General features: G+C 46.2%; 1 protein-coding gene across 1 annotated transcript; it reads right to left on the bottom strand.

Moving 5' to 3' along the window:
- Positions 1-1,458: 1,458 nt before the first annotated feature.
- LOC142559668 (uncharacterized) lies at positions 1,459-43,109 on the bottom strand. The gene is made up of 7 exons (XM_075671237.1): positions 42,896-43,109; positions 33,784-33,997; positions 32,944-33,100; positions 28,137-28,249; positions 22,267-22,405; positions 9,044-9,169; positions 1,459-1,896 (listed from the first exon to the last, which is right to left on the bottom strand). The coding sequence occupies exons 1-7, from the start codon at positions 43,089-43,091 to the stop codon at positions 1,669-1,671; spliced, it is 1,173 nt and encodes a 390-aa protein (XP_075527352.1). The 5' UTR covers positions 43,092-43,109; the 3' UTR covers positions 1,459-1,668.
- Between the last annotated feature and the right edge of the window lie 28,980 nt (positions 43,110-72,089).

The following is a 72,089-nucleotide window of genomic DNA, read 5'->3' on the forward strand; positions in this document are numbered from 1 at the left end:
CTATTGCTCTCTCAATGGGTTCCACACTGACCACGAAAGTAGTTGGTGATTCTAAAACCGCCATTTTAATTTAAGCAAAGGGGCGCATTTCGCCGGAATCACAGCGAATCCTGGCAAACTTCCACGGTCAGCGGGTTGTCCATGTCATCTGTGCGCCTGCGGACTCCTCCCTCCCCTGCAATGAGGCGGCCGACACCGTGGCTCGAGGACTCACAAGCCGAGCCACCGGGGCGCCGCGGCTGGGGCTGACAGGGGACCGGATAGTTGGCTACAGGGAGATAACTAATCATTACAGATTGGGGAGGGTGCGGTTTTTCTCCCTCACACCCATCACTTAATAAGCAGCAGGCGGTGGCAGAGCGCCTCCTTCAAGCAAATACGTATCCAAATCCGGTGATCCATAATCATTATTGCCTAGACCAACGATTGGCGAAATGTAAATTTTATCAAGAAAGGGTGGACCTGTATCACATTATCTGGGCCTGCCCTTGGGCGCCCCGACAGGGCCAAAAAATTAAGGATCGGAAGCAGTGTGAGACCGTGTTGCTCAGCTCGGCCACCGAAGACCAACTTTTGGTCGTGCAGCAGGCCGAAGATGCCGCTAGAGCTCGAGGGCTTCTGGCCACCATTTAGGCAATGTTGCCCCCCCCCCCCCCCCACCAATCTTCTGGCTACACAAATAGAAGTTATTTCTCTCATTTTGGGTGATAACAGCCACTTTACAGTTAAAAAAAAGAAAAAAAGAATTTTTATGCACAAGAGAGCAAAGAGCGATGCTCACTACGAGGAATCGGCACAATTAACGCATGATTATAAGCTGAATAGTAAAATCGCATGAGAAAACTACTGTGAAGGACTAAATGATAGACTGACAACAAACCCTAAGCTTTTTTTGTAGATACGTAAAAGTGTATGGATCAAATCAATTGGGTATAAAAGGAATCTGTATTAACCAAGTTGATACAGCTGACTAAGAAAGGGCGACGTGCCCAAATAAATTATTGCACTCTTCATTTCTGTGCGCGCGAAACAACTGGTGGAATGTAAACAGTTTATACAGGAAACTTCGGACAGCTAAGATGAAGTAAACCAAACCACGAGCTTTTCGGGGCAGCTTGCATGGAATTAACTAAATAAAGGCCAATATCCGCGAGCTTTGGAACTCGTCTCAAACTTCGTGTGTGCAGGGCGGTGTTCTCTCGGGGCAATGTAAATTGGACAAGTTCATTTGGGTGCGGACGGGCTCAGAGCGACAAAAATTAATTTTATTTCGCGGTAATTGTGCTACGCAAACTCTTGAGGCAGATGCATTCGGCGTTTGCAGGATCGAAAGATGGCGGCTTCGAAGCGGCTCTTCTATTATGGCGTAATTTTTGGTCCGAGTAGAAAGCGGTAATCCGAGCATAAGTAAAAAAGAATAGTACGTGTAGCATGTGTATTACAAAGGAGTGGCATCCTAATTTCATTTGGAAATAAATGTGGCGTGGGAATCATTTACAAAATACGACAGTATCGGCGTGAATGGCGCAACAAAGCAATGCTTTTAGCAAAACGAAGGCGAAACGTCACATCTGGGAACAACAGAGAAACGCGTAGGAACGTGCATCTTTTACGTCTTAGTGACATACTTTTCACTGTCTATATCACCGACGTAACCGTCGCGTATCTTTACGCGTCGCAGTTATCGGACGACATATTGAATGCACGACTACGGCAGCCTTTCTGCGTGTATCCCGTGAGGAGCAGGTGTTCCAGCTTGCACAGGAGCTTGAGGCGGTAGTAGGGCCCACGCAGAGTCAGGAACACACAAGCGCTGGACCATGAAGCATCGTAGTCAATGTCGTACGCTGCGATGTGGTAAGCAAGCGCCTTGGCATTCGGTTTGGTGTCGCATATCTGCGAAGGGAAAGAAAGTGAGGATGTTGCCTAGGCTTCTGTTTAAGAACGCAGAATTGCATTCAGGGAACGGGTTCTTAAAAGCAATATCATCATAATAAGACTGGCACTCGTAGGTACAAAAACTGATATGATTCACTCAAATATAAAAAAAGTATTTAAAAATCTTCTGGCACAGTAGTCTCGCAGGGAGGGTGCCCACATTTCTGTTAAAGCTGCTCTTGAATCAGGCATCTGTGTATGTGATTGTGTGTGTGTGCTATGCAGCTTATGTAATCGTAACGTTTTCCTGGAAAAGCTCACGGGGGACACTATGCACGAATGCGAGCTTTCTGATTCCTTTTTTTTTCTACCCCATGGCGGGCGCCACCGCTGCCGCGGATGCGCGGAGGCGAGTGCCATCTGGATGGTGCTGCAAGGAACGGAGAGGAGCGCGCCGCAAGACAGACTTCAAATGGCAACTGGAAAAGGGGATTGTGTTTCAGTTTTCACGTAACAGGACTATGTTTTCTCGTATATTAAAACTGCAGACCAATGGTATCATGTCTGCAGGTTTTTTGTACGTCCTACTTTGCAAATTTTCTGACGCGTTTTACTTTGAGAAATTCAATTAGTTCAGTAACACCTCTGCACCACGCGGAGAGCTTGCGTGGAATTGAACGCGTCGTTCGGGATGTTTTTTCTCATGCGGTCAGCGGCGTGGACACCGTAGCCGACACCAATGACGTATTTTCTGCGACATGGGATCCCTAATTTTATCGCATTATTATGAGGCTTTGCCATTTCGCAGTAGTTCCCTCCTTTTTATGGATGGCTTGCTGCAGTGTATCATGATGCGCTCCGATCCATATAATATATTTATCCATGCGGTAAAATTTGCAAGCTTTCTGTATATGCTGTTCGCATGTCATCCTAGATGTGCGCGAGCTAGCAGTTTTACTCCGGCCGTTAAATACACGCGGAGGGATCCTAGGTTCAGTTGTTATAGTGGATGACTTGTTCTGAGCACCACGGCTCTCGCACCTGATAGCTTTTCATGCGTCACAGAGGCTTTCGCCCAATCCGGTACTGTCGCTGGGGCTTTGATGAGGCGACAAAAACAGGATTTTGCTGTGCTATAGCATCCCTTTCCGATTAACAAATGATGGCTGAAGGTATACGAGGCGCAACGCTCTAACTCGTAGGTATTTATTCCCAAATGCCTAAGCTTGTTTGCGCTCGCATACTCCTCCGACAGTACGCCGGTGACGTCACGTCCACCAGGGAAGCGCCTGCTACAAAAAGGGCCGCGCTTTCACCGAGGAATCACTTGGCAGCAGCAAGGGCAGCCTGACGAGACCATCTAAATCTTGTCCGCTATCATTGCAGGTTAGAACGTTTTCCATACAGTGAAGTGCCATTTCTGTCCTTTCTGCCCAAACTGCTGCCAACGCCGTTGCTTGTGTGCACTCTTTTGTTGCACTTGAGATGAGTGGATCTGCTGAACTTAGGAAGGAAATGCGCGAATTTCAAGCTAAACTTGAACGGGATCTAAGAAAAGACCTAAGGGAAGTCAAGGCAAGTCTCGAATTTTTCAATAAAGAATTCGAGGACAGAAAGAAAGAACGTGATGAGCTGGCAAAAGTAAACAAAGAGCTCCAAGCGGCTAATGAAAAGTTATTAGAAGAATGCCAAGCGCTCAGAACGCAAGTTTTACAGCTCGAGGATCGAGTGACTTTCTCGGAGCAGTATTCAAGGAATCGGAACCTTGAGATTAAAGGGATCCCTTTCTCTGAAGATGAAAACCTTCCTGATGCTCTTGATAAAATAGGGGAGGCTTTAAAGGAGCCTATTGCGAAAAGCGACATTGAAATTTGTCATCGCGTTCCTGCAAAAAAACCCAACACTGTACCAAATATCGTTGCACAATTCAAAAGCCGTCCCAAGCGAGACGCTGTGCTCCAAAAAGAACATAAAATGCGCCTATCAACTGAGGACCTGGGTTTTTCACCAAACTCGCCGCTGTTCATCAACGAACACCTGTGCCCAGCACTAAAACGAGTACTTGGCAGTACTTTCCACCCTTTTGCAAAGAAAGCAAAAGGGTGGAAATCTGTCTGGACAAGCAATGGTAGGGTTCTTGCACGGAAGGATGAATCGTCATCGATTCTGTACCTTCGCAATGCTCAAGACGTGGAAAAAATGGTTTAAGTGTCTTCACTTTTTTATATTTTGCATCTCGCCTGTAAAATGGCTCAGTCTCCGCACGACATAAACACCACATTTAATACATCGAGGAAAATCGGCTTGAGCTCTTTTCATCTGAATATTAGATCAGCGAGGCATAAAGAAGACGAGCTTTCTGTTCTTCTAAATGAATTTGTTTTTGACTTCGATGTAATAATGTTGACTGAAACGTGGTATTCATCAGATACAGAGGTTTACAGGCGTGATGGATATAATAGTTTCTTCCTAAACAGACCTAATAAACAAGGTGGTGGAATAGAAATCCTCATCAAAAATATCTAGAATGTGAAATAATTCCTGAACTGTCTCTATTGACTGAAGCTTTTTGAATGCCTATGCTTGAAATAGAGAAAATACATCTACTGTGTGATCTACCGACCGCCAAACGGTCAATTCAATCAATTCATTTCCCACATTGAATTGCTATTCAACAACGTGAATGTAAATAATTTGGAATTACTACTTGCGGGTGATTTCAACATTGTTGTGCTAAAACCTTGCCCTGCGCAAGAGACCTTTCTTTTGGCAGTGGAAGCAAATGGTCATGCTATCACTACTAAAACTGCAACACGTGTTACAATGTACACAGAGACTTTGATAGACCTTTTTATCACCAACATTGATGTAAAAAACGTGATATCAGGAGTTGTATGTAATGGCATAAGAGACCACTTTCCGATATACCTTTTTGTTGAATGTGAAGATAAAAGAACACATGCGCAAACTTCGATGACAGTAAATATCCAGAACATCGCCCCTGTAACTTTGGAATCTTTCTACTCGAGTCTTGTGAATGAAAACTGGGATGGTGTATTCCATTGTGACACTGCAGATGAGGCATATGAAACATTCATATCTATTTTTAAGCGCATTTACTGTGAACAATTTAGAGAAATTATTTTAAAGCCACATCATAACAACCGAAAGCCATGGATCAGCCGTGAGTGTTTAAAACGAATAAAAAAGAAGGGTAGATTATATAAAAAGTTTGTCAAAACGAAGTCACTTTTAGATTTGAAAATATTTAAGCAATATAGAAATAAGCTGAATTCCTTCATAAGAAATGAAAAGCGGCGCTTCCTGCAGCATCAGTTCCAACAGGAATCCTGTAAGGATAGTGCAGACGTGTGGAAAAAACTAAACAAGTTGCTAAACAGAACCCCATCGTCGCCAGTTATCAAAGATCTCGTTTTTCAGGGCCGCCGCATACATGGCACAGAGCTTGCCGAAGAATTTAACAAATTTTTTAAAGATGTTGTCAGCAGTTCTCAAAACCCTCAATCTCTGAGCAGCACTATTCCTAGGAATAATCGCAGCATTTATTTTGATCCGACAGATGAACGCGAGGTATGTAATAGCTTCAACTCGTTGAAAAATAGCAAATCACGCGATATTGATGGCATACAAATTATTCCAGTTAAATATGTGCTGAACGTTATTGCCCCCCTACTGACTTATATATATAATCTGGCGTTATCAACAGGTTGCTTCCCCAAATTAATGCAAATCTCCAAAGTAATTGTACTTTTCAAGAGTGGCGATAAAAACGATATGTCCAACTATCGACCTATTTCTATTCTGCCGATTTTTTCTAAGGGCCTAGAAAGAATAATTCATAAAAGACTCATGAACGTTTGCAATAAGTTTAACCTCATTAATCCGTCACAACATGGTTTCCGCCCAAACAGGTGCACTGAAACAGCCTTACTAATGCAAAAAGAGATAATCCTCGAGGCACTTGAAAAAAGGGAGATATTCATAGGTGTTTTTGTGGATCTCTCGAAGGCTTTTGATCGCCTAAACCATCAAACACTACTCACTAAGCTAGAAAGATATGGAATACGTGGCACTGCAGCTTGTCTACTAAAGCCCTACCTACAGCACCGATATCAATGTGTAACAATAGATCAGCATGTTTCGACCCTTCAACCAATAACCACTGGAGTTCCACAAGGAAGTATCTTAGGACCGCTACTGTTTATTATATACATAAACAACATAACAGATATCAGCAACCTTCCAAAATATCTTCTGTATGCAGACGATACGAGTCTCTTGTTTAGGGGTAATAACATTCCATTGCTCATTTCAAGCATAAACAGCGTATTAGAGAAGTTGAAATCATGGAGCGCAGCAAATTCCTTGATAATAAATAGTAAGAAAACAAAAGCGGTACTTTTTCATTACCGGCAGAACATCGTTACATCAGACATTAGGCTAAAGAGAGACAATTCTATTATAGAGATAGTAGACACAGTAAAAACACTAGGAATTTTCTTTAACAAGAACATGAGCTGGGACCCTCATATTAGCTCCACTTTAACCAATTTATCAAAGTGCGTCGGAATACTCGGGAAATTTCGCTCCTATCTACCTGTATCGATTAAATTAATAATATACAACACATTATTCATGTCATATGTTAACTACTGTTTCCTTGTTTGGGGCACTACTACTCAAACTAACCTGCACAAAATACACACGCTGCAAAAGAAAGCAGTACGTTACATAGCAAATGTTGACTACCTCGCACACACCGAAGAATTGTTTAAGCGATTCAAAATCATACCCGTTCATAAGTTATACGAATTTTTCTTAGCCGTAAGATATAAAAAATTCGTTTTTCACAATGACAACTTCTTGATAGCATTGTCATCCCTCGAAGCAAACTCAACGCCATACTCGTTTCGAAAACACGAACGTTGGACCATTCCCCTTTGCCGTACACAACATGGTCGACAATTGATGCGTCATGCAGTTCCAAGGTTACTAAATAAATTCATATTTGAACGTTTTTCTCTTGAAACATCTAGTACACAAACTCTAAGAAATCATTTTTTGTAAGCCGCTGTATTCCCTTTGGATTAAAGTCTGACACGAATGACATTTGCATCTCTGTTAACACCTATGCATTGTGTATAAATGAGCATGTACGACGAGTTTATATCCATTGTTCTGAATTTCACTAATAACAATTTTTCTGAATTCTTCCACTGTATTCCCTTTGCGTTAAAGTGTGATGGAAAGGACATTTTCATCTCTGTGAACACCTATGCATTGTGTATTAATGAGCATGTACCAAGAGTTTATATCGACTGTTCTGAATTTCTTATATTATATTCTGTTATGTAGTGTGTGTGGATTTTGTACTTTCTTTTAAAACTTTTGACCTTGCTGTACGCCATGTAGGGGGGCTCGGGCTTCCTCAAGCGAAAATCGTTCGCTTTTTGCCTGAGCCTACCCACATCATAATGATGTAAATAAAACTGACTTGACTTGACTTGACTAATAGGTTCACGTGTGTATGTACAAGTGTTATATCTCTGAGACGCGTAGAATGGATGAACAGCTACCAACTGTTACAATTCAGCAATATCTTGAACTGCGTGTCAAGTGTTGACTTTGTAAGCGAGCGAACAAAGCTAACTCGCAAGACTAACCATGCCAGTTGAAAGGCTTACGTTCAAGGTGAATAGCCTCTGAAAGTGCTAACACACAATGAACGTTTCAGATGAGGCACAGCAAGGTTTAAGAAAGATTTCATAAGGGATTAAAGAAAATATGTGAGTTCTGCTGCGTGTGTTTCGATGCCATTGCCTGCTGGATGCCGAAGTTTCAAAGCTGGCTGGAGCGAGAAATTGTGCGCGAAACGCGAAATGCGTATATACGCAATTATTTACTTGTTTAGTAGCACATTATAGTTGCCGCAAAAGCAGGCACTATCATAACGAACTGTAATTTTGAAGTATTATTTACACCAAATATTAAAATTCGTGAGTCTAATCTAATACGCGCGTCTGCTTACAGCATGTCTATTTTTCTTACCCACAACCAAACTCGCTCACAATTAAGCAAAGGTGACTGAATTGCTCAAATATCAGCAATGAGTAAATGAATGCGCTTGTAATTGAGTGTGCCACGTACTGATACGAGAAATTTCCGCCACAAGCAGCAAGGCAAGCGAGTAACTAGGGATAATATGCATTTGCTATGAGCTCGTGCAAAATCTGAAATACTGCATGTTCTTAGAGCAAACCTATTGGAGCTGGTGAACACCCACGACCGTATATTATAAAAACTGCATCTGTTCAGGTACTAACCCCACGATTACTCGAGCTAGTCATCTAGAGATGCTGCTGTATGTGGCTGCTTCGTTTTGTTGAGTTTACATAGCGCCTAAGTCACTAACAATTCTTCTGATATCATTTGTTCGTCTACCAGTGTCTACAAGACACACGCGAGCATCTTAGCGCTCACTGAAACGACGCGGTTATGCTTTTTATTTTTCGTGACATTAGACGATGTCCGCTTCAGTTCGCATGTGCTCTTCGCTTCGGTTTTACACCGTGCGAGATGAATGGGCAGAAACGGAGTGAAACTCTCTCTCCAATTGTTACCCGTTACTTTTACGATTGTCCTTTGTCTGAGTTGAGGATCGGTTTTCTTTATTCACCTACATGGTCATTTTTTTCCCAATATAAGATCATGAAATGCTTGTTTTACTTACGGTGATTATATTGATGATTTCGATTGACATCTCCTTCGTAACGGGGCCGCAAGAAGTGGGCACCTAAGCTGTTGGATATCGTAGTGTATTATAATCATGCATAGCTGTGTAGCAATTTGCCTCTCTTTCTTTTTTTCTTTGTTTAATATAACCACTACCTCGATATGGCACAGTTACCTATGCCTTTAACGGCTGAAGTTATATCAATCTCTGTCCTGCTTTCTTTTCCGGCTAGTACTGCAAACTCCTGTTACATATCTCGACGGCTGAACACGTAATGCATCTATCCGCTTTCTGTCCCAGTGCTTCTGGAAGGTAAACGTTCTGCACGCTCTCAGTGGCTGAACATCTTGGCATTGCATTAACATGTACTCAGTTGTTTTTGATCTTTTGCTGCCGCAGATAGATACGAACCTTTGAACGCAATGCCCTCTCGCTGTCAAAGGTCACGGTGACCTTGGACGTCTTGCTGTAGGTTAGGGACACGTGGAGGTTGCTGTGATATAGGTAGTTCCTGGACAGTTCTGCGTCAGAGCAAAACTTGAAAAAAAATGAAATATAAAGAAAACATTCTCGATAGCGGAGCGTGTTCTACAAATGAAACTTCATTCTATGAAGATATTTATAAGGCGCTGAAGTAATAGGAGAAGTTGTACTTTTTACAATAGGTTCTCGATTTCACGGGCAGATATCCGAATGAAATGACTATGTGTCTTGCGCACCATATACGTGAGTCAATGTTGTGCAATCCCACAAAGTTTCCTTTATGCACGTACATCGTGAAGGATGAGAGGTCTTTCAGCCTGACAAGTTTTGTGGCAAGGAAGATGGAGCGGCCTGCATCAAGTTCAGTAGAAAGAAATAAGGTTTCATAACGTTTAAATAAGTTTCCGCAGCGACAGATGCGTCGCAATAATGTGAGACGAAGTACAGAAGGTCAAATAGTACAAGTACTTAAGCCTATATAATGAAAAGCGAAATAATTACATCCATAGGTAGGAACAAATACACAACTGCAGCAGAAATATTAACCGAGGACTGTAAGCTGAGGACTGCATGAAAAAGAAATGATCCGCAATCTTTATTTAGGGTATTTCAACCCTTTTAAAAGCAGTTGAAGATGCTAACGCTCTCAGCTCCTTTTCAACCCTCTCTCTCTCCTTATACTATTTAATTGAGTTTTCTCAGAAGTATTACCAGCTGCAAGGTTCCTGTTATCTTCTGAGGCACATCGTTTTCACTAAAAGCAAAAAAAGGATAAAAATCAGTCTACGTCTAGATAACGTACATACCATACGTAAAATACGCACAGCCGGCTTTGCGAACGTTAGCTTAGGACATTTCTGGAAATAAATACAACCATCTTGCGAACCTTGTGCCCCCTCGTCGCCGCTTAAACATCGTCAGTAAATTTTATTTTATTCTAAAAGCCACCCTCCCCACTGCTACAGAAGTAGCCATGCACGCGTCCACGACGTGTAATATTATTAAGTTAACCGATATACGTGAGGACCACCACTGGAAGCGGTGGCGCTGCCATAGTTCCCGCGTACAGAGTTGGATTACGCGACATCACTTTGCCTTTGCGAGAGCTGACGCGGCGTGGGAGAGACGAAACAGCATCTGAGCAGGTTGATCAAGTATGAAATGCTTTTAGCCCCCGTTGTCGGTGACGTTCAAGAGACCTTGAGCGAGAATTCGGAGCCCTTATCCATGAACTCCACAAAAGAATGGAACGAGAACATCCGGGCATCGTCACTAGAACAAAGCGAGATCACGAGGGCATGCAACCGAAATTTAAGGAAATGCGACCTTGGGCCCCCAATTCTTTCTAGGTGACCGCATCACAAACGCTAGTTAGTACACAAAAAAGCTACAAAAAGTATTGCGCACGAGTTCTTCCGAATGTTCGTTCACAACATCACTCAAGCTGCTACTTCAGGTGCTCTGAAGTTGTCATTTTCAATTGCAACGTTCAAAAGGAAGATACAGTGTACATATGCTTGATTGTTGTCACTTGGCGTTCAGACGGAATTTCTTGTACTTTTTTCAACGCCAGCGGTCCGTGAGTTCCGCGCGCGTCCGGCGCTCTCCGGGAGCCTGTTTCTACGAGACGAGACTTGTAAAGAGGTTCTGTCTGTGACAGGAAACCATCGCGTCCATATGGACCAGTGCACATTATGGCGTAGTGCGGTGTGGGGTGGTGTAGTGTGGTGGGTTGTGCCGTTGGGAGCATGCACTACACCCCTTTTAACATTGTGGCTAGTATCATCTCCCGCCAATCTGCTTCGCTGGTTGCCATTTCATGCTTACAGCTAATCACGATTATGTGACAGCTAGAATTTTTTTAATATTTAACATCCGCAAACGTTCCCACATGCTGTGGGATGGCATTACCTTATTAGCAGCAAAAAAAAAGAAGAGTTCTTTATGAAATTCTTGGTACTTCTAATTACGTTCATCGCGGAATATATACAACAGGGCCGGCATTTTCTCATGTTTTTGCCGGCTGTTCGTTGACAGTGCCATGTTAAGTCGTTGCCTATGGAAGCGTAAGCTGGTGAGAGCCTTTCTCGCCAACTTTAGGGGTTAAAAATCGGACCATAAAATTTTGCAATCAAGAGGCAGTTTCTTGTCGAAGAATAACAGCACTCACTATGTGGCCGAGTTACAATTGTCGATGGTGTTAGGCTATGTGAAAAAATATATGCATTTAAAAATATGTAATTTGTTTGACCTATAGCCAAAATGAAAGAAGGCATTGACTACTACTTAGTAAAAATAGCAGATAACGTTTTCACCTTTTCTTCGTTCTTTTATTCCCATCCGGCGTCTGTTTCAAGACGAGCAGAAAATTGCCGCCGATTTTGTCATTTGTGCTATCACTGCCTGGAGGTGCCATGCAAATGAGCACGATTACGTGGTTCGCACCCTTCTTATGGAGGAAACTTAAAAAAAGTGGTCGCTGATTGTGCAGCTCTTGCATTCTATTGGTGATACAGCTTAATAAAGACGCAACGAAAAAATTTTCCAAGAACGATATTGCCCGTAATTGCGCCATCAAGATACTTTCATTATAACGTTATGCGTAAAATGTAGCTGCATTTAGCTTTACCTAGTTGGCTTACGATAACGATACGAGTAAGCGTAACAGCGCATGACAGGCGTGTGGGCCTGTTGTTCGCAAAATGAGTAAAAGAAGAAATGTAATAGTAAATGCCGAACCACTAGGGCAATCTCGAGCAATATTCGTTACATGCTGAAAGCGAAGACCCCAGATTCACGGGCTATATCTCTGTCCAGCGTGCACTTTGTTGTGTATATCGCTTCATGTATTCTACTGCTTCACACTCGCTCATGAAGCCTGCTAATTCATGCACATACCATTGGCGCTTTAACGTAAAGTATTCCAAACTGTTTCCATTTTGTTTCTTCAATAAACCTCCTCGATTGCTTAATCATATATCCTGCCCCCCCCTCCGCCCCTTTCGCCTTTCTGTAACGTGACCTCGCGAAAACCGCGAAGACTCCCAATCAAATTTCACGTGCACACATTTATTTTGCATGATTAAACCGAGCAAAAGAAGAATTGTTATTCATATTTGGGCAACCTTCATGCCATTAGCCCTCCGGTAATGGTAGCAAGTTTTCGGGTAACACCAATTTCGCCTGTCTGTCCCGCGATGGCACAAATTTGCGAACGCTGTCCAGGTGGAAGTGAAGTGTAAGCCATAAACGTGCGTGAATAATCATCAGCCTATTTTACGCCCACTGCAGGACAAAACCCTCTCCCTGCGTTCACCAATTACCTTTGTTCTGAACCAACCGACTGAAACTTGTGCCTGCTAATTTCCTAATTTCAGCACCCCACTTAATCTTCAGTTATCCCCGAGTGCGCTTCCTGTCTCTTTGCAACTATAACTCTAATGGTCCACCGGTTAGCTAACCTACGCCTTACATTGCTTGAAAAGCTCCATTTTTATTTCTTCATGTCAATTACCACATCGGTTATTCCCGTTTACACTCTGATCCACACTGCTATCTTCACGTCCCTTGTCGTTCCGCCTGTCATTCTTTGTTCCATCGCGCTTTGTGCGGTCCTTATTCTCGAGCTTCTTTGTCAATCTCTAACTTTCTGCCCCATGGGTTAGCACCGGTAGAATGCATTGATTTTACACATTTATTTTCGTTGACAGTGGTAAGCTTACAGTCAGGATCTGACAATGTCTAACCAATGCACTCCAACGCAATTTTATTCTTCTCCAAATTTCATTTTCATTATCAGGGTCCCTGTTAGTAATTAACTTAGGAAAACGTACTCCTTCACATACTCTAGAGGCTAACAGGCGATCTTCAACTTTTGTTCCCTTACCAGGCTATTGACCAACTTTATATTTGCCTTCTGCATAATAATATTCAACCCCACTCTTACACTCTCTCTGTCCTCAATCATTTGTTGTAACTCGTCTGCATTGTTGCTGAACAGGACAATGTCAGCTGCCAACCGAAGGTTGCCGAGATATTTGCAGTTGATCCTCACTCCCAAGCCTTCCCAGTTTAATAGCTTGAATACTTCTTTCAAGCATACAGTACAGCAGCATCATTCGAGAGAGTGTGCCTCCTTGCCTGATCTTTAACGTGTATTTCTACTTGTGCAAAATCGAGTTACCTGTAGAGTCATCGTAGATATTTTAAAAGATATTTAGGTAAGGCTCCTGCACTCCTTCATCACATAATGCATCTGCGACTGTTGGTATCTCTAGTGAATCAAATGCCTTTCTGTAATCTATGAAAACCATATAGAGAGGCTGATTGTACTTTGCGGATTTGTCGATTACCTGATTGATGACGTGAATGTGATCCATTGTAGAGTATCCCTCCCTGAAGCCGGCCTGTCTTTTTGGTTGTTCTTGCTGAATATTTTATGCTATGGTGGCAGTAAGCTAATGGGCCTTTATTTTTCAATTCTTTAACATCTGCCTTTTTCTGGATTAGTATAATTCTGGCATTCTTCCAGTTCTCTGGAACCTCTGAAGTCGCGAGATATTTCGTAAATAGGCGCCGCAAGCTTTTCAAGCATGATATCTCCTCCGTCTTTTGTTAAATAGACTGTTATTCCCTCTTTTCCTGCAGCTTTTCTCCGTTTGATATCTTACAAGGCCCTTCTACTTCATCGCTAGTTATAGAAGGAGCCTCTGTAAACTATTCATTACTACTTCGAAGGCAGGTATTGTGGCTGCTCTGGGTACTGAACAGTTTGATATATATTTTCTTCCACTGCTTTTACAATACCCTCGAGATGGCTGATGATCTTACCCTGCTTATCTTTCAGCACACACATCTTGGCTTGTATGCAAAATTTTCGTCTGACTATTTTCATGCAGCGTCCATTTTTTACTGCTTCATCAGTCTTTCTTACCGTATAATTTCGAATATCGCCTACTTTCGCCTCGTCGATCAGTTTTAAAAGTTCAGCGAACTACTCTTGGCTCGTTGTGGTGTCTGACACCGGCAAAAAAAGCCGAGATCTAGTGGCGTTATACTAATCCAGGTACAGCAAAATTAGGAAAGCCCACTAAACTTCAGCAAAATACAGTCCCTCCCCAGAACAGGGATTGGCCATCGTGTTGCAGTATCGGCCACTGCTACCCTTATGAGTCTTTCGAGTGCTTGAATATCCCGACAAAAACTGAACTTTTTCCGGGATAGCCGCAGATTGCTCTGTTTCGAAAGGAATACATGCCTGCCTGCCGATCCTTCGGACACTGGCTACTCGGAGCTACCCGTGACCATGAGATTGTTGCGTATAGTAAACATTTTGTCATGACAGTGTAACGTTGTCAAGCCTCTTATGCACTCTATGGACATTACTCTGCAAAGTCTTCTTCACTGAGGATCCCTTTTAGCGGCATTTTTAACTTTCCGTTGCACGCCGCCGCGATTTTCTACCTGCCAGCGCAAGCTAGGTAAGAGGAACTGGGCTAATTGCGGATGCCATTCCTCTTCATTTTATCTAGTTACACTGCTCTAGCTCGGAGGAAGCGGAACCCTCTACACTGTTTCGTGCTCCTGCACTTTTGTCTGACAAGAAGGTAAAAAAAACTGTGAAGGTAGGCAATGCTATTCGATTCGAAATCAAATAAATTTACCCCCTATAAACGAAGACAGCGTGGTTCGCCCAAATAACGCCGCGGGTCACTGAGCGATGTTTGCGTCGGCGGTTCCGTTAATTTGAACCATGGAGCTTGGAATAAACACGTATTGGAATAGTTTTGTGTTATTGGATCCCATATGTAAGCAATAATATTTTCCGCGGTAATTTAACCACCGTAAATCTTGTGTAGAAGTTGCTTTGCTTTGAAGCCTGAGTCCCAGCTAACGTTGGCGAAGCCGTTCAAAGAAAAATGATATTAACAGACGTGTGATACAAGATACCATATATATTTCATTGAGCAGCTTGGCTAACGTTATTTTGGACGCCCTAAGTGTCAGCGATAGTGCGTGGAGTGGTATTTGGCCGACATTTACAGGAAGGAACTCGAAATAATCATATATAGCTCAAAAAACCTTAAAATTGAAACAAGGAACAATCGATCTATGTAACAATTTTACAACTGACCGGAAAGTCGTGGCTGTCGGACGAGACATTCGCCGACCATTGCGATACTCCCTGATGCGAAATTTCAGTGCACCTTTAAATGTGTTTCCATTTCGCAATATATTGACTGACGCGGACAACCTGTATCGTGTGGCACGTTGCAAACAGAGCGAAGTGCGGCGCGACTGCCTCGCTAGTGCTGAGATTGCCAGAGGCAGCGCGTAGGTGACGCGTGGACGCGATTCACTGCAGCCGCCCCAAACAACGCTCCCAGACGACTCGCGCAACTTTGGGGTCACCTAGTAGCAGTCGCCATCGCACTAGGCTTTCGTTTCGCGTTTTCGCCATACCCTCCTCCTCCGCTTTCCAACTCAAGGTTCCGATGCACCGTCGTCCTCCGCTTTTCTCCACACGTCTTTCATTCGCCGCTGCGCTCTGCGTCCGCTCTGACAATCTCTGTGCTCGTTCGCTCGGTTACGCCGACGCCGAAGCTCGGCTGATGAAAGGATGCCAAAGAGCTGTGTTTTAAAATGAAGCTCGCGCCACGGCACCACAGCGAACCCTCTGGTACGTCATCCATCTTTTCAGGTCGTTCTTGCACTGGCGCCAGGCGGTGCCTCGTTATGTCCTCTAGACCAACACTAATAAGAAAACTCACCGACGCTGGTGGCCGGAACTGCGACAGATAATTCGGCTTGCAGGGCTTGAAGGCGCTGTAATTGCCGATCCGTACATTTCGCGGATCTGGATTCTCCGGTTCGTATAGTCGGGCTCTAAGAGTGAACGCCAGTGCCAGTGAAGGAACGGTGGTGGCGTTAGCGACCTGCTGCAGCAGTTGGATAGAGTCGTTCTGGAAAATCGTAGAGCGGTGTCGTGCATTAATGAAAAATGTTTTCATGTTTCCTTGTGATTCGACGACTCAAAATTTGTTTATTATTGCGATAGCAATTATATAGACATTCCAGGCGCATTTCTCGCGCCGTAGCCCAGATGTTAAGCATAGAGTCCAAGGGCGATAACACCATCGCCGTGCGCCCTACGCTGTATGTGCCAGCGGAAGCGTGCGAGGGGAGCCGATGGTCGGGCGGCTCAATCTCGTCTGCTTGAAAGGGTAGAAAGCGGCGAGGAAGCGCACCGTCTTCCATCGCGCGCAAGGCATCGGAGGAAGGGGAAGGGGGCAGTGTCCGGCTGCAACTGCGCATGTGATAGTTGCGCGCGGTCACCCGGCCGTATCTTGAAAGTGGTCACCATTGGGGGATGAGTCTAGGTGCGTCGGCGGCTCGTAACACTGTTCGTGCTGTGTTTCCTTGGCGCTCAGTCAGCGTTGAAGTGATAGACAGCACAAAGGTCTCTCAGCTCGCTTTTGCTAACTATTTTCTCAAGGCAGCGTTTTGACAGCAAGTGCGCACGGTCATCGACTGTGATGCGTTTGTTCGCTGATCGCGCTGACACCATGCTCGTTAATTTTGTTAGTAAGCGAATGTTTACAACTTCATACGGCCTACAAAGGTGCTATGCTCATTTCATATGGTTGTCTGCTAATTTGCTATCGCAATCTATGCTTCACCTTTCCGGCGAAATTTTTGGTTTTATCGAGTTTTCGAGTTCTTGAATGCAGCGGGCAATCTGTAATCTATGGTCCAGGCGATGGTTCACCATTTTACCCTGCAACGTGCCGCCTTGTCGACGCATCGCGTTCGTTATCTGCGTTCGTCCATGCGCGCGTGTCGGCGCTCGGCATTTTCGAGTAGTATGCGCCATTTTTATTGTGCATTAACGCTGTCTTGTTTGAGGCTGCCAACTGGAAACAGCAAGCTATATTCGCAGCTACACTCGCAATACAATCCTCGTTTTGAATTTATTGGTGAATACGGCCGCCCTGCAGAAACAATGTCACTTGACTCATTTATGGGGTTTATTGTTCAAAGCGATACCGAGCCCATGACACATGTAACAGTGAAGAAATCCGAAGCTATGATGTGCGCATAGAGACGTGATAGCCTCAGTTTGTAACTTGCATATACCACAAAACAAAATTTTGTTAAGCTGGAAGGAACTCAGACATAAACCCCTTTTGCAGCGTTTCTACCATTTATAGAGCGCCCACTTCCTTGCAGCAACGTGACTAGACTGCCCTCGCCTCCACGAAGCAGTGCCGGCTCTACTACCGGGCTTCCTCTACCACGGCGGAGCTAGCTGGACTTCACCTCGCTGCGGACATCCTCGAGGAGTCGCCGCACATCACCAGCGCGGCGATTCTCTGCGACTCGAGGTCCGCGCTGCAGCAGCTGCTACTCGACGAGCGCGCGCCGCCCCTTGCACAGCGCCTTGCCGTCCGTCTGCACGCACTGAAGGGGCGATGCAACCTACGCCTGCAATGGATCCCCTCGCACGTCGGAGTCGCGGGCAACGAGACGGCGGACCAGCTGGCCAGGCGCGCACACGACCCGTCGACCGCGCTGACAGACCGGGTGAGCTCGCTGGATACAGCGCGACTCCACTTCAGACGGGAGCTCGCGCTCCGCCATCCCGACGACCGAGTTGCGCAGGGGCGCCCACCGCGTCATCTCCCGCAGACCGGATTCACTAGGCGCGAGCGCGCCTTCCTCCTCGCCCTTCGCACCGGTTCTGTGTGGCCCGCCGAGCGGCGGCATCGACTGCGTGGAGCCCCCTCTCCCCTTTGCCGCGACTGCGGCGCGATCGAGACACTCGAGCACCTGCTATGTGAGTGCCCCAACTTTTCGCTCGCGCGCGCGTCCCTTGCCCGTGTTTACCGTGGGCACGGCCTGCCGTGCGACACCGTGACTGAACTCCTGCACCCCTCGGGCTGCCCTTCACGCCACAGGACACTTCTACGTGCGCTCCTGACATTCGCCGAGGCTGTCGGCCTCGCCGACCGCCTTTAGCTCCATCACATTTCCGCGGCGTGCTGCTGTTTCTGGTGCTCTTTCTCTCCCCCTACTTTCATTCCCTACCCCCTGTGCATCGCGGTTGAGGTGTCCTCTGCTGAGAGACAGTTACTGCGCTGCACTTTACCCCAACCTTTCCTTCCCATACTCAAGAATCTCCTTCTCCCACGCAAGAGTCCGCGTTTCTGCCAGGTAGCGCCCCGCTCGCCCTCGTGCCTAGCGTTTGCCGCCAGCGTTTCCCGGTAAACATTACGGTTTGACAAGCTGCAGCTGCCGGGAAAATTAGAAGCAGTCAGCGACCTTTCGGATGATATTGCGTTTTACTCTTCCGTAAAAACCCCATACAAGCGATCTTGCGCGCAGGCGACTTTGATAGACGTCTCCCCGGAGTTGCCGGTATTAGGGCAACAAATATGCCCCGGCACTGGCGTGACGCTTGCCTTATTAAATTACGTTGATGTGCTATACTGTATAGAGCAGCATGAAATATTTATGGTCTTTCAGTAGGTCCTTGTCTTTGCACGTATCAGAATTTAGTCGTTTGCTCGTTCCGTGCGACAATCGGTCGTACTTCACTGACGTATGTACATCCATTTCTGGTTTCGCGCTATTGGCTATAGTCGCTCATCGCACTTCTGTGTGACGAGTGACGAAATCTAGATTTACACAACCTAGAGATCGAGCGACAAGACAGAACGATCTGTTCGCGCGACGCGCGACGGCCCATTTCGTCGCTCGTCGCCGTCGCCCATAAGATCGCTCTCATGGGGTTTGGGATTTAAAGGCCAAGCTTAAGCGTCATCCATATTTTTTGTTCTGCATGTGCGAAAACCGTTGGCCGACGCGGAAATAGTGCAATAACGTGCCGACGCGCAGCGGAGGTGAAGCAGTCTTCAAGTGCTCCGTCAACTTGGAAAAGCGTGCATAATATCTTGAGTCCAAATAGAACCCGTGTACGATATCAAGCTGATCAGAACAGATGCGGCATCTTGATCCGCGTCGGCCACGTCTACACGCTCCACCACACTCTCTTTGTCGGCGTTACAAGCGCTTGCGCATCTGCATGCCTTTCCTTCCACTCTCCCGTGGTGGCGGTGCCGTCTAAACGTCACGCGTGTTCAGTTTCCCACTGCTCATCGGGGCGGCGGTTGCGTCGTCTGCGCGAATGTGTATAAAAAGTCGAGGTAAATGAGTTCGTAAAATTGTTCAAAATTTAGTCTTACCTGCATCTCGTGTGCTAATCAGCTTCGCCGGTCATCTAGCTTCACAGAGTGGAATGACTCACAATTATTTTTTGTCTAGGATTTTTTTAACTTGCAGCGAAATTCAACTAAATGAGCGCTTTTCTTGCCCTTCTAAATGCGGCTGTAATGGCCGAGAATCCCCACATCATACCTAGCAGCAGAAATTCATAGACACTGAGACATTGGCGCGGAGGATCACTTCGTATTAAAGTTTCCCAATGAAAAGGCACAATTTATTTGTTGTGGATTGAACTTGAACGTCCCTCATGATCTGTCAGCAGCTATTCAGCTCAGCGAAAGCAGGGATGGTTGTTAACCAAACACGTTCTACTTTTTTGCTTTTGAAATGATCTAACAGTTGCGTCCACCACAGTGGATGCCCGTCTATAAAATTATGCAATTCGCATGATATATTATGTAATCACGACATTAACCGTCAGGTGACGGTTTACGCGTACAATGACGCTCTCGGTAGTATCGGCCATATTGTGCACCACTTAGTTGCGAAAGCGTGCAATCACCCATTGAGTGCAAAAGCCTGCACTTGCTGCAACAAAATGGCACCTAAATTCCCACTGACTGCGATGCGACGTCACGTGCACTCCTCGAATAAGTAGAGCGGGTGAAAGGGTACACCTGCTGGCAAACCAGCTGTTGCCTGAGGTGAGAGGACATCACCGCAAGGCCACGTTACCCACGCTCATGCGCTCTCGGAAGCCTGTGTTATCGGCTTGTGCCTTGTCCGCGCAAGTTCTTGCCTGCGTTCTAACTTCGCCTCGGTAATCGTTATGAAGAAATAATGTAATAAAAGTAGAATTCGAAAGGAAAACGCTGCCAGTAGCGCGTTTCTATTGTACGACTCCACGCTCAGAAGTTGAGTGTCTTATCCACTTGGCTAAACCAGCGCATCCTACATAGTAGAACTGTTCACTCTGCTTCATGACATACAGCTAGTTAGGCCGAAATGTCCATTGCCAAGTCAGGTGCGACGTCAATATCACCGCGAGAAACTCACGAGCATCCCCGTTAAATTCCATGGCAGTCGGGCAAGGCAGCATGACGTCACAGATCGATGCGCGCTGGCCTTGTGCTATCTAAGAAGCGCTGGCCAAGCGTGTGAATGCGTTCGCTTGCCCACGGGGAATACGTAAGTCGGAGCATAGTTTCCTACAAGAATTACTAGAGGGAACTCTGGCGCTAGTGTCTACGGGAGCTGCAATGGCAGTGGTTGTCCCAGCATGGGAATTATGGGAAGTACATGGATTTGCCTAAACTTCATTTTTTTTGGCTTCAAACGGCTTTGTGACTTCGTAAACTTGTCATTTTCAACAGTATATTGCGCAATAAATAATGAAATAAACATATTAAAATTGCCCGACAGGAGGATTCGAACACAGGGACTCTAGCACAGAAGCCTAATGTTGAAATCATTAAGCCACGGACGCATGTATCGACAAGCGATTGAAACACCCTTATGAATTTATCGCGGGCATGCCAGTGCCTTGAGACGCTTGGCGCGTTTCGATTTGGCCACGTGGACAAGCTCAATCGTTGCTATTAATAGCAATTTTACGCGTTCCCGGCGTCTTCTGCACTTCGAAGAATATAGATTACGCAGAAATATATGACAATAAGATTTATATAGCGCAATATACAAAGCCACAAGAACGTCTGAATCCACAAGCACGAAGATCAGACAAATCCATGTACTTCCCATCATTCCCATGGTAGGACAACGACTGCAGCGCCAGAGTTCCCTCTAGTAATTCTTGTAGGAAACTATGACTCGGAGGACCACTCAGCGACGTTCAATTGGACATTATTGCGTTCGCATTCACAAGTCACAATAAGGGGCTATTGCAGAATCGCACTAGAAACTATCGGCGTACCTAAGTTGCGATTTCGCGTAAACGCGCATGTTCGCACAATTATCACTTTTCTTCGCAAATAAGTTGTAGGAGGTTTCTCGCGTGTGTCTATTTCCACTTGAGGACGATAATGCTGTGCGTAGGAGGAAACCATTCGCAAGTGCGCAAAAATTGAGTGTTGGTTGCTGTACTGTCCTTGTTACAAAATGCCTCGTTGGATACTGATCTGTTGTGCTGCTGTAGGGGAGGACCCAAAGGACGCGGCAAAATCAATTTCATAGTGCTGCAATGTGTGAGCACTTCTCGGTGTCGATGAAGATACGTTGTATAGGCGACTTAACTGTTAGGGAAATTAGGCAGAATATGCGCTGATACCGATATCTCAAGTCAAAACTTCTCGTTGCATCTGCAAGCATTCGTTGAAAGAAGAAAGCTGAATTCTTCTTGGGCAAATTTCTATGTCTTAGAAAATCTATTGTTACGTCTTTAGTGTGGATATGAATTTTCATGCATGAAATTATATCATGAGATTTTTGTACGCCACGCGTAAATATATGCTTAAACAAGAAGGAAACTACTTTGCAATACACTAGCTGGGCTTGCTGGTGCATACTCAGTAAATCAAAAGGAGTGCAACCTGGAAGGCGGACGAAGAGTACAGCACGCGCCTTGTCCTGTTAACAAGATCTATCTGATGAAGGACGCACATACACATGCATCATTGCTCATGCGCTGCAGGACCCATTGAAAGATACTCGTATTTAAAGATAAGAAAGCATTTCTCCTTTTTCCATGATGTAAAGTGCTTCTACTGGCTCTCGAACTGTTTTATCGTGATTCATGAGCAGCCCTTTGCAATTGTTTAATTTTGGACCACAGGTGACACGTGCTTCCTTCGATCAGACTTGCGAGTGATCCTCAAACAAATCTTGGCGACAGTACGGCGTTCGTGCCGTCCTCGTTCTTCGAGCGTGTGCCAGGTTGTGATCCTTTATCATTATTGAAGGAAAATACTCACCACAGTATGGGGGTAAGGAGGCTGCACTCCTGGCGGAACAATGAAGACGGACGGCGGCAGAATGAGACATTCTGAGGACGAAGTGTGGACGCCGGCAAGGTGCGCGATTGACACGAAGAGGTGGGGAACATACTCCGTCCTGCACGTAGGTGGAACAAAAGCATTATCCGGCCTTTAGATACAGCACACGAAGTCAAAGTTGCGGAGATGAGTAAAGTAGAACGCTAATGCCGGTTTTCTGTTTTTCAGCAGGCCCAACGTTTTGAAAAGAAGCTAACTTTACATTTATATTAGCCCTGGGGCTACATGAGAGGCTACGGCCGGCACCAGGCAAGAGCCAGATTCCTTTAATTAGTTTGGTAATCCTCTCAATATGGTAAATAAATTTTCTAATCTTTATTTGAGGGGTATGTTGTATTAGCATGATTGGAGATCGTCTTGCAAACAGTGCCGGGACAAAAAAAGTCAATTTAATTCGGAAGTGTTTTCCTCGCGTTACGAGGTAATAAAGAAGTCGCAATTTCGCACGAAATGCCAAGCCGCGATTGCGATAGCAAATTGGTGGACATCTATACGAAGTGGTTCTATTGGCCGTATAAACTTCTAAATATAGCCATACTAATTAAATTAGCAATCATGGTGTCACGCGCACACAAGCAAGCATAAACACATCTCACTCCAAATCCGCGGGAACTCGCTGAGAATCGCTTGAGTGAGCCAGCGCAGTAGCCGCAACGAGCGAATTGACCTTTGTCCCTAATTGCGCATCAACACGCACTAAGCCGCAACGACACAGCGCATGGCTCACTCGGTCGGCGTCCCAGATGGCTTTCCAAATAGAACAGCGCCCTGGCGGGCACCGCGCCCATCCGGGTGTCCGGGTCACCAGTTTACCCACCCGGAGTCTCACGCGCCCCCTGGAACTCTCCGCGTGGCGGAAGGTGGCGCGCTTCTTCCCCGCTTTCCAAGCTTGCGTGTGCGAGGTTGAACCGCGATTGTCCGCTAACGCTCGCACGCTTTCATTCGCATCTAGAGCGTACGGTGCGCGGCGACGATTTCATTGCCCTTAGATTTTATACTGTACCTCACGGCAACGGCGACGGCAGATAAGCGCATGGAGTGTCCACATAATGGCTCTCGGAATGAAGTCATCCTGGCAGGAAGCTTCACACTGCATCACAGCGACGGTGAGCGCACCGGACGTACTTCGCTCCGCCCTATGTTTTGCGTCAAACGGCAGACGCCACCGGAAGCCCGAATGGGCAGCCGGCCGGTGGTATCACTGGTTGTTTCGCTTCGATGAACGCACTACCATTCAGCTTGCGATCCGACCTCAGGATGACTTAGGAGCTGTTGTCGTTTGTGAAAGCGGCAAAAAGAAAGGCTCACGCTATTTCCGCTCGAGGCATGTGGCAGCATCAGCCTCGGAAAGACGTAGCGGACTAAAGGAATTTTATCCAAGAAAGAAAACGTGGACATTGTTGTCGAATATGAAACCGTGGAGAAGAATAAGTGTCTGGCGGCGCAGTTCTACGTTCTTTGATGATGATGATGCTGATGATGCTGCTCATGATGATGATTGAACTGCATGCCCTTGTAAATGGGGCGGTGAAAAACAGTCACCCACCCTGCTTGATTTAGTCAGGTCTGCTATACATTATTATCCGACATTTGTTTACAAATCCCTAATATTTTTTCCCTTCAAGATATACATTGTAACTCTCGCTATGACTGTCAGAGATCCGGTTGTATTAATAACTTCCTTGCTTCCTCACCACTAATACTCCAAACATCTCTTGCTTATCTCGACTGCTGATCGGTTCACACTTCCGTGCACACAAAACGCAAGCGCTTCTGAAGGAATACGTTACCTATGATTTTCATTAAGTCAGTCCCTTCGTCTTTCCTCAAGATGTGCTCAGTGGTCTCCGGAGCTTTGTCACAGCCTACGTATGCCTAATCTAATTTCGAATATTTTTACGGTATGTTTTTGTCCTCAGACAACCGGCTAGAACGCTAAAGAGCAAGGTACGGCTTTTGGGTTACGTTACAAATGTTCCCTTCTAATTTCTTTCGTCTTATTCTTGTGAGGGTCTATGCACTTCTGTGTTTCCATTCTTTGCATCTAATTGTCTCTGTTGCTCTTCTTTTCTTACTGATGACCCTAGGTTGTCTATTTACTGTTACTGTTGCCCAGTACTTGGTTGCTAACTTTCTGGATCTCTTCCTCCATTGTATGTCACGCTTTTCAAGTACAGATATTTGTGCACTTTAGCTGCCCATTATTTTTCATCCATGTTCCTGAATCTTTCTTGAAAACTAATTTTGCTGTGTTCTTCTTTGACTTCAAAAGAAGCCAAACCCACGTCATCCTACAATGCTTCATTTCTAGTTTTACCAGAGGCTCTTAAAGCCAACCGACCTACCTACCGTTGGTTAACTTCAGACCCCCACAAGAGATTCGATTTTATGCATAGAATGGCATTTGCGAACGTTAGCGCGCGCACCGTTACTCCTTCCATATTCCACGCAACACCTCATACTTATTGTGGACCCCTATGCGCTGTGTTTCATTATTGCAGCACTTCGCCTCCCTTTTATTTTCAGATTCTGTTGGTGGTTGCTTGAGTAAGTCTATCGTTCTTTTATAAATACGACTAGGTATTCACATTGTTTCACTATGGGGGCGAATTTTTGATGAATGTACACCACGCAATTACTCGTCCCTTTATTAAAGATGATCGTTCCAGATTTGTGTGTGCTAAACTTGAGGCCTAGATTTGTGGCTGCATTGTCAGAGATATTCGCAAGTACCTGTAAATCTTTTACTGTCCGCTAGTAGCACCATGCGGCCCGCATACATCAGTCAAGGGCGCTTCTGTTGCGCCGTTTGTACAATACACATGTAGGGTAAATCAAAGCAGAATGCGCTGTTTTCCAGCCTTTCCATGCCCTTAACATGAAACTTGAAGAACAATGGAGATAGAGGACATCCTTCTTCCACTCCTTCGTGGATTCCCACCACTTAATGACAAATTTTATGTTACCCCTCATAAAGAGATATGGCGGGTGGTCACACCCATAACAAATTGTTTAAGGGAAAAGCTGTCACACACAAGCCCAATGCTTCTAAATAAATATAATAATCTAGGCGTTGATATCACCCAAATAACGGCCCAACAACTAAGAGAGTTGCATGTGCAGGATTTTTAAATTACTGTTTAAGTGTACATCCTCTCGGCTAGTATGTATATAAAGTGTGCATATATGCTTTTGTATATGTGTGTGTATATATGTAGGTATGCATACGAGTGTGTATGCATATACGCGTATATGAATGCATGTGTGTATATATATATTTGTGTATATAATGTTCAGCGGCGTCTTCTTGTTTCATTTGTATGCACCACGAGAACCACACAAGCTACCCTAAATATTTTTGATTTAGTCACCAGCGGCTCTCTATGGATATGGTGTGCATGTGTATATGCGAGTATGTGGGTTCATGAGAGTATATCTGTGTATATATATATATATATATATATATATATATATATATATATATATATATATATATATATATATATATATATATAATGTATGTATGATGCATATGTGCATGTATGCTTTTGCCGAAAATTCTGCAGGGGGGGCTGCGGGCCTCGTGAAGCTGCATCTACTGTAGCAGCTTTTACTTGCAGCCTTCTCCATCAAGTAGATGGAAATAAAGCTATTCTATTCTATTCTATTCATTACTTTTTCAAGCTTAAAGTACAACTCGTTCTCGGTTGTTTCCATGTATCTCCCTCAGCAGCAGCATAAAACCATCCACTATGGCTTCGTGATTAAGAATATCCCATCCTGATTCCATGACTACGTTGTCACTGACTCCTTTAATACCTAGAAATGCTATCAATAAAGGTCTAATCTAAGCTACTGAAATCTCTATGCATTGAGTTAGTACAAACATATCATATAAGCGCCTGCCTGGCCCGGGTTCCAAGCATCTGCGACGCCCCGTTGCCGCAGAGATATCGTTTGAGCGAATTTTTAACAAATTTCCTTGCAGGGGTTATGTGGCGCCAGCGAGGGGGCCCAAAGAGTATGTTCTGAACGAAGCGATTGAAATGTACGGGTTTGCGTTTGCAAGAGTCAAGCCACAAGCCAGCATTAGTCAAATAGTGCAGCGGGCCGGTGTTTGCATTTCTTTTTTTTTTGTTACGCGTTGATAAACAATAAGCGGTCTCTCAAAGGGAGGAAGACTAGGTAACTGCAATGCTTGGAGACTTTTTTTATATCGGTGAATGCGAATACGCGATGCTTGCGCACTTGTCTTTACACCGCTGCACTCCAGCATTTGTTTATCCGTCCCTTCAGCTGAATACGATATTCTACATTGGGGTCTCATATGCTGTCATTAACCCGGGCGCGGCCCCTATTAGATGGTTTTGTGAAGCATCTTATACCGTACTCCGCCCGACCCTCACACGTATATTCCTGTGCACCACGAGAACGTTTTCGCAGTTATTACGGCGACACCTAAGAAATAAAGAGGCATATTAGTTAATACAAAATCCCAATAAAGAAAGGCGTCAGGCAGGGAGATACGATATCTCCAATGCTATTCACAGTGTGTTTACAGGAGGTATTCAGAGACCTGGATTGGGAAGAATTGGAGATAAAAGTTAATGGAGAATACCTTAGGAACTTGCGATTCGCTGATGATATTGCCTTGCTTAGTAACTCAAAGGACCAATTGCAATGCATGCTCACTGACTTGGAGAGGCGAAGCAGAAGAGTGGGTCTAAAAATTAATCTGCAGAAAACTAAAGTAATGCTTAACAGTCTCGGGAGAGAACAGCAATTTACAATAGGCAGCGAGGCACTGGAAGTCGTAAGGGAATACCTCTACTTAGGGCAGGTAGTGACGGCAGATCCGGATCATGAGACGGAAATAATCAGAAGAATAAGAATGGGCTGGGGTGCGTTTGGCAGGCATTCCAAAATCATGAACAGCAGGTTGCCATTATCCCTCAAGAGAAAAGTATATAATAGCTGTGTCTGACCAGTACTCACCTACGGGGCAGAAACCTGGAGGCTTACTAAAAGGGTTCTACTCAAATTGAGGACGACACAACGAGCTATGGAAAGAAGAATGATAGGTGTAACGTTAAGGGATAAGAAAAGAGCAGATTGGGTGAGGGATCAAACGCGAGTTAATGACATCTTAGTTGAAATCAAGAAAAAGAAATGGGCATGGGCAGGACATGTAATGAGGAGGGAAGATAACCGATGGTCATTAAGGGTTACGGACTGGATCCCAAGGGAAGGGAAGCGTAGCAGGGGGCGGCAGAAAGTTAGGTGGGCGGATGAGATTAAGAAGTTTGCAGGCATGGCATGGCCACAATTAGTACATGACCGGGGTTGTTGGAGAAGTATGGGAGAGGCCTTTGCCCTGCAGTGGGCGTAACCAGGCTGATGATGATGATGATGATGATGATGATGATGATGATGATGATGATGATGATGATGATGATTTGTTAAGTGGTCCTAAATATCGCCTCCAATGACAAAGCGCAGCTACCAATCTCGGTGAGGCAGGAAATCAGCTCTGGATGGAATTTATTCCCCGTGGTTAGAAACGTGCATCCTTTAGGCTCGAAGAAACCTGCAACATTGTATGGCCGGAATTGACCAGTTTCATACAGATCATATATAATAAGATACCTCGTAGATAGTGACGAATTTATTCATTCATTCTTTTTTTCCGCGTCGTCATCTTTCTGTCTTATTCGAATAATCTCCAGTGAACTGTGGTTTGAGTTCGCTAAAGGTTATCGTTTCCTCTCAGTGCTTGAGATGGTACTTACATCATGAGCTCCGGAAGATGCGCCAGTGCGCTGATGTTGTCTGGTGCGACACCGAGTGCCATCATCGGACTCCGAATCGTAGTTGCTTTCGGGACAAGGTGGCCATAAATGGACTGCGGGATAAGTGTAATATAAGAAGGTCATTTATATAAAGAGACGGCGGTTTGTGCGAATAACATAGCGATAAATGTCTTGAAGAAAATACAATCGCCATTTTTTTACAAACACGATATACGCCGGGCATATAAGATTACTACAAGCCTCTGGTTGCAACCAGTGCTGCTTGAACTGGCTAACTAAGAAGGTAGATATGACTATTTCGATGTCCAGCAGCAAGATAGGTTGAAGTTACGTTTGAATATACAACGTGACAACACCAACTGTCCTTTATCGTACGCAAGCGGATATATATATACACTTAGGACCAATTTGTGAAGAAAGGACAGAAGCATGTCATGAACACCAGTGACGCTCGTTTAGCTAAAACCTTGGCTTGATAAGATTAGCGCGAATTATATTGAAACTAGAAATAACAAAAACAGAATAAATAAATGCCTAAAACCACACAGGAACCACTAAACCTTTAGCGATGTGATACAACGTTTATCCTGCTGACGGAGGACCTGCTTCCTATGTGGCGAAGCGCTCTGTTTCTTTAGCGCAGTGGAAATGGCTTACATTGGACGCCATATGTCCTCAATATTCGTGAGTGTGTGTTGTCTTCTTTGTGTTTTCTTCTTTTACTGTTCGTGCATTTCCTTTTTCCTCGTAGCCTTTACGCTCTCTGTGAGTGTTATCGTGGAATCATTTTTTTCTTATTACGAAGATTTGAATATTTCTTTCCATGGCGCGATTCTTTTTTTTTTTCTTCCCGTGGTGCTCCTAGGTGTGCATAGATCTTGCTGAGTTTTTTTATTCGAACCCTGCAAGAACCATGTCTACAAATTTTACTAGAATGATGTTGCTGCAGATACCTGCCGTGCTTGCTTAGTGGCTATGGTGTAGGGCTGCTAAGCACCAGGTTGCGGGATCGATTCCCGGTCACCGCTGCCGCATTTCAACGGGGGCGGTAACATTTGTGCACTTAAATTGAGGTGCAGGTTACAGAGCCCGTTGGTTCAAATTATTCTGGAGTCCCACGCTGCGGGGTGCCTCATATTCAGATCGTGGTTCAGGCACGTAAAACCCCATTATTTAATTTTTTTGCTGGAGATAAATTACCTGCCCCGGCAACAATTTTCGCAAGAAAAGTTATAGCATTCCAGCCATTAAACAAGTGCATATTAACTTTAACTATAATTTTAACTCCGCACTAACATTTGGCTAAACGTTAATACTATACGGTTGAAGGGAATCGCCATAAATGCTGTCTACGGGTTTTTACATCCCGTCTGCGTCACGCTACTCGTTCAATTTACCTGATTACGCTGGAACTACTGCTCGTGGCGCAACCTCTTGCGACCATCAACTACAGCGTATTGTAAGGCTTCACTGTATGGCGCGATCGAGTGGTTTGTCTCGTATCTCTACTGCTGAAGTGATCATGCGGAACAACTCGAAAACCTCTGCCTTATGGGAAGCTGGACCACGCTGTGCTGTTAGCACAAGAGCGTGGCAAGTACTAAATAATGAGCGGAATGCATTGTGGTACACAACTCTTTGAAGAGCATGCTGACTTTAAAAAGGTTGATCTATCAGGGAAACAATAATTGTTATAAGACTACGGCACTAAGTGAATGTACTGCACCCTTCTAAAATTGTCTCAAGGTAACGTTAAAGGAGGCCGTAAAATTTTGCCACTGGATTACCGGATGTCCCGATTGGTTGGTGCGTTCATTAACCTAATGTTAACACACCTGTTAATGTTAAGAATGTTAACCTAACATTGCTAATGTTAGAACTAGGTGTTATAGCGGCTAAGCACGGCGGGCACTAGTCGTGGCTACATAAAATGGACTATATTACCAAGTGTACAAATTAGCAGTGCTCGTTGCATATTTTTATTGACTGAATAATTTTACGTATTTATTTATTTTCGTACTCACGATCGCCCCCATACTTTACTAAAATGAGAGAGCAAGAACAATTATAAGTGTTAAATGTGGTCTTGAAATTCTTGGAGTTGGAGAAGCCAATGAAGGAGGCAGGGAGGTGGTTCCAGCCTTTCGAATTTCTTTGTATAAATGAACCTGCTGATATACTTGTGCGATAAAGGGGTGAACAAATTTTGGGGGGAATTATCAATGTAAGATTATATGTACGATGGCCGACGGAGCAGCTCTTTTCTAAGTATCTGTCCAAAGTAAAATATTTTATGGAAGACGCACAATGGAGAACACTTTAGGCGCATAGCGAAGTCTGGTGTGTCAATCTTTAGTTTCATTCAGCAAGCATGCTAAAATAGCCACTATAGTTGGAAATATTAAGCCGTTTGCTGCCATTCTTGACAGACTCTTAGAGGAAGCTTTAGCTCGGGCCCAACTCCGACGTGGCCTATTGAAATAACATGCAACATGCGGAAACGCTTTTCTAAGTAACCCCTGGACCGACTTTAATAAAATTTTTTGCATTTGAAAGAGAAAGTTAAATTCTAGTAACTGTTTAAATGGAATTTAGATTTAGAGCTTGAATCTTGTTAAAAGGGTTTTCACAAATTTGAAAGTTTGAAAAATATAGAGGCACGAAGTTTAGAAGTTAATAGCACTGCATCAAAAACAGAAATCGCTGATTCGTAAACGGCATGCACTAGATTATTGAAAGTGGACAAATTCGGTATGTCATCTTACATTTTACGGGAATCTGTTACGTTGTTTACAAATGTTCTGCAAAAGCTGTATTTCGATATTACACATTTTTGCGATTCATATGTAACATATCAATTTTGTCTGCTTCAGGTGTACTATTCGATACAACTGACAAGAGTGTGATATCATTTTTCATTGCTGAGTTAGAGTTGTAACCTTGATAGTTTTGTTTTCTGAACATTTGCGATTTTTGCCAATTTTTTTAAATAAAAATTGAGGACATAAGTCAAAAATTAGAAATCAACAGTCACTAGATTTTAAGTTTTTTTTTCAAATGCAACAAACCTCGTCAAATTTGGTGCAGTGATTGACGAGAAAAACGAATTGTCCTTTTACATTTATTTATAGAGGAGCACCTGAGCTAAAGCTTACTCTCAAAAGGTTTGTTAGTGTTACGTGGCCCCAATTTCAATTTAGGCTGATATACTCAAGTTGGGTCGGATCAAGATCTTGTACAGTTGGAAGCTTTAGGGCAGAAGCCGCGGGTGTGAAGTTTCGACGCTAAAGCCTTAGCGTGTGTATAGTGTGGTCGATAATGTAATAAAGATGGAAAGTTGACAATATACTTTGTGCTACATTGATCCCGAGATATTTGAAAGTCCCGGTAGTTACGGACGTGTTAGAGTGTAATCAGTAAGGTTTGCTCAGTTAGCCGGTCGAAAAAATGCGCATGCTTTCTCACTTCTTAATTTTCAGTTTCATTAGCCAATGAGAACACCCACGAGAAATATTGATTAACTGTACAGTGCATTCGCGCCTGCATTGCAACGGTTGCTAAATGCTCGCAAATGTTCTTGCATTGGCGCTGTCAGCACAAGTTTCACCCGAATGGTCTCGTGATGCCCATGAACCACTAGTGGCTGGCACCACATCATGCATATTATTTGATGTAGTAAGCCTGTATTCACTAGATGTTCGCAGCCTTACTTTAATAGCGTCCGTGGGCAACTGGTGGCGTATGGTGTAAATGACAGCTGAAGGCCGGTGGTCCTATTCAGGAGAGGTGTATTACAATACGAAAACGGTGTGTAAAGCACGCACGGCTTTGAATTGAGTACTTATAGTGACCTATAATTGCGAAAGATACCAAACACTCAGTGGAATTCGCTCTGTGTAGGCTTTAGTTAAAGTGTTCTCAGCGAAATCTGATGTGCGGCAGGCGTCAAAGGAAGATGATAGCCGAGAAATAATATGAACTAAGCGTAAATTTATGCCCGAACTTCAGCGCTCTAACATCATGTAAACTCTTTTGGAGAAGTGCGCCAGAAAGTGTGGTTTGGCGCCCAACTTATGGAAGCTGCAGGCTTAAAGGTTTCCATTCCTAGCAAGAACCGGCACTCTTTCAATGAAATATCGCTTCTTTGTTCAGGTCTTGCACTTGAAATCCAGTGTACTTAGATATACAGGCCCATACTACAGCAAAAAAAGACGCAGAAGTTACTGTGGGAACGGTACTTTACGAGTAAGGGCCCCATATCTAGCTTCTGTTAAATGCGTGAAGGAGCTTCAAGCAAATATGACCAGAAATGCAGCGCGATTTGAATATTCTCGGTTTCGGGCTCATATGCAATGTTTATGTGACTTTCAATTATGTGAATATTTTGTGCGGAAGCTTGTGAAAGAAACTTTCTTTGCAACGACGCCTGCTGCAACTTGCAGGTATTGTGTTTCGTCATCACGCCACCAGGACAGCTCCACAATCTTGTCGCATAGTGACTGCGATACAGGTCTCTTGCGCTGGACTCCTGGTCAGTGCTCACGGCTTGGGTTCAATGCTCTTGGGCTCAAGCTAGTACTCCGCAGAGGTTGAAACAAACTGACGAGGATAGCCATGTAGTCGACTATCGCAGTCAGGCGAACTTTACGATCTTGTCAATATTCTCGCGCATTATGGTACTGCGGGCCATCACGTGGCTCAGACCTAGTACCTACGCCACCGCGATATTGTTGTAAAACGTTGGATACATGATGCAGGCGCTCGCCGACACAGCTACGGCTACTACCTTCAGTGCTTGCAGCACTCTCCGTAAGACGTCAAACTCAACAAGGTCTCCGTATATGCTGAGAGCGCCGAAGTGCGTGATCCTGTTCTGCCACAGAGCGTCCAGTGCCTTCTGGAAGTCGGCATCCATGAAAGAGTTCATGAACTCGCCGTCACTTCTGCAGCAAAAGATCGAACGTCGAAAAATACGGTTGAATGCATGTTCTATTATCATCGTCTTTCTAGCTGAGCACGCGTTCAGTGGTTTTTGTATATGGCGGCTCAACTATGAAATATCACTAAGACGAAGATTTCAGTGCACCGTAGTAGATGGAGTACACTATTAGAATATTCATAATATTACGGAAAATTGTGTTTAGAATGCGGCGTGCTTAAAGAGATAATACAAGTTAAAATTGCAAGTAGGTATTTTTTAACACCGTTGAACAGATTCAATTGTTCCGCCCCCTCAGTGACGTTCTCGTGATGAGCCGCTATTTTCCGAGTTATCGACGACTGCCGCTGCTTTACGAGAAAAGTGTACATTTTATAATAGCCTGATATAGAATTTACGTATTAGAGAAACGTCGCATTGGAAGTATTATGGCGAATTAATCTTATTCACAATTTTCTTGGTCTGGAGCACTTTTAAATCACCATTTCTCTAACGCTCATAAGTAGTGGGGTCAACCCATTTTATAACAGTGTAGCCGATCTCTTGGGCGCTTGGTACACAGTGTTCCCGTTTAAGGGCTGGACCCTCTAGACAATCTTTTGGCGTCCTGGGTAATATCGTATCTAGAATATGCTACGTGAAGTGCGATGATTGCTCCTACTGACGCTTCATCTGAGCAGTTCTCACCTTGGGTAGAACGAGATGCCGAATTTCGTGCTCGAGTGGGTTTTTGCCAGATCGACGAATTTCCTCGCGGGACCCAAGTCACCTATGATGCCTGTGGTCCCGTCTTCCCCCACGGACTCGTAAAACACGTAGCGGCACAATTTCTCGTCAGGCAACTGGATGTACGTGGATATTTCGTTGCCCACCGTGCACAACAGCAGGCCCGTCGCTGCCACTGAGAGGAATCATTCGATGAATTTGAGCTCAATGCTTCTACGTTATAGTGCTAATGAAAAAGAACTCATGCAGAAATTATCGGAGATGACTAGGTAAAAAATCCAAAAGCCGGGATTGCGGTCATCGCGAGTGTGGGTGGGATGCATCGGCATTTCTTGCTTTCTGTTATTAAGCATCACGGCGCTGATGTTCGCTGCAGTAAATGGAATGTTCGTAACCGATGTGGTAACCCAGTGCCTCGGAGGCTGCGCTTCCGAGCTCAAGGTGATGGGTTTAATCCCGGCTGAGGCGGCTGTGCTACAATGGCAACGCAATGCAAAAAGACTCCAGCACCACGCATTGGATACACGGTAAAGAACCCGAGGTGGTCAAAGTTACTGCGCTTTCCTCCACTACGGCGTTTAGCGTAACTAGATCATCGTCTTGCCATGTAAAACCGCTCAATTTTTTATCTCTATGTTGGAACGTTCTAGAAAAATGCGGCCAAAGCTTGTCCACACCCAAGAAGATTTGAAAGAATTCTGCCGTTTACCTGTCTAGATAGCACGCCAACGCTACGCCGCACAGAGCACTGCACGTCGGACGCTAAAGGTCGCTCAAGTGTTCTCGGTCACTCGTGGCAAAACCACGTGACCTCGCACTCACAGCAATGGAAAGCGAAAATTTTTATTTCTGGCCTTGGGCGAAGTAGCTGCAGTTAAATGGCGTCTAGAAGATCTCAACAACTGATCATGTCAAAACAACTTGGCCATTATTGTTTCCTGATGTGATCGCAAAACCAGAGCTGGAGGGAAACAGAAGACAAGACTTAAGCGTTCCTCCAGGACGAACTTCCAGTGTACATCAAATGAACACGCATCAATCGTGAGCATATAGGCCGGGAAGACATCGCAGAGGCAGTACTCATCCTGTAATTATTAATTATTGTCAACAATTTTATATATAACAGACAAGTTCTATCTTGCGGGGCAAAACTAAAGGTTAAACGTGTTGCAATTCGTGTGGATCTTAGTGTCACTGTTCGCCTCTCGAATTTGGAACTTGTCAAAATACGGTCGCAAGGTTGACAAGCCATTCAAGTTCCGAGGAAATGCGCCGCATGTTAAAGGTAGGTGAAGTGGATAGAAAAAAGCGCCATCGAGTCTGGAAGACGGACATCACCGAATCACCGACATCACCAAAGCATGTGCTCTCGCCTATACACAGTGTGCACTTGTTTGAATGAGCTTGCTTCTTCAACTCTAAACTACCATTTTGCTAATATATAAGGTAAGAATTTTCATTTTTTACGTCTTTTCTCAAGCCATATGATATTTTTGTGCTGACTTATGGGTCACCGACGAACTTCAGGATACCAAATTCCGGCAGTCTGGCGTTAATGAACGTCACAAAGTATGTAATGCTACTTAGGTCTCGCCAGAACTCCAATATGTTGGTAGTCATCGCCGGTATGCTCTGAATATGTATGGTGTGACCAGTTGCGCAGTGGTCGAATACTTAATAAACAATTTTTTAACATTTCTTAAATCTTTCTTGTTCCACAGGTCCAAAACGATATTTCTAGTTTCTAGTTTCCATTCACCACTAACGCTAACATCGTGCTTAGTGGCAACTTTAACGTGCCGCACATAGCAAAATAGACTGGTGTAAAGCTAGTGCTTTTTGAATAAAGTACTTTATCACTTGCGTGTGCTTATCTCATTACTCCCCATCGCTTAACTCAGTTTGTATGTGAAAACACGAGGCTTAAACCTAGTCCTGAGGAGTAGCCTATGGAGATTCGTCGCCCCCCTCCTTGATATGAAAATCTTCGCGCATTTTCACCAGCACAAGTGCAAACAGACACGCAGTAATTTGTTGCAGGCACGGAATACGCACGCGCTCGTACACAAAGAAAATCATTTCTGCACCATGTTGTCTTGGGCAGGCAAGTAAACGATACTTTGATGAATACTTTTTTCCACACGGACACAGAAAGGTACACACACGAGTGCTATGTGACAAAGATTTCTTCAAGTACGAAGCCTCTAACGTATTAACATTGGCTGGAGAACGTTTGCACCTGTTGGAACTCACGCGTGGAGTTCCGCCTGACGATGTATCAATGAGGTTCCTAGGTATACGTTTTTATTTTTATGTAAATCGCCCGAAGTGGTCTTATGAAGCTAGAGGAGAGAAACCATTGTTGCCATTTAGCTCCTATGACTCGAAATTGGTTAACACGAGCATCGTCAGACACTGCCTAGATAATGCTCTGAAAAAGTCATCTTCCCTTCTAGTAGGAACCAGCATCGCCTCACGGATGCAACTTATCCCGGCCACATTCTGGTATTCGTTGCCTAAGCACTTCTCAGGAAATGGCCCTGTAGCTGTAAGGCCTACAAAAACACTGCAGCTGCCTTCGATGGCCGAATAAGATTTGCCACTTTGCCATACTTGCACAAAATAGCCCACAACATTAAAAAGGATGGGTTATCGGGCAAACTTCAGTCTCGTTTTCACGGCCCTGAAGAAGCTTTGGAAAATATGCAAGACCCGCAGACCAGTAGCTGAAGAAAAGGTAGGCCGTGGCAAGAAGCACAGAACAGGGTTGGTATCCTGCAAGGAAGGCGTCCTATACCAGATACCACTACCGTGTGGTAGATACTACGTCGGGCCAACCGGGCGATGTCTAAATGATGGGCTCAGAGACTGCTGCAGCAATGTAAAGAAAGGTAGTGTGATTGGATAGCAGCCAATGCAGCTCGCGTGATTGCTCGCCTCAATTCTAAAACTGTTATCATGTGCCACAATAAAAAATAACCAGACTAATAATTGAAAGTGCAAGAATTGAGAAGCTAGGCCAAGATGGTGTTAGCCTGCCTTCACTATCCTTAAAAAGCAACGAATTATCGTACCTGAATTCATCTTTGTTTGCGCTTACCAGAGTAGTTGCATGAAAAATATAAAATGGTGATCTGGCTTCCAATAAACATTATGTTTAAGTTAGCACTTGTTTGTGTCCTTTCCTGAATCCATCTGAAAAGAATTATTCGTGGTACGATGCCATATCAAACATGTCACACCAAGAAGGCCTGAAGTAATTTGTTGAACAACATTATCGCTAAGGCATTCGTCCTGACTGGGGTAGGTGCAATTGGTGTCGGTTTCGCGGTATAGTTTTCTCCTCAACACGAGGTAGGGAATCTCTTTTGGTGTAAACTGCGAAGTACCAAGGTGTGCACGTTGGAGAGACACAGATATTCGGTTAGTCATTGTTCTTGTTCTACAGAGGAGTGCTACAGGAGAGCTACGTTCATTCGCTGTGTCCACGATGTGAGGGCCTCCGTCGAGCACCGCTTTGCCATCCATCGGACAACGTTCAAAAGCTTGCAACTTCTTCTCCTGAATTACCCGCCGTGGTTGCTCAGTGGCTATGGTGTTAGGCTGCTGAGCACGAGGTCGCGGGATTGAATCCCGGCTACGGCGTCCGCATTTCGATGTGGGCCAAATGCGAAAACAGGTGCACGTTAAAGAACCGCAGGTGGTCGAAATTTCTGGAGTCCTTCACTACGGTGTGCCTAATAATTAGAAAGTGGTTTTCGCATGTAAAACCCCATAATCTATCTAGTCTTTTACTGAGATACGCCGTCAAAGATACCAATTAAACCGGCGCAGCCGGTCTTCGAATTTTGTATCAAGGATATGAGAACGCCAGTGCCCCTAATCTCTTAATTATGCCGTTTGTAAATAGTTCGTAACTGCATGCGTTTCCTCTGTATTTACTACCTTCTTACCATCTCTGGTCTAGCGAGCAGCTAGTAAAGCTAGGAAGTGCCACTGTTATGAGCCAGAAAGACTCTTTTAGTGTTTTTTGCTAGGTAAGTTCGACGCTACGGCGGAAGTTTGTAAAGTGTGCGACCTTGTCCGGCCATGGCCTATTATGATGTAACTGTCATAGGTTTAGGCAAAATTTAGATAAACTGGATTGCAGTTACGTGCGTCGTTGTGGGAAAAATACAGGGTGTTTAAAATTAAGCTTTATGGTTTTCCTAAAGTTAGGCAGCGGGACGCACGCGAATACGTGTGCAAATAAGTGGGGAAGGGGACCCAAAGTCAGGTGATAATTATCGCTCTCAGCAGTCCAATTGACTAAAATTAAACAATTTACTTTTGGTTCAGTGCAGTAAATGGGTATGTTTGTATTAAAAGTTAGAGGCACTCGTGTTTCTACACTGTATCAGTTGGAAGAATTTTAGCATTTCTTTGCTCCCAGATATCCGACTCCAATATTTAAATGTCGTTTGCATGGTTACGCATGCAAGAAGGTGAGGATCGGCGCAAAGCCCCTTCCTGATGTGACGCTGCTGTTGCGTGTGGTGTTTAGTCTGACAACGGGGCGGAGGCATTGGCAAATATGATAACTGTCCTCCTTTCCATCTCGGCTGGCGAAATAAAAATCGAAGTAGCCGGAACCGCTGTCGTAACATGCGACCACGCAGTCTGTATCGATGGTGACAGCTGCCGTGTCGAAATAATGGCGCGAGCGGAGAAGCAGGAGGGCCTTGCGCGTGCGTAATGGTGCGGGCATGGTCCTTCACTGGGCAACGCAAATAATGTTACTGCTGATTTCCAAGTATTCTAAGTTTTCTTCAAAGCAAGAGCTGCAACCGCACGGCACACCGCGCTGTCATATTTTGATTTCGCCAGCCGAGAAGAGAAAGGGAACAGTTATTACATTTACCTATGCCTCCGCCCTGTTGTCAGACTAAACACCGCACGCAACAGTCGCGTCACAGCAGGGATGAGCTTTGCGCCCATCCTCACAATCTTGCATGCGTAATCATGTGAACGACAATTAAAGATTGCAGTAGGATGTCACGTAGCAAAGACACGCTATAAGAATTCTTCCAACTGATTCTGTGCAGAAACGCTACGGCGTCTAACTTTTCAATACAAACATACCAATAGTCATACATATTTACTGCACTCAAGAAAAAGGTAATCGTTCAATTTTTGTTAATTGGGCTGCTAACAGCTACAGATACCATGCCACTTTGTGTCCCTGTAGCCAAATAACATATCTGCACAGGTGGATGTTGCGTGGCTCCCAATGCCTAACTTCAAGAATACCAGAAAGCTTAATTTTGAACACCCGGTATATGTGCCCAGTAAGCAATCGTAATTCGGGTTGAAAGCTTTCATTCTCTGCGCAAATACATACGTGCTCACCATCACGACATGTGCTCCCTCAAAGCAGGGCTATGGATACTCTTGAAGTTGCGGCTACAGTACATGTCATGTAGCACCTTTCCCCTTGTTATTTATGAGTGTTGTGTTTTCATTTATCGTTCGTTCGTGGATGTAATGCATTTTTCTGCGAAGTCAATCAGCCGTTATGACTGGATTCAGTGTTTTGCAAGCGTTACGCATACCAAAATAAAGCCTGAAGAAGCTTAACCGCAAGATGCAGTTTTCTTTTTTTATTTTCTTTATATTACCTTGTGATGCTTTTGCAGTTGCATCTACTTCATATGAGAATGGAAGCGACACTTTTCAAGCCAATAGTCCCTGCTTCGTTTTTGGTAACGGTAATTCAGTTGCTTTAGCACGTGTACAACCGAGGCAGTGAGTATAACAACGAACGGCTATTTATCTATATATATATATATATATATATATATATATATATATATATATATATATATATATATGAGTACTGACAACTGTTTCTGAAGTGAGGGTGTGTTCAGCAGGCTCTAAATACTACTCTTGTTTCAGTTATTGAGAAGGATGGGCCTTTTTTGAAGAGTAACCTGCTAGAATTCGGTTAGTCACTCTGATGACCTTGTGTTTAAGGGAATGCTATGAGGGGAGTGGGACATCTGGAAGTCAAACTGGCAGGCCTTGCAAGGAGAAGAGCTGCTTGGTGCCACATGTGCAAACTGAATCCTAAACATAGTCCTTCAGAACGAATCAAAGACTATGCCTCCACCTACGTACATTTGCTATGCATTACAGAATCTGAACCTGGCAACGTTTAACGTTAGAACGCTATCTAGTGAAGCGAGTCTAGCAGTGTTATTGGAGGAATTAGAGGGTAGTAAATGGGATATAATAGGGCTCAGTGAGGTTAGGAGGACAAAAGAAGCATATACAGTGCTAAAAAGCGGGCATGTACTGTGCTACCGGGGCTTAGCGGAGAGACGAGAACTAGGAGTCGGATTCCTGATTAATAAGGAAATAGCTGGTAACATACAGGAATTCTATAGCATTAACGAGAGGGTGGCAGGTCTTGTTGTGAAACTTAATAAGAGGTACAAATTGAAGGTGGTACAAGTCTATGCGCCTACATGCAGTCATGATGACCAGGAAGTCGAAAGCTTTTATGAAGACTTGGAATCGGCGATGGGTAAAGTCAAAACAAAATACACTATACTGATGGGCGACTTCAATGCCAGGGTGGGCAAGAAGCGGGCTGGAGACAAGTCAGTGGGGGAATATGGCATAGGGTCTAGGAATAGCAGAGGAGAATTATTAGTAGAGTTTGCAGAACAGAATAATATGCGGATAATGAACACCTTTTTCCGCAAGCGGGTTAGTCGAAAGTGGACGTGGAGGAGCCCGAATGGTGAGACTAGAAATGAAATCGACTTCATACTCTGCGCGAACCCTGGCATCATACAAGATGTAGACGTGCTCGGCAAGGTACGCTGCAGTGACCATAGGATGGTAAGAACTCGAATTAGCCTAGACTTGAGGAGGGAACGGAAGAAACTGGTACACAAGAAGCCAATCAATGAGTTAGCGGTAAGAGGGAAACTAGAGGAATTCCGGATCAAGCTACAGAACAGGTATTCGGCTTTAACTCAGGAAGAAGACCTTAGTGTTGAAGCAATGAACGACTATCTCATGGGCATCATTAAGGAGTGCGCAATAGAAGTCGGTGGTAACGCCGTTAGACAGGAAACCAGTAAGCTATCGCGGGAGACGAAAGATCTGATCAAGAAACGCCACTGTATGAAAGTCTCTAACCCTACAGCTAGAATAGAACTGGCAGAACTTTCTAAGTTAATCAAGAAGCGTAAGACAGCGGACATCAGGAACTATAATATGGATAGAATTGAACAGGCTCTCAGGAACGGAGGAAGCCTAAAAACAGTGAAGAAGAAACTAGGAATAGGCAAGAATCAGATGTGTGTGTTAAGAGACAAAGCGGGCAATATCGTTACTAATATGGATGAGATAGTTCAAGTGGCTGAGGAGTTCTATAGAGATTTATACAGTACCAGTGGCACCCACGACGATAGTGGAAGAGAGAATAGCCTAGAGGAATTCGAAATCCCACAGGTAACGCCAGAAGAAGTAAACAAAGCCTTAGGAGCTATGCAAAGGGGGAAGGCAGCTGGGGAAGATCAGGTAACAGCAGATTTGTTGAAGGATGGTGGTCAGACTGTTCTAGAGAAACTGGCCACCCTGTATACGCAATGCCTCATAACCTCGAGCGTACCGGAATCTTGAAAGAACGCTAACTTAATCCTAATCCTTAAGAAAGGGGACGCCAAAGGCTTGAAAAATTATAGACCGATCAGCTTACTGTCCGTTGCCTACAAAGTATTTACTAAGGTAATCGCAAATAGAATCAGGAACACCTTAGACTTCTGTCAACCAAAGGACCAGGCAGTATTCCGTAAAGGCTACTCAACAATAGACCATATTCACACTATCAATCAAGTGATAGAGAAATGTGCAGAATATAACCAACCCTTATATATAGCTTTCATTGATTACGAGAAAGCGTTTGATTCAGTCGAAACCTCAGCAGTCATGGAGGCATTACGGAATCAGGGTGTAGATGAGCCATATGTAAAGATACTGGAAGATATCTATAGCGGCTCCACAGCCACCGTAGTCCTCCACAAAGAAAGCAACAAAATCCCTATAAAGAAAGGCGTCAGACAGGGAGATACGATATCTCCAATGCTATTCACAGCATGTTTACAGGAGCTATTCAGAGGCCTGGAGTGGGAAGAATTGGGGATAAAAGTTGATGGAGAATACCTTAACAACTTGCGATTCGCTGATGATATTGCCTTGCTTAGTAACTCAGGAGACCAATTGCAATGCATGCTCACTGACCTGGAGAGGCAAAGCAGAAGGGTGGGTCTGAAAATTAATCTGCAGAAAACTAAAGTATTGTTTAACAGGCTCGGAAGAGAACAGCAGTTTACGATAGGTAGCGAAGCACTGGAAGTGGTAAGGGAATACATCTACTTAGAGCAGGTAGTGACCACGGATCCGGATCATGACACTGAAATAACCAGAAGAATAAGAATGGGCTGGGGTGCGTTTGGCAGGCATTCTCAAATCATGAACAGCAGGTTGCCACTATCCCTCAAACGGAAAGTGTATAACAGCTGTGTGTTACCAGTACTCACATATGGGGCAGAAACCTGGAGGCTTACGAAAAGGGTTCTGCTGCAATTCAGGACGACGCAACGAGCTATGGAAAGAAGAATGATGGGTGTGACGTTAAGGGATAAGAAAAGAGCAGATTGGGTGAGGCAACAAAGGCGGGTAAACGACATCTTAGTTGAAATCAAGAAAAAGAAATGGGCATGGGCCGGACATGTAATGAGGAGGGAAGATAACCGATGGTCACTAAGGGTTACGGACTGGATTCCAAGGGAAGGGATGCGTAGCAGGGGGCGGCAGAAAGTTAGGTGGGCGGATGACATTAAGACGTTTGCAGGGACAACATCGCCACAATTAGTACATGACCGGGGTAGTTGGAGAAGTATGGGAGAGGCCTTTGCCCTGCAGTGGGCGTAACTAGGCTGCTGATGATGATGATGACAAATTAAACTAGGCAACTGATATGATTAGCTTCGGCGTGTTGTCGTATCGCGGAGCTTACCAGCAGCCGTCGATGTCACGTATGTCGTAGACGTCTCTAATGTCACGGATGGGGCCGATGTCGCGGGCATCGTGGATGTGGGTTTTTGCGTCCTGGCTGACGCAGGTGTTGGCGCATTTCTGGTCGTTTTTGTCACCAGGTCTCCTTCCGTTTCAGTCGCAGGGGTGGCGGGGGCGCTGCTGCTGCTGTGTGACATCCGGGGTGGCAGAGCGGGAACCACCATCGCAGTGTCGGTGGCGAAGACCTTTGGCTGCATTCTTGAAAACGTCCTAATCTTGCCAGCGTCGATGGTTGCTGCGTTGTTGTTCTCGTAGACCCCTGAATAACGCATGAAAGAGGCACAGCTCGCTATCTTTTCCGTAAATCCGTGTGGGGGCACTCGAAGTTATGATACCGATATAATCATGCACTAAAAGGCCGAAATGATGATACCTTGCTGATGACTACGATCAGTCAGTGTAAAAACCCCTCTAACTGAGCATAAGTATCTCATGCAAGGATGAATATATATTTGGGTAATAAGTCGCACAAATATTTAAGTAATTACTTTGGTATTTGTCCACACAAGAACGAAGCCATAAAAGCGTCGTCTAAGATTTCTATAAATAAAGAAATCTCGAAAGTGAGAAGTTCCCGTAATCTGCGACGTCATGCAAGGATGCGACCCATTACCTCGTTTCTGCGAAATACAAGCTTAAAGAACTAAGCTAGGACTGCAGTCCGGGTTGCCAATTCTGTTGTTTTTCTTTGCTACAGAACGATTAGTGAACGTGTTGTAAAATACTACGGGCCGAATTCTGAAATCTTACCTTCCTTGGGGGCGTGCCAACCAGCCACCGGAAAGTGATTGCGCGTGCGTGAACGAGCATCACGTGGGCAAACATTGACAAGAAACCCCTGTTTCAGAATGCGGCGATGAAAGGCATTTCCGAGAAGGTCCTTTAGTGAAAAAAAATCATGGAAAGGAAGCATCGAGGTAGCGTCGGGGTTGCCTTATGGTATGGGAGCGCCAAGGAAGGCTCTATTAAGTACGCCTCAAGACGGAAGCTTTCACAATTGATATGAGGCCGCCTAACCGCAATGAAGGCTTCATTACTAACGTAGGAATGTTTGGGATTTTGGACTTAATGGGCATGTCCTGCCAGATGCATGTCAAGTATTTCCCGTAACTTCAACCGAACAAAAGAAGACTGGTACACCTCAGACGAACGAGTCCAGTGGTATATCTTTTTTTTTTGTATTCGTCTTGAGTTAGACTGCTTTTAGATGTGTCGTTACTTAGCAATGTAATTACGTCAATTGATGGAAACTCTTATGTATCGTCTTTTAGAGCATAAGTCGAACTTGAAAAGTTGCATAGCGAGCACAGAAACACGCAATCAACCTGTTTCGACGACATCGCCCTTTAAGTGCTTTTTTATAGCCGCTTTAAGGAAAGGTGCGGAGGAAATGTGGGGAGGGACGTAAATGAGCTCTTGCGCGTCTCGATGGCACCCCTAGCAATCGTGTTTTGAAGAAAAGTAACTGCTCTCCCATCAAAAAGAAAAAAAAAATACGACGAGTGTGCTTCCATACTCATTGATCGCCTACTTATCATCGTTTTGAACTGTGGCGGGCTTCCATCTTCACAATAAATCCTCTAATGCGCTAGTGTCTACTGCAAGCCGTGGTTGATCGTTTTTTTTCTATAAGCACATGGGCTTTGTTCTGTTGAGATATTATTTGGGGCTCTACTATTCAGACACGCAAGATTGCATTTGCTACTCTTATTTTCGTGATCCGCAAGTTCTTTTCACAGTCCTGAAACTAAAAATATATTAAGAGTAAGGGAACACTAAAGGCAAGTAAATATTAATCTAAAGTGTGGCTGTAGTGCTCGAAATGGTCTAAAGCGTATAGCTATAATCGCGAACAGAGTTTCTGTAATCAAGGAATTGATGTAAACGGAGGATACCACTTGACTCCCACGGGACATTCAAGTACTATCCCGATGGCGTAGGCACTGCTTATTTTAATTCTGTCACTAGTAACCGATAATTTGTAATAGAACGATCGTTTCATTGCATTGCAAGATGGAATAAAGTACTACTTGGTTACTTCTATTCGGTTCTTCGAAAAAAGAACTCATTGACCCTTGACAAAGAGGCGGGTGGCCAAACGCTTTCGTTTTTGGTCGATTCTGCACCGCTCACGCTTTCGCGTTTATGCAGTTTCGTGATCGTGTAGTGTTGCGCTAGATTTGTGGGCTCGCAAACTCGCACGAACTGCCAGTACCAGAGAACGCCACGTTCGCATGATGTCGCGGGATGGCAGAGCAGTCCACGCCGCTTGACCGGCATCGGCTGCAGCAGTGAATTCAAGGCTTTGTAATGGCTCGGTTTTTACATCTTGGGGCCTTTGTGCATGGCGTAAAGAGCCGTTGCGCCGTCTGTATGGCGCCATTTTAGCGCCCAGTGTTGCCAGTCCCCTCTCCTGAGTGGGTGATTTCCATTTCACTAAAGGTATGTGGACCTCTCAGACACAATTTTCCCTTAAACAATATCTTTTCTTGACCCGAAAGAAGCGCTGCGTGGTTTATTAAATGGTATTTTGACAGTTCACGCTTACCTCTTATTTGCTCTATCATCCCTCTGATGGCATGGAAAGAACAACTTCATGAGGTGGTTCCGAGCATGTTCTGTATCTTTTGAAATATCACATGTGCCCTCAAGCCAATAATCAAAATGTTCTATTAATAAACATAACTAATTAGCTCAGTAATGACACTTTTAAGAATTCTCTCAGAATTCACGTTGGCTCTCTACAGTAATGCATTAGCATTGAAGCAATATAGCCAGACAACTTGCCGAATGGTCGAAACGAGCTATGTATAATGCGCGTATTGCCGCGGGACTCCTATTTCGTGCTTCCCAAAGAACACTACGGGCCATCTAGCGCCGCCGCCTCGAAACCAACGCGTTGCCTCACAAATGAATAGCACGCCGGTGCGTGCGAACGACATGAAACGCGTCGTATACCTTTCTCGCGCTTTATTCTAGTCTCGCTGGTCTATCTAGCGGCACTGCCGATAAGTCCGCGCTTGGCCTCCGAGACGACAAGCGTGTTGCAGCGGTGCCTGCAAAGGACGGGAATTGTTCCCCACCTTGCCGCACACTCAGTGCCACAGACTCAGTGATCCATGTTGGCGAGAGGTTCATCGAAGAGCGGCACATACCCCGTACATTTGTAGCGCAGCCTTCTACAGCTTCCATAGAGTTTCTTGAACAATTATTCGAGGCAATTCTGGCGCGGCCATCGCCTAACATTCCTGGGAATGATGGGTACTGCGTGGATTTGTCTGATCTTCGTGTTTGTGGATTCATACGTACTTGCCACTTTATTTAAAATACTTTATTCGCCTTCATTGTCATAAATTTCAATGAACTCTCAGCTTTTTCTAAGTAAAGAAGACTGCGCGAACACACACGATCGCTACTTGTCGCTGTGGTTTAGCCTGTCGAGGAGGCCCAATCGAAACGCGCCAAACGTCTATACACCCTGGCTTACCCGCCAAAAATTCATTGGGGCGCTCTGGACCGCTTGTCGATTGATAAGTCCTTGGCGTCATGGTTTCAATAACGCGTTTTTTCTAGAGGTCTTTTGTTGGAATACTGCCATCGGTCAATTTTAATAATGTGTATTTAAATATTTAGTACACAGCATTTTTTTGAAAATGACGAGTTCACGACTTTGCTTGAAGCCAGGAGGACGAAGTATAGGCAACTCCATGCACTAACCATCATTCCCATACTGGCTGAACTGACCCCCTCCCCCCCCCCCCCCATGCTGGTCCCGTAGACACTAGGGTCAGAGTTCCCTCCAGTGAATATTGCCTGTAACTCCATGGCACGAACGCTCATGTGCTTAAATTCAGGAACACGGTAACCAATCGCAGCTAACCAAAATTATTGCGCGTTCCACCACTACGGGGTGTCTCATAACCAGATCGTGGTTTTGGTACGTAAAATCTCGTTTTCTTTTGGAATTCTGAGAGTTTTTCTCCCCAATTCACGAGCAATGATTTTAGTTTCGCACTGAGCGACAGCCTTAGTGCTATATTTATTGCTTAATGAGAACTGGTGATAGGCTGTCGAGCTGCAAAGTGGTGAGCGATAACAGCCTTGGCTTTACGTGGCCACATAGACCTAGAAATATTTACACACCCTTTTGAGGCAAATTTTACACCCAAAGAATAATGGGCACCTGCCTTGCATGCTGGCGTTTGCTTTGATTGCCACTCTGCGCTTGCTACTTTATTGTCAAGAACGTTCTGTCACGGTGATATGTGCGTGCCGTTCGTGATCTGTGACTTCCGAGTTCCCCGCTTTAAAGAAACAGCGGCAGTTGTGCCCGAAACGCGATGCAGCGATTGCACTAGAAAATTATTAGACAGCCACACGAAGTAACAAAAGTAGTTTTATCGGCCGTATAAACTTCTAAACATTCGCTTACTAACGAAACTAACAAGCGTGGGGTCGCACGTGCAAAGCCAAACAGAAACAAACTCACTTGACGACCGCGGACACATGCTGTCAAAAAATGGCGCGAGGCAGGGCGCGGCAGCAGCAGTGAGCGAAATGAACATTTATCTCTAAAATTACCTTCATGCTGCCCCTCGTTTCAACACGAACTAAGCGGCGAGAACACAGCGCGCACGAAGCTATCAGACCCTGTGCACTCTGTACCTATCGCAGATCGCTTTCGAGATAGGGCCCACACGTCCGCGCTACTGGCAACTCCACAATCCGTTACTTGGGCTCACAAAACTGCAAAAATAAACCAAGATAGCTTCGACAACCAAGTTCACGGCGGCCATGATGGTGGTGCTGTGCCTAAGATTCTTACTTGCGCTGTAGAATCGATATGTTTCAGAGAACCTGAAAGTGTCATTGCTGCCGTTGGCATATTTGGATCCGTCTGAACAATGTCAGTGATGAAACCGTGGAAGTAGTCGCGGTGTGCGTGCAAACGTCCGGCCTGCTTATCGAGCCGCGTCAGCTTAAAAAAATGACAGCGCCTTTTAAGTGAGCCGGAAGGTAAAAATGGAAGCAACTGGGGCGTAGCGGGTCTTTAAAGCCGTTGCTTCAGTGCTCACTCTGCACTGCGACTCGTGTTGTAGTGTATCACATAGCCACACACATTTTAAAGGCAGTAGCGTCTGTCGTGCCTTCAAGCGCTAAATACAGATATTCTTCACAGACAGAAATAGGCTAAATGCTTGTTGCCCGGTCAGTGTTTCCTGGAATAAAAACAATGAGAGTCCAGTTTGTGAGTCAGGGTGAACCATTGTCTTTGTAGCTAGCTCATGAGGGTGATAACCTAGGCTGCATCTAAAGCTCACAGTACGTAGTGTCTAGGCTTGGGAGCACAGCAGGCACCTGCCGCCCGTAGGAATTCTCAAACACCGGTGAAACACGACAGGTAAAAAAACAAACAATGGAACCTAGTTGCGGTTCTCGCCACAGGATTCCGAAACTACGCGCGGCTTCTTTTCTTTCAGAGCACTATCTTTTGCATTAGTGGAAATGCCAGAGTTACAAATAAATCAAACCAGTTGTAATTTAATTTAGCTGTGTTCACAGACTAGGAAACCAAACTAGCGGCGCTGTGGGCAGGTCGAATGCCACAAATTTACGAAGAGCGTTGTTTGCAGTTGCTTCTAAATATTTTGCGAGCTGATGAACTGACAACTCATCGTACTGAATAAGAAAACAGTATCTTCTGCTTACACTGGTAAACTGAGGCATGATATCAAAACGATACGTCGCCTCGTGGCATAACATGTGCCATGGTCAACTTGAAAACTTCCAAGCTAGTTATCGTTCCTGCTACCCGGGCCAGCGGCAAAAGTACATTATCTCAAGTAGTCTTGCTGCTTCAAGTATTATTTACAACAATGCAGGGGTTGATAACTAAACCAACAAAATTTAATGAAGCTTAAAAGTATATCGCTAGTTTATTTAGGCGTCTGCCAAAACAAAGCCAACTTCACAATCTGATACGCCCGAAAAATAAATGAATTATATAAAAAAAGAACGAATGGCCCACTCGCCGGGAACAATGAAGCCTTTCAGAGGGAAGTGCTTCTAAGAAACTAGCATACTATCAACCACCTTTTCTTAATGCGTAGTAGTCTAATTCTTGGCGACCACCGATCGGAGTCGTCTGCTTCTTCATAGAAGCTATAAAATCAAGCAGTGGTGTACTTCCACCGCGATGACACGCACTATGGTACGCAACAGAATTCTTTCGACATCCGTTCTTTTTTACTTTTTCAGGCTTGTGCGCAGCGCCATCCCAACTATTTCAGAACGGCCAGGCAACGTTGCAGCGCAAGCTGCGAGAACCCAAGGTTGAACCTAGATGGACTAGTTCTTGGATCGTCCATTAGGGGGCGAGAAATTAGCTGAAGTCGGTGCAGTTGGAAAGAAGTTACAAGGGTAATCTGTGCGATATCACAAGGAGCAGTGCAGTGCCACGTGAAGCTCGAGGTGGTTGTCTAATGACAAAAGCATACCGCAGCAAATTTCGCGACAGTATGAGGCATGTGTATTGCGCAGAAAAAATCCGGAGGCCACTTAGCAAATCCGAATGGAATGCGAAGGGATTAAGTTAGTGAGACGCTTATGTAACGCCACCTTTCGTAAGCGGTTGTATCTAAAGCGTGCGGAAGTATCATACGGTCAGCAATCGTGATAATCAAAAGATGTTTTGAGTATTGGAAAAAATGCACCGAAGAGATTGATATGACAGAACTTGTTACAGGCACCGGCAGTGGTACAAGGTAGATAGAGAAGACTTGAGGAAGAAAAAAGAAAGGTTAAAGGGATGTATATAAAAATGCAAGAATGAAAAACATGTATGGCCTGCTTCCAGACTAGGTGACTGTGTCACCGCACCACTTCAAAAGGGATGCCACAGAATCATCATCATCATCATCATCATCATCATCATCATCATCATCATCATCCCGGATACGCAAGTGCCGTCGGAGTACAAACTCCTCTCCTCCTCCCTGGTGCCTTACTCACGATGAAAGACGGCGCACTTCCACCTCGCGTTCCTACCTTGCGCATGCGCGATCGATTCCGTATCACCGCCGAATCGTCGTACGCTTACACTAGCGCGTACAGCAAACGGCGCGGTGGCGATGTTATCGCAGTCTGGCTTTATAGGGAACATTAGGGCGACGGCGACATTGACGGAAGAAATGTGCCTCGCGTGAACTTATAACTGCTCTTACAACAAAATAAACGCGTGCAATGTAAAAGACCCTAGTTTTTTTAGGACAAGCCAAGCCACTACGGGTGCAGCAGCTGTTCTTGGAGTGCAGTCATATATCCATTGGGCCAGCGAAACCGCATTATAACGCATGATGAACCAACTCACAATTCATACACGTCAAGAGAAAAAGCACGGAGCTCTGCCAACAACCCCTACCTGAATATCTGTAGCTCAGTTTGATGGCGTTCACACCAGAATTTTTGCTTCAGGCATCTAATTAAAGCAGACTCGACCTTGCAATGAACGTATGTATATCCCAGTGGAAACATTATTAATCGCTTCTATGGGTACATCTCTTTGAAACATTTAAAAGAATGCCGATGCAGTAGCGTTCCGCCTGCAGCTACCTGCCAGATTAAGCGGAGTCATTGTCCGGAAAGAATTAGAACAGAGGAATTTGCATGCAGATAGACTTTTTCGCATTGCAAAGGCAATTATTTCACAGAGTTAAATTTATTCGAATTCGTATTTACAGCGAAATCCCGATAATACGATTTCATAAATCTTCACCAGTGATGTATATCTCCAAAATGTTGCGCCATATTGTATTGTTAGTCTTGGTATAGACGTATGCAGGTGTGGAGAAGTCAGTTTATTCTAATTTAAACTGCAGTCTTAAGAAAACATTTATTTCAATGTACGATGATGATTTTATTGCGATTGTGGAAGCTATAACATAAAACTATTCCAGTATGTTTGTATTCCAATCTCCTGACGTCAAATTTGCGTGACCACCAACGCAAGCATCGGGCGGTGACCCTCAGGGTTGTCTGAACAGACCAATCAAACGGTCTCCTCGTTTAGAGGAGGTCACTTTTCTTTGCTTTAAAAGCGAATAACATTGCCTACAGTGAGTGGCTTGTCTTGTGTAGTTGGCTGACAAAAGGCGAGAAGCACACTCAAGTGGAAATGAATTCGATGAGGCCGAGCCAGCGCACGGAAAATCAATAACTGGATGAAGTGGGTGGTGCCGGCGTCTGCAGTTGGTCCGCTTTCTTTTACTTAGCTTGGGGTGGCTGGTCAAAAATCGCGGCGACATGCAACTGAAGGTTAAAAATGCCGCTAGAACGGATCCTCAGCAACGAACAGTTGGGAGAGCGAGGTTGTAAACGAGCTGAAAGTGCTTCAACAAGTTACAGGGCTACGCTAAAAGGCTTATTACAACCAAATCACCCCATGTTCTCCGGCACGTGCGAGTTACCAGTGCCTCAGCCATGTGCAGCAGCCATCTTTTACTCCTTTCGGAACGGGGCAGCCAGTGGCTATTCAGAAGAAAATTCAGTTTTGGGCGGCATATTACTGCATCTTTAACATGTACAACGTCCCTTTGATGGGGTGAGTTTTCGTGGTTTTGTGACGCCGCGTGACAGACAGGTAAAGTGGGTGCAGCCCGGAAACCTTTGACCAATAGCCCGGGGCTAATGGCGAAAAGGCGTCGAATGAGATATCACTATTTTTCTTTTGTTCGATACAATCAAGCATATTCAGTATGTACGCGTCATAACGGATGGGGAGCTATCACCGTTCTCGTGACGTCGCGCGACAGATAGGCGAAGCGGAGGCGGCCCAAAAAAAAGTTTTTAACCAATCGCGGAACGATGATTGCAGAATTGGAATAGAAAAGTTTGGAATAGTGTTACGTTATAGCACCCTATATGACACACCACCCGTATTTTTGCCGATACCGTCACCGTGATGTTCTGTATCAAGTCCAAGGGCCATAACACTGTCACCGCGCACCGCATTCTGAATCTGAGTCTGAAAGCACGTGAGTTGAGTTGACAGTTGGCAGCTTAAGCTGGAGTGCGCGATGGTGTAAAGCGGAGAGCAGATCATTCGGGTAAACTTGCCATCTTCTGTCGCACGAAAGGCCGTTAGGAAATCGGAGGGAGGGAGAGAAAGAGGACGAGAGGGAGTGGAGGGAAGTTGTGCTCCGCTACTTTAAAAAGTTTAAGAGGCTTTAAGTATATCGCGATCAGGCGCAAGGGCAAGTGACCTTCGCTACTCAATCTCGCACGCGCAAGGGAGGAAAGTTGGGATACAGTGCGGGAGGGAGGGGGGGCGGTGTGGCTTCTACTCTGCTAGCAACTGCATACTTTGCGCGGTCGCACCCGCCATATCTTAAAATCAATCTCCCGACGGCTCATACCTTTGTACTTGCTTGTTCTCGCCGCTCAATTTGCGTTGAAATGATAGACAGCACGAAGGTCACTTCGCTCGCTGCTTCTTCCACGCTTGCCCATGCCACCCTTTCGACAACTAAGAGTCCGCGGTCATCGAATGTGAGGTGTTCATGCGTGTCTGTGCGCGCTGACACCATGCTTGTTAATTCAGTTTGCAAGCGAATGATTCCAATTTTATACGGCCGATAAGAATACCATTCTTAGTTTGTACAGCTGTCTACTAATTTGCTGTCCCAAACGATGCTTAGTCTTTCGGACGAAACTGCGACTTTTCTGTTTTTAAATAATGCGCCTGAGCAAGTCCTAGAAATTATAAGCTCATCACTGTTGCCTCGTTTACAAATCATGAATACTATCCAGGGCTTCCAGGTGCGTAGCTGGAACGAGGAAATTGTTTTCTTGTCTTGGAAACTATATACACTCAGGTGCCTGCATATACCACAAAATGCAGATGCAAAGAAAATCAATTCCCATTTTTAGATTCTCTATGACTAGTTGGGAACAAAGTTCAGAGTGAAACGACTTAGCAGATGCCTTTAAGTCAATCACGTCATGCAAAGTTTTCACTTTTCCGGACAAATGACTCATTGAGAAAGAAACTTAAGATAGAAGCTACTTAGCAGATGCCATTAAACAAATCACTTCATGTAAAGTTACTACATTTCCGGACGAATGCTTCCGCAAGACAGCTTATGCTTCTTCACAGGACACCTAGGGAAGTTCTATCAGTGGCCGTTCTTTTTAACTCTTTGCGCATAGTGTTGCAGCGAGTGTCAGGAAGCTATGCTACAAAGGGTGCCATGCAGACGCCTGTCACCGTATAAGAAAAGCCGAAGTTTAGTGAACAAGAGTGAGCAGTTCGTTGGAGTCAGAACTAAAATCCTTGCGGCTACCCAATATACCTTCCGGGATGATGGTCTTTTGAAGTTTCGTTGTCATATACCGGTATAATGTTTCGACAGACATCGAACCATGAAAAAAACAGGAATTAGTGCGCTTGTAGCAGAAGATTGTGTGATAAATGCTCCTTTCACTAACAGTTAATTTTGTGTTCCCTTCAATATTAGAGCCCCATGGGCCTAAGTTCCAACAGAAATAGCGACCGCAAGCGGGAAGACCGACCGCCTGCCTTTTCACATTGCGATTCGATCCACTATGGCAGACGGTTCACCAGAAGAATAAGTTTGATGGAAAAGCCGCTGTGATTGTGTGAAACTTGCAAACAGTAGCAAAGTTCTCAACTCAAACACCTTGTATTTTTTCGAAATTTGCTAAAGGGAACAAGGTAGGGACACATGCAACAAGAATATAAATATACTATAGAGACAGAAAACAACGACACCCCCGCACATGGAATCAACAGAGTACATAAGCTGAGAGGGAGATGGCCTTGCCTGCGCCAATGCGTTAACCAAACAAAATATTTCAGCCGGAGGTCCTAACTAATGAATAACCTGAGGATGGATCTATCTGTTTCGTGGAATTAAAGCTAACCTTCTCGGGTTCACGCGCTTCTTGTAAATACGAGCCACTAGCAGATAAGCCTCTGCTGCCCTGCTGTTCAAACCATTCGAAGTTAAAGAATGCCCTGCAGAAGTGTTGCCACCACGTAGTGGAAAATTGCTTTCAGCCTCAGGTTGGACGGCTCCAACAGGCAGTATGTCGAAGTGATCTCGTTGTATCTGCTGTGGAGTCTTTGTGGCGAGCTATCAGACGGTGTGGGCCATGTAGGGAACCCAGGTGATCTGAGACGGAGAAAAGTCAGACTTGAGGGACGGCTGTAATACGTTACTTTCATGACGTATCCCACCGTCTAAAAACATTGGAGGCCGTGTTGGGATAAAAGCAGTATTTACGGCTCCACGAAAGTTAGCATCACTATGTAAATATGGGAAAGCATTTCAAGCAAGACAAAGAATCAAAACAGCACGTAGACTGCGAAGAAAAAGTAGTATTCGAGATCCCGCTTTGACTGTGGGAAAGTACATTTACCAAAGGGGCAGATGGCTTAACGATACGCTTCGGGAACACAAAAATAATGTACATTGGACAGTCCAAGGGAGCCTGGGTTGGCACTGTCGGGATTGCGGTTGTAAGCCATTGTTTAATGGCTGCAAGGTGCATTGCGAAGCACAATAATCAGAGGACACGTGAGATTATTGAAGAGGCAGACATTCATCGCCTTGAGTAAAGCTCCATCAGTGTGGCTTCATTAGAACTTTCAAAATAAGAAATTAGGTATTTTAACGGGGCCGGCACTTTGCAAAAACTGGGTAATGCGAATGAACGTGTGCAAGTCTGGTTTGTTGATTGCACACGAACATTTGATGTTGTCTTTCATGTTACGCCTCATATATGTGTGTATAAAATAAGGAGCTTTTAGCATTAAAGCCAGTTGAAAGTTTGCACTTGTGTCTGTCGTTCAACAGTCCTCATTTCAAGTGGTGCTCAAATAACACTGCCGACGATAAGTACAGCTTGAGCTTACACATGGCAGTAAAAATGATGATGCCAACGCAGCAGACGCAGCACAGCACGCTGGTGATGCCCATGAACCAGGTGTAATACTCTCTAGAGTTTCTTCTGTTGATATGGAGAAAAAAGGAAGCGCAGAAAAATTACACGATGAGATTGGTGCGAAAAACACGTAACAATATCAAACACTTTCGTCCCCACTCATTAAAAAATATCCTCGACAAATACAATACTCCCTCTTTCTAAATTAAAGCGCAGCTGTATACGTGTTTTCATTTCGACATATTGTCACGTGGTGGTGACGTTGAATAACACAGTAGCAATACTGTGAACGAGAAAGCTAGCTTTTATTGGGCGAACCTGTGCCCACAAAACAGGCTACACTTATAGCACAACGATAGCTGCGAACACCCTCGGCGATCGTCAAAAATCTGATCAGCGGGTCAAGCGCGTCGGCTTTTATACAGCAGTCATCGAATGTTCCAGACTGATCATTGGGACCCGCATGCCTTCTACAAAGTTCTACACCATTCGTGTCAAGCGATGAAATCAGATAACACAAGGTTCGGCGACAACAGACAGCAGATAGAAGCATCGATAACGTTCCAGAAACTTCGGATACATGCTGGCGCGTCCCGCGCTGTGTGATAACATTTGCTAGGCGGCAAAACGTATGGCCCGTAAAAACAAGTACACATGTCAATGCCCCCCTCTTAAAAAGCATCGACCCGATGCTGCAAACAAACGAAAGTAATAAATAAGCACTCGTAGCAGAGAAAAAAACAACATAAGGAAAGTTCGATAGCGTCCGTAAAACGGTTTAAGACGCACCACTTGGACCACTTCAGGTCGTGCGCGACGTCGCTGTGAATGCGAAATGTCGTCTGGCGCGACCCCATAATCCAGTGCGCCAATACGTCGGATGACCTTGTAGGGTCCGAAACAGCGTCGCAATAGTTTCTGACTCAGTCCTCGTCGGCGTATCGGGGTCCATACCCAAACACGGTCGCCGGGCTGGTACTCGACGAAGCGTCGTCGGAGGTTGTTGTGCTGGCTGTCGGTACGCTGCTGGTTTTTGATCCGTAGGTGGGCGAGCAGTCGGGCTTCTTCGGCGCGCTGGAGATAGGTAGCGACGTCAAGATTCTCTTCATCAGTTACGGGGGGCAGCATGGCGTCGAGCGTCGTCGTCGGGTTCCTGCCGTAAACCAACTTGAACGGCGTGATCTGTGTTGTTTCTTGCACCGCCGTGTTGTAAGCGAATGTTACGTACGGCAGGACGGCATCCCAGGTCTTGTGTTCGACGTCGACGTACATTGCTAGCATGTCGGCGAGGGCCGACATGCTAGCAATGCTAGCCACTTCGTAAGACATTCTACTCCGTAAGACATTCCGACATGCTAGCCGCTCCGTAAGACCATTCGTCTGTGGGTGGTAGGCAGTTGTCCTCCTGCGCTCTGTCTGACTGTATTGCAGAATGGCCTGGGTGAGCTCCGCTGTAAAGGCCCTTCCTCTGTCAGTGATGAGGACTTCTGGGGCGCCATGTCGCAGCAGGATGTTTTCGACAAAGAATTTCGCTACTTCGGCGGCGCTACCTTTCGGGAGTGCTTTAGTTTCAGCGAAGCGGGTGAGGTAGTCCGTCGACACGACTATCCACTTATTTCCGGTTGCTGACGTCGGAAAGGGTCCCAACAAGTCCATCCCGATATGCTGGAATGGTCGGCAAGGAGGCTCGATTGGCTGTAGTAATCCGGCTGGTCTTCTCGGTGGTGTCTTGCGTCGCTGACAGTCTCGGCATGTTCTGACATAACGGGCGACGTCGGCGGTCAGGCGCGGCCACTAATACCTTTCCTGTATCCTCGACAGCGTCCGGGAGAATCCAAAGTGCCCAGTGGTTGGATCGTCGTGTAGGGCGTGCAATACGTCTGCACGCAGTCCTGCCGGGACAACAAGAAGGTTGTTGGCGCGCACTGGTGAGAAGATCTTCTTTACGAGTAGGTTGTTTTAAAGCGAAAACGAAGATAATCCTCGCTTAAATGCCCTAGGGACAACGTCGGTGTGCCCTTCCAAATACTCGATGAAGTTTTTCAACTCCGCGTCTACTCGCTGCTGTTCAGCGAAGTCTTCTGCGCTTAAAATGCCGAGAAAGGCGTCGTCATCTTCGTCATCATGCGGCGGCGAGTCAACAGGGGCGCGTGATAGGCAATCGGCATCAGAGTGTTTTCGTGCGGACTTATAGGTTACAGTGATATCATATTCTTGAAGTATTAGGCTCCCCCGCGCCAGCCGTCCTAAAGGATCCTTTAAATTTGCTAGCCAACACAAAGCGTGATGGTCGCTGACGACTTTGAATGGCCTGCCATATAGGTACTAGCGAAATTTCGCTGTAGCCCAAACGATGGCGAGGCATTCATTTTCGGTTGGAGAATAATTGCCTTCCGATTTTGACAACGACCGGCTAGCGTAAGCTTTTACGTGTTCATGACCATCTTTTCTCTGGACTAGCACGGCACCGAGGCCTAGGCTACTGGCGTCAGTGTGGATTTCGGTATCGGCGTGCTCGTCGAAGTGCGCAAGTACGGGCGGCGACTGCATGCGTCGTTTGAGTTCTTGAAATGCGTCGGCCTGCGGCGTTTCCCACTTGAATTCGACGTCACATTTAGTTAGCTGTGTTAGCGGCTCAGCGATACGTGAAAAGTCCTTGAGAAATCGCCTGTAGTAGGCACACATGCCAAGAAATCTACGCACTGCCTTCTTGGGCCGTGCGTAGTCGATGGGCTGCGGGAACTTTGCGATGGCAGCTGTCCTCTGTGGGTCGGGGTGGACTCCAGACTTGCTGATGACGTGGCCCAGGAACAAAAGCTCATCGTAAGCGAAGCGACACTTTTCTGGCTTCAGAGTGAGCCCTGATGACTTGATGGCATCTAGTACTGTCGCAAGCCGCCTAAGGTGATCGTCAAAATTTTCAGCGAAGACGACGACATCATCCAAGTAAACTAGACAGGTCTGCCACTTCAATCTTGCTAACACCGTGTCCATGACGCGCTGGAATGTTGCAGGCACCGGGCAGAGTCCGAATGGCATGACCTTGAACTCGTAGAGGCTGTCTTGCGTGATCAAGGCGGTCTTTTCGCGATCTCTCTCGTCGACTTCTATTTCCCAGTAGCCAGACTTGAGATCCATTGACGAGAAGTATTTTGCGTTGCAGAGCCGATCTAATGCGTCGTCTATCCGTGGTAGGGGGTATACATCCTTCTTTGTGTTTTTGTTCAGTCGACGATAATCGACGCAGAAAGGTAAGGTGCCGTCCTTTTTCTTCACCAAGACAACAGGGGATGCCCACGGGCTTTGCGACGGCTGGATGATGTCGTCGCGTAGCATTTCGTCGACTTGTTGGCTTGTAGCTTCACGTTCTCGCGACGAAACGCGGTAAGGGCTCTGGCGGAGTGGTCGAGCGCTCTCCTCGGTTAGTATGCGATGCTTGGCGACTGGTGTTTGTCGAATCCTCGATGACATCGAAAAGCAGCCTTTGTATCGTTGGAGCAGACTTCTGAGCTGCTGTTGCTTAATAACGGGGAGACTTGGATTAATATCGTAGTCTGGTTCGGGAACCATGGTCGTCGGGGTAGATGCGGCGGAATCCGAGAGGATAAACGCATTACTGGTTTCCAGCATATCCTCGATGTACGCGATCATCGTGCCCTTGTTGATGTGCTTGAACTGGTAAGTTTGTCAGCAACACTTCAGTTTTGCCTCCATGCAGTAGAGCGATCCCTCTTGCGACGCAAATTTCACGGTCTAGCAGTACACGTTGGTCACCCTCGATGACGCCTCCTACGTCGGCAGGCGTTTTTGTGCCTACGGATATGACAATGCTGGAGCGAGGCGGGATGCTGACTTGACTTTCGAGCACACTAAAGGCATGATGACTACTCGAGCTTTCCGACGGTATCGCTCGATCTTCCGACAGCGTCATGGACTTCGACTTCAGGTCAATGATTGCGCCGTGTTGGTTTAGGAAGTCTATGCCGAGAATGACGTCTCGCGAACACTGTTGGAGGATAGCGAAGGTAGCAGGGTAAGTACGGTCATGAACGGTAATTCTTGCCGTGCAGATTCCAGTCGGCGTAATGAGGTGTCCTCCAGCGGTCCGAATTTGGGGACCGTCCCATGCAGTCTTAACCTTCTTCAACTGGGCGGTAATGTGTCCATTGATCACGGAGTAATCGGCCCCTGTGTCGACCAAGGCAGTGACTGCGTGGCCGTCGAGAAGCACGTCGAGGTCGGTTGTTCTTTGTCTGGCGTTGCAGTTGGGTCTTGGCGTCAGATCACGGCTGCGTCGTGTTGAACTGAAGCTGGAACGTCGCGTCGTCAAGTCGTCTTTCGTCGGTGTAGTCTTCGCTTCCCGACTTCTTCGGGACGGCGGCGTGTCGTCATTAGGTCGTCGAGATGGTTTCTTCGTCGTCTTCGTCGGCGGCGGAGGATTTTCGTCCGTTCGACGAACAGCAACCGCACCTCCATCGGTTGCTGCTTTTAGTTTTCCGGATATGGGCTCGCAGAGCGGCCCCGGGCTGGGCCGGTGTATGGTCGGCGCTGCGGCGACAGGTAGCGGCCTAGTGACGGCGAACGGGACGGTCGTTGAGGGCTCCATTGAGTAGCGGCGAGGTAGTAGGCGATGTCACGTGGGCGCTCTCCAAGCTGTGGACGCGGCGCGTTGACGGCGACCCCTCTCAGTTCCAAGTCGCGGTATGGGCATCGGCGATACACATGGCCGGCTTCTCCGCAGTGATAGCAGAGCGGGCGGTGGTCGGGGGCTCGCCAAATGCGTGTGTTCCTCGGGTAGCTGTGCTGGGCGACGGGTAGGCGTGGTGGCGGCGGCGGCGGTGGTCGACGGAATTGAGGCGTTGCAGGGCCCTGGCGCGGTCGTGGAGGGGGACCTTGACGGCGGGCGACGGCGGCGTAGGTCATCGCTTCTGGCTGGGGCTGGGATGATTGTGGTTTTAACTCGGGAACTCCGAGCGATCGCTGAACTTCTTTGACAATTTCGGCGACTGTGGCCGCTTGAGGTTGCGATGAAGGGAAGATCCTTTGAAGCTCCTCTCGTACAACTGCCATGATGGTCTCGCGCAGGTCGTCGGTGGCCAGTGACTGCACTCCGGCGTAGTTTGTCGAGCACGTGCGGCGGTTGAATTGCCGGTTGCGCATTTCGAGTGTCTTCTCAATGCTGGTGGCCTCGCGAAGGAACTCTTCTACGGTCGTCGGTGGGCTTCGTATCATTGCGCCGAAATGCTCCTCCTTTACACCACGCATCAGCAGGCGGACTTTCTTCTCCTCGGACATTTCCGGGTCGGCGTGGCGGAACAGACGGTTCATTTCCTCAGTGAAGATCGCGATCGTCTCATTCGGCAGCTGCGCTGAATTACGGCTTGTCGGGGGCGTCCGGTACATGAACGTAAAGCACCTCCACCAGATGTCACGTGGTGGTGATGTTGAATAACACAGTAGCAATACTGTTACCGACAAAGCTAACTTTTATTGGGCGAACCTGTGCCTACAAAACAGGCTACACTTATAGCACAACGATAGCGGCGAACACGCTCGGCGATCGTCGAAATTCTTATCAGCGGGTCAAGCGCGTCGGCTTTTATACAGCAGTCATCGAATGTTCCAGACTGATCATTGGGACCCGCTTGCCTTCTACAGAGTTCTACACCATTCGTGTCAAGCGATGAAATCAGATAACACAAGGTTCGGCGACAACAGACAGCGGATAGAAGCATCGATAACTTTCCAGAAACTTCGGATACATGTAGGCGCGTCCCGCGCTGTGCTATAACATTTGTTAGGTGGCAAAACGTGTCGCCCGATAAAGACAAGTACACGTGTCAATATATTGGCTGGCGCGGGCAGTCAGTCTCGTACGGCGCATTGCAAACGGAGCGAAGTGTGGCGCAAATGCCTCGTTAATCGAGAGATCGTGAGAGGCAGCGCATGGGTGGGCGCGATTCACAGCAGCCGCCGCAGACAAAACTCCGCTCATGCAGTGCTTCCTCACTATGTATGGTATCGGTGAATGCGCTCGCCGCACGCCATTGTAGAAGAGGCGAGGACGCGCTACGCTGGCGCCATCTCGTAGCAGTCGTCGCCGCAGAGCCCGTTTTGCGCGGCTTTTCTTCTCATGCTTTCGCCATGCACTCCTCCTCCGCTTTCCTCAATATATGCTCTATTCGCTATCGCAGTCCATCCCCCCGTGCGATCCGCGTTCACTCTGTCATCTTTCGCTGTGCTCCTTCAAGCGGTTACGCTGAGGGATGACGCCGAAGGATTCAAACGCGAACGCAGGGACAGGCGCCTGAGAGCTGCGGTCGAAAATAGTTTTTTGAAGCGTTCATTTGTCTTTCTCTTTCTTTCTTTTTCTCTCTGTCTCTCTCTACACACACACACACACATAATATATATATATATATATATATATATATATATATATATATATATATATATATATATATATATATATATATATATATATATATTATGTGTGTCTGTGTATTGTGAGCACTGTATTTCCGCTTCATCTACTTCATATGAATATATTCCTCATCATGGCTAGCGTCATGCGCTTGAGTCCGTGACCTGCTGAATAAACTTTGAGGTTTAAGAGCTGTCTCGCAAATGGTGGAGTTTGCCCGCACTCCCTTGGTCATCTTCGCCTCCCAGACTGTCCATTAACGGTATACGCCATCATATTCCGTTCACAATCCTGACTTTTTGTACTCACATGCTTACTCTAGGATGAGCTTGTCTCTCTTCCGCGTCTGCTTTCATTTCGTAGCCCGGACAGCGCCTCGTTCATATAAGGGACGCCGACACTTCCAACGACGTGTACCCATCGCGCCTTCACGTCAGAACTGTTGACGATTGTTTGCGGACCCCTGGTTGCCGTCCACATTTACTTCACCAATGGTGACGTTCTAGTCGTGCCCTCAGCATGTTGGCTATCTAAGGGGCTTACACCTTTGTATAGGTCTTGTTGGCTTCTCGAAGGGCCAACAAGACCTATACACACATGACAGAAACAAGACGGCCACTCGCGCTGCACTGAACAAAACCAGTAAGATCATATTGTTTCCAAAAGGATCCCTTTTCACGCGCACCTTCAACACTCAGGCTGCCTCTGTGCTTGCCTTAAATACTGAAGTTGTACAACCACCTACCCCTATTGGGGGCGAGGAGTTACGGAGTCGCCATCTGTCGGAAGCGCCTCCCTTGCGTAGTATACCGGATCACGCGGTGCGCTCCTCATAGGTTTCGCTTACGGCGCTCAATAAAAACACCACGCGGCAGCCTTCCTGGACATTTATGTAGGTACTCTCAAAACGAGGGAAGTTTTTGATTGCCGATATAAAAATTATGGGCAAAGTGAAAGCACAGAATAGTTTACAGACGCAATCTCTTTACTGAATACGAACAGTGAACGCCACTAAGCGCGGCCGCCGCGATGAAGTCTCCCGAACCGGCTTCTTGCGTGAAAGGTAGCCGAACGCCGAGAGTAAACTATGTGAAATATGTTCGCATAATGGGCTGTCTGTATAACCAAATGGGGCAAAACAGAAAAGAGCATCAATCCAGCGATCGCACGGGTTTGCAGCGACCGACTGCGTGTCTGTATGCATGTCCGCGCACAAAGTTTTACGTTTGCTGTGAGCGCGTTTTCCCACCACGCCGTGAGCTTTATGCCGCAGCATATGATCATTTGACAGTACACCAGTAACCATTGTTGCGTGGACGCTATCAGAACTGTTAAAAAATAATTCCGTTATACAGACTTCGACGCCTAGCTACGGCAACTGTGATGTGCCGTCGAGACGATTCAATCTCTCTTTGTTTTCTAAATTCTTGAACATTTCAATATTGGTTCTCAAGTTGCGTTCCACAGTATGTGCATCTGCCTTCCCAGCGTGCGATTTCCCTCTGCTTATTTTTCGTAATCCAGTGCAATAATTCATAACAAAAACATGACCATATGCCGTGCCTTTTCTTTAATGTGCGTCTTACCGCTTCCTTCCCGTTCCAGTGAACTTGCCAGCATCTAGCATCAACAAGTTCGTAGACCAAACAGTCATGACATTAGCCGCGCAGCGGGCGCGGGCGAGCGTCTCAGTGCGCCTTTTCTGCTACTCACCGAACATCGCGCAGTCCCGGCGCCGTAGCAGAAATGTTCCTCGCGCGTGTGCTTGCTGCATACTCGAGTTGTAGCCGATGGCTGTCTGTCGGTTTTAAGTTTCGCCAGCCAAACTTCACGCAGCTCCTTGTCCTTGCCCTGCGGCTACGTGTGAACAAGGCTCACACCGGGCTACCTTGCGTAGGTCCGGCACTGCGGCACCGAGCAGTAGCCTACCACGCTGCACGCCTCCAAATGCAGCCGCTACCTATTATAGTACTTTCAAATTTTGCCAAGCAGACACCCAAGGTGGTAAAGCCTCACCACTTAATCAGAACCGTGACGCCGGTGGGAAATTAATCTTTCTTTTTCAGTTCGCTTCGGCCATGGAGTTAGTATAACCAACACTTCGGCGCTTCCGGAGCAGCCGACGCGGCCGCTGTGTCCCCGTGATCCCTCATTCCACGTCACTCCGATGTTGGCGCTAGCTTTTCTAGTGGTCGAGCTCGCCGCCAATAGATGCGGTTCCTGATTCCGCTCTCGCTAGTGCCATCAGCACCGATTTGGCACCAAAGCAGACGCAGTAGTTAATGGCGTTGTTGCCACAGAATGCACCCTGCTTCGACGTTCGTTCTCCGCTTCTAGGACAGATTTCTACGTGAGCTCATCGCATACAGAAAGATGGAACTTCTATCATCCGTCTTCAATTACATCGATTCTCTTCCGCCGAATCTCAAATCATTAACATCCACGTTGCCGATATGCGGAAACGACGCATCATCCGTCCCACCTCGAGCTCCTGCTCGACACCTGTCGTTTTGGTGCGTACGAAAGACGAGTCGGTGTGCTTCTGCGTAGACTGTCATGCTTTGAAGGAAAGAACCAGAAAAGATGTATGCCCTTTGTCCCGAATCGATGATGCGCTAGATTCATTACAAGGCGCGGAATATTTCTCCAGCCTTGATTTACGCTCCGGTTGCTGGCAGATCCCCATGCGTGATGTCTACGAGGAAAGAACCGTCTTCGCCGCACCTGATGGACTTTACATTGTTACGTGAACGAAGGATTAAGAACTGAATACTATTTACAAAGTATATTTACAAAAAATAACTGCAGCGCTGGCCAGTTCAGCCAACAGCTCGAGAGCCAGAGAGCGTTCGTCGTCTTCGTCAGGGCGCCCGCGTGCATCGTGTGTGAAGTTTCCTTAAAGAAAATAGAAGAAATAAGTACAGTGCCGTAATTGTCTCTCACAAGAGGACACCTCAACAGCGCTCCAAGAAGAAAGGCGTGAGAAAGATAGAGATTGGAAAGGAGAAGGCACTAAAAAAGCATAATAAGCGAAAGCGGGGCTCAGAGCCGCACTCTTAGTTGCATCGCACTGCAAAAGTCAAGTAGCACCGCAAGCGTACTCTGGGCGATAGACGAGTGGGCTACAGGTAAAAGCAGCGCGACGGTCGTGTCGCAAGGCAGTCCGAAACGCCAATACGATGAACACAAGTCCGTGCGCTCCACACTGAAATCAGGACAGAGAAGTAGGAGGTACCCGAGTGTGTCAACATCGGCGCAGTTGCTGTAAACGGGGTTGCCTTTTCGCTGCAGCCTGTGTAGTCTGATGGCCTTCATGTAGGCGACACGCAGGCGAAGGAGGAACGAGCGGTCGTCGCGGGTGAGTCCGGCGCGGAGGAGGAGGCCAGGAGGCGTACCTACCGCAACGCGCGGGTCCGCGTGCTGCGCGCGGAGGGTGCCCATAATTGTCGTCTTGGCCACGTCGATAGGGGTTACCGAGGTGGCGATGGGGAAGCTATCGGAGTGAGCCTCCTTAGTGAAGGCGTCGGCCGCCTCGTTGCCCGGTAAGCCGTTGTGCGCGGGACCCACTGCAAGGTAAAATCGCTGCCCCGCCCGACGTGACGGTGGACTTTTGAACCGACCCGCTGCACAAGCGGAAGAGCGACATAGTCCTTCGCAAGCACGCGCAGTGCCGCGCACGAGCCAGATAAGATCGCAGCGGAAACGACACCGCTCTGCTGTAGCAGTAGGTCAGGCGAAAGGTCGATTGCAGCGAGCTCGGCCACCGTCGACGACGAAGCAAACCGAAGGCGGCACTTTCGCGTAGCGGAAATGTCCGGCGCCGTGTACGCGGCATCACCGAAGCCCTCACTCGACGCAAAGCCGTCGCTGTAAAAGAGCGGCCGGTCCCCTAGGCGCTCGTAGAGAAGTGCAGCCGTCTTCTGCTGCATGGCACATACAGCTGTTCGGTGCTTTGAATTGACACCTGGCACAGTGGTAGTGATGTCGAGTAGCGCGGAGTAGTGCGGCAAGAGCGGCAGAGGGAGAAGTTGCGGCAGCGAAACGATGAGTACCCTGAACTCGGTGGCATGCTGGCCATGCCCGAGCCGTCGAGGGTGTGGAGGCGGCACACGAGGCGCTGGCCTTCCTGCGAACGTTGGAGGCGCTCAATGCGGCGTAGCGCTTGCTTCTGCGCGCGAAGTCGGGGCGGCCAGTTTCCCGCTTCAGCGAGAGTTGCTCCCACTTGCGAACAGCGAGGAAGCCCGTACAGTTGGCGCATTGTGGCGCGGTGCTCCATATTGATGGCTTTCCAGTGGGTGGCTCTAGCTTTGGTCAGTGGAAGCGAATAGAGCGCTCGCGATGTTGCGAACGAGTTGTAAACTCGAAGCGCAAGTTGCGGTGTACAACCACGACCACAGGAGAGAAGGTAGCGTGCGGTGCCAGACACCTTCTTAGAATTCTTGCAGAGCTGGGAGACGGCGGCGTTAAACTTGACCCGGCCGAGATAGTGCACTTTTGTCTGCCACGGGAGGGGGCTTCAGCGCAGCGTGAGACAAGGCACTTAGAAGCCCGTACGAGCACGGGGGTGTACTAAATGCGTCTCACTTTTTGACGCCGAGAGCTGGAGCCCTATGCTGGCAAGGTATTTATCGACGCCGTTTATCGCCGACTTCAGGGATTCTCGCACTTGAAAGCCGAAGTGCGTGCGCCCGCATGCGAACAGTGCCATGTCATCGGCATAGATCACCACACAAACTTCGTGGGCTGTCGTCTTCGGGATGTAGTCAGGTAGTCTTGCTACAGCAAAGCTAAAAAGAAGTGGACTTATGACGCAGCCTTGGGGAATGCCGGAGGTCACGCTGCGAGGGGCGCTGCGCGTCGCCAAGTCGCACTCTGAGCGTGCGGTCGCTGAGAAAGGCCGCGGCGTAGTCAAAGAGGCGGCCGGTGACACGTAGCTTACGGAAGCCTTGAATGATACTGGTGTGACGCAGACTATCAAATGCGCGTTGCACAACGAGCAGCACGAGTTATCCGGCTTCCTGGCGAGTTGCTGCGTCCTCGAGCATAGCCACGACGTGCGCGAGGGTGTCAGCTGCTGAGCGCAGTCGCCGGAAGCCACTCCGTTCAGGGGCCCGCATGTATCGTCGGCAAGAAACGCGCACTATGCATGTATTATCCCCGGTGCCTGAAGCACTATCGCGGGGCGTCTAAATGTCGGTGGTAGCAGGATAGCAATAGGTTTGAGGTGCGCGATATGCACAACTACCCACGGAGAAAAGGCGTCCGTACGTCAACTATAAGCCCTTGAAATAACGCACTATCACGGTAGTTCAGCCGTTGCCCTTAGTGGATGGCATTGTCAATGATATCATGTTGCGCATTTTTTGCTGTACTGGACCTCAAATGTGCATACTGGGAAGTTAGCTTGCGTTCGCAAGACTACGAGGAGACGGTGACTACGAGGAGACGGTGGCTCAGTCTCCTAGTCCATTGTGTTCAAGCGCTTAAAGCATCTTCATAGCGCTGAGCTTTATTTCACAACTGTCTACTCTCCTAGAGGAAATGGTTTAGAGAAGAGAGGTAATGGAGCTCTCCTTGTAGTTCTGCGCAAGATCTGTGCAATGGAACAATTGTCATAGCCTACCAAACTGCAAGGAGCAGCGTTCGCCGTCAAGACATCTATGAACTCCAGCGCTAACTACACGCCATTCCAGTGCTTGTGTGGCTCTGTACCTAAGATTAAGCTTCAACAACAGTGTCAATTCCACTGGTGCGGCTTTGCCGAAGGTATTTCCGACATGACAGTGCAACGCTCCGGAACAGCCGTCACTTTGGAAGCGGCTCAAACTGTGCGCAAAAAGCACTTCAATCGCAGCCACCGTCCTCACACCTTCAACGTCGATGACGTGGAGTGGGTGAGACGACAGGCAGCAATGCCTCATGATAAAATGGCACCCCGCTTCAATAATCTTTACCACGTCACTGAGCAGCTAGGTCCATCAACTTTCAGAACTTTACCTCTGTCATGTTTGACACCACGTCTTGAGCATCAACCGCGAACAATGCGGGTGTCAGAGCTCAAGCCCTAAGGGCTCTCAGTTAATCCAGTGACTCAGCAAATACCCATAGTCCACATAGAGACCACGTACAACCGAGAAAAGGACGACTTCGCGTCCGCAGAGCGGCAACAGCCTCAGCCGCCACAACGCACTCGACGGTTGCCTAGCTACCTCGACAACTTTTTACTGGAGTGAGGTGTGTTACCCCGCGTCTGCCAGTGTGCGACCATTGTGGTAAGTGTGCAGAAGTTATTGACCACGAGACTTGGTTAATCAAACAGGGGCGGGGTGCGAGCGTCCGCATATGTAAGTGTCCGTCTTAGCGTAACTGATAACTAGCGCCACTTCTGACGCCTCCTTTGCGCCTACACGACCCCGGGCCCTAGCGAGGCCTGAAGTGGCTTCCACAAACATTTAGTAACTAAAATAATAAAGAAGTTAAGAATGCGTTCTTCTGCGCCCTATACGTTGTCTATGGAACACTTAGGAACCCGTTCTTCAATTCGTTAATATTTTTGTTAATAAATGTTCGAGCAAGCCGCCGCTAGGCCCGTACGCTCGCTTTTTCTCTCTCTCGTTGCTACCACTGGCGCGGGCGCATGTATTTCCTTTGAGCTATGTAATAAACGTTTTCTGATCAAGAAGTTTTGTCGCCTCGACTTGTCATGTCACGCTAACGTCCCTAGCCTTCACGTCCAGCCTTCACAATGTGGACATGGCAAAAGAAGTGGTCACACGTAGGAAAAATCAATTCTTAGTTTCTATCATTTGGGCCATCGTGGAGACATCAGGCAGTAAATGTAGTTTTGTACACTTTTGCACGTGTGACCACGTCTTCCCTGTATACCGATTAGACCAACTAAACTTTCTTTGGGTTACACACACACACACACACACACACACACACACACACACACACACACACACACACACACACACACACACACACACACACACACACACACGCACGCACACACACACACGCACACACACACACACGCACGCACACACGCGCGCACACACGCACACGCACGCACGCACACGCACGCACACACACACACACACACACACACACACACACACACACACACACACACACACACACACACACACACACACACACACACACACACACACATATATATATATATATATATATATATATATATATATATATATTATGTATGCGTGGGTGTGTGAGCATAGCGTATCGATATAGTTAATTGGTATGTGCTGCTCTAGGGTCACCGTTCACGTTTTGGTTTTTGCGACGTGTTGCGAATAAATGCGGAGTGCAGGGCGTGGTGTTTCTTGTTATTGTGACAACCAGTGACCCAAGGTTGCGCCACAAAAGCAAACGGAAGAGCTGCGAATAGCCTCGGAAACGACACAAGAACGGCCAGATAGTCGCCAGTTAATCGCTACAAATACTCTGCAAAACTCGGCAAGAATGCCCCGCATTACAAGCTAAGTCGCTGTAAACCGAACACTACGTTTATTTGTGTTTACTGTGTTTATTTGCGTTTACTGTGTTTATTTCCGCGTAAACGCGGAAATAAACAGCGTTGGCGTCATTGTAAGGTCTCATTCAGACAGCTGTCCAGCACCATCAAGGCATCGGCATTCGTCATGACCCAGCGTTCTCTTGCCGATTTCTCCCCTGAAATGGGACGTTGGTGACGATAAGTTTTTTTATGATAAACCGGAGAGGAAAAGCTGCCTGCTGAAGGACGCCGTTGCCGGCTGTGTGAATAAGGCTAATTTAAAGAGGGAATAAAATAATGCTATTGCATAAAGACGTGAATTTTGTGCATGAGATGCATACAAGTCAAGTAAATTTCGCGGTAATGCATAGCGCCCAAAAACGACAGTGGCTTCGTTAAATGCTGCATATTAAAAACAGGTTAGAAAGTCACCGGTATACTTACGCATGGGCTGCGTGGACTGGAATTGAAATCATTGCTGATTACACGTACAAGACACATTTTCTGGGCCTCAAAACCGCTGCGTAACCTAATGCTTAGGAAGCTGTCTCCGGTCGTGCTATTTGTCTCATACTTGCTATTTTCTTAGAACATGAATATACGGTAGACGGTGTTAAAGGACATACCTTGACTGTCGCGGAGTAAACGAGCTGAAAAGTAAGGAAAATCACACATATACGAATGGCTTGAGAACTATTACTGCGCCCCTGCATGGGCGCTGCCATCATTGAGCACGTCACCGCACCACCATCAATCGCCTTCCGGTGCATTCGACCTAACCCCCCCCCCCCCCCTTTCTTCCCCGACCGTAGACGACGGGTGAAGTAAAAGCAGAAGAGTGCAGATTTTGCTTTCTCCCTGAATTATTCGCCAGACGCAGCGCTTCAGCGGTAAGAACGAACGAAGCGTTACTGCATATAGTTGCTTCACATTAGCCTTTTACTAAGCGGAACCAAGTTATTACACTGAGTCGGCGTGTGTGCGTGCTTCAATTAGGGGATATTCATTTGGACGCATCTAGATTTTCTCGTAACATTAGACCGCTTCGTCATTGCATAATTTTTCGTGACAGTGCTTTTGTGGGCGCCATCAATTAAAATTGTTTTATGCTCCTCTACAGAATATTGATCTATTGTTTCCATTCCCTCTGTATAATAGTTGCAAAAATCGACTCTCAAAATACAATAAACTGAAAATTGTGGCACATTCATAAGCAGCGATAACAGTCAAAGCTGCACTGAAATGAAATTCTCGCCACTCGTTACACACTATTGTTACTATAGTTAATTCTCACCACATTTGTCATGTTGGTACAGAAATTCGCTTGAAGTAAAAAAAAAATTACCAAACCAATCTACAGAAGGTTGAACTAGTTTAGCTGGTCATTGAATAGACTGCAAAAGACTCCCATTGAAACGACACCTATAAAATTTCAGTGCTTCCCACAGGACGCATTATCGAGATTATTGTATTATGGCCTATGAGGCGATGCAGTTTTATAGTCGTGGCTGCATGCGCATTCCACACCGATTACGCTTGTATATAACTCGGGCTAGTTATCTCTTCTTGTTAATCGAATGCCGTGTTAACCCACCAGGAATCTTCGCTAATAAGCATGGTGCAGTGCGCCGATATGGCCAGTGAAAAAACTCCGCTGGCTAGTAGTCATAACGCACTCACAGCGGAGCCGCTTTTTTTTTACCAGCTGAGTAGCTAACCTAATAAAGCGCTAATTCCAGTATGGATTAGTGGAAGTCCACTTAGCCGTGTATTTGTGTCACGCATTTTCCGCTCGGTGTACTAAGTCGCATTTCCTCTTTTCATTGATGCACGGTCCGCGGAAACCGCACGCTTTCAAGGGATACTTTTTTTCACTTAACAACGTCGCACAACGCCAAGCGATAATATGCTGACACATACCGACAATAGTCGGCAAAACTAGCCCGCTGCTTTCTTTCGGCAATTGATGCCATTCAACGGCATTCAGGAGGCGAGGAATGGCGTCCGACCCAGTAGCACCCCCTCTTTCACAATCAGAAACACACCACTGTAAGGATTACGTGCGGAAACTGAGGAAGGTAAACATATTATAATGCAGAATCTCTTATAAAAGGTTACCCGTAAGTGCCAACTAAAGCAGCGATTGCGGACACGGCAACAAGGAATGAAAATGGGAATACAACGGTAACAAATACTGCAACGCCACGATGGTGCGATAGGCTCGACGTATCATGGACCCGGGATCGAATGGCAGTTGAGAGTTCTGTTTCCTTGAGATTTCTTTAGTGAAAGAAACAAAAATTAATCGTGGCAATTTCAGCAACTCCCGGCATTTCGTCGCCTAAACATTGAGGCTACATGCGTAAATGTCAAGGCGAATAAAAAAAAATACTTCCGATGGTCGCAAGTACGGCAGCATATAGAAATATAACGTGTGTGTTGAAGTTGTGAACTCAAGAATTATGTCACGGCTACTAGCCATGTCTTTCAAAAGGGTTCGGTTAAAGCCTGCTCAACTGTTACTACAGGTAGATTGTAGCGCCCTGCTCAATTACATATATGAGAGCATTCTCGAATGATAAGCAACAGCAAAAAAACAAGCCCTAGAAATTGATTCTAGGAGGAGCTGCCTGATAATAACTTATCCGTATGTCTGATCTCTATAATAATAAGAGAAAAACAGCGACTCACTTATGACTCATGTTAGGAAAAGTTAGCCTTGTTAGAAGTTACGAGCACTAAAATTACTTGAAAATAAAACATATGGACAGTTCGCATGACGCAGCGAAGTAGTTGAACCATTTAAACTGTTCATACCAGGTTGTGTATTGGTTCTATATACATACGTAGACCAGATAATCTGTGCTCGAAGTTGTGCAGTTTCAAATATTGCGACCATATGCACTCAAACCGTGATGCGCTAAAACACAAGAAATAATTTTCAACATGCTAAAGCTTGGGCACGCAAGAAACAAACTAAACAACGAGGACTTCAGTTAGTGCGCTTGCAGGTACGTCCGTTTTGTATAAGCTGTAAGCTCTGATCACATGATACAACGCATTTCTGATAGAAGCAAAGTACAAGAATATAAAACTGAGCGACTTGTATAACCTTCATGATGTAGCATGGTGAAGAACCGATACGGGCAATGAAAGCATTGCACCTAATTTCGTCATAGCTTCACAGGACAGCCGTACAAAATAGAAACCATCGAAAACTGCTGT

Source organism: Dermacentor variabilis, chromosome 10 (assembly GCF_050947875.1).
Source record: "Dermacentor variabilis isolate Ectoservices chromosome 10, ASM5094787v1, whole genome shotgun sequence".
NCBI classification, from domain to species: domain Eukaryota; kingdom Metazoa; phylum Arthropoda; class Arachnida; order Ixodida; family Ixodidae; genus Dermacentor; species Dermacentor variabilis.

Excerpts from the sequence above, each read along its gene's own strand:
- LOC142559668 (XM_075671237.1), bottom strand. The coding sequence starts at position 43,091 with ATGTCACACAGCAGCAGCAGCGCCCCCGCCACCCCTGCGACTGAAACG. Across the intron at positions 33,998-42,895 it reads CGTGACATCGACGGCTGCTG|TGGCAGCGACGGGCCTGCTG; the intron begins GTAAGCTCCGCG and ends GATTCCTCTCAG. Across the intron at positions 9,170-22,266 it reads CTCCTTACCCCCATACTGTG|TTTTGCTCTGACGCAGAACT; the intron begins GTGAGTATTTTC and ends TTTTTTTTCAAG.